The sequence below is a fragment of the Rattus norvegicus genome, chromosome 6 (genome assembly GCF_036323735.1).
Source record: "Rattus norvegicus strain BN/NHsdMcwi chromosome 6, GRCr8, whole genome shotgun sequence".
Taxonomy (NCBI): Eukaryota; Metazoa; Chordata; class Mammalia; order Rodentia; family Muridae; genus Rattus; species Rattus norvegicus.
Window position 1 is genome coordinate 12,738,270 of NC_086024.1, and position 60,948 is coordinate 12,799,217.

At 48.8% G+C, this 60,948-nt stretch overlaps 3 long non-coding RNA genes across 6 annotated transcripts; 2 read left to right on the forward strand and 1 right to left on the reverse strand.

Annotated features, from left to right (window-relative positions):
* Positions 1-4,370: 4,370 nt before the first annotated feature.
* On the reverse strand, positions 4,371-35,764 carry LOC120103462 (uncharacterized). 2 transcript variants are annotated; one of them, XR_005505640.2, is made up of 4 exons: positions 35,650-35,764; positions 16,572-21,296; positions 9,946-10,133; positions 4,371-5,676 (listed from the first exon to the last, which is right to left on the reverse strand). It is a non-coding gene; the product is annotated as an uncharacterized LOC120103462 (long non-coding RNA). The 2 variants fall into 2 exon arrangements; XR_010052445.1 differs by having other exon boundaries at positions 4,371-10,133.
* On the forward strand, positions 23,364-31,232 carry LOC120103464 (uncharacterized). Of its 2 annotated transcripts, none has more exons than XR_010052447.1 (3): positions 23,364-23,620; positions 27,086-27,291; positions 30,985-31,232. It is a non-coding gene; the product is annotated as an uncharacterized LOC120103464 (long non-coding RNA). The 2 variants fall into 2 exon arrangements; XR_005505643.2 differs by lacking the exon at positions 30,985-31,232 and adding an exon at positions 29,792-30,667 and having other exon boundaries at positions 23,366-23,620.
* A 71-nt stretch (positions 35,765-35,835) lies between the features above and the next one.
* LOC120103463 (uncharacterized) lies at positions 35,836-51,775 on the forward strand. 2 transcript variants are annotated; one of them, XR_005505642.2, is made up of 6 exons: positions 35,836-36,166; positions 39,865-40,049; positions 40,782-43,284; positions 44,717-44,802; positions 47,916-48,044; positions 48,138-51,775. It is a non-coding gene; the product is annotated as an uncharacterized LOC120103463 (long non-coding RNA). The 2 variants fall into 2 exon arrangements; XR_010052446.1 differs by having other exon boundaries at positions 44,717-48,044.
* Positions 51,776-60,948: the final 9,173 nt, after the last annotated feature.

Genomic DNA, 60,948 nt, shown 5'->3' on the forward strand with positions numbered 1-60,948 from the left:
TTAGCTGTGCCAGCAGAGGGTGAGTTATCTTTGGCTACCATACTTTCTCTCTAACCATTAGTTAAATAGGCGAATGTCTTTACTACTGAAAGAATGCCATGTCCAAGGCAATTTGTGAAAGAAAGCATTTAACTGGGGGTTCACGGTTCCAGACAGCTAGAGTCATGACTATTGTGGCAAGAAGCACGGCAGGCAGGCAGGCTGGCCATTCTCTGAGAGCTCGAATCCTCATCTGCCAGTGGGAGGCAGATACCCGAGACACACACCACCTCCAACAAGCCCACACTTCCCAATCCTTCCCAAACAGTCCCACCAACTGAGGACCAGGTATTCAAATATATGAGCCTATATAGCCTTTCTCTTCCGAACCATAAAGAAATATTAGCCTCAAGACATGTGAGTCTCAAGACAATTTAAGACCTTCAGCTGCTCCAGAACTCTGTCCTCTGGGTATGACATGGTCATTGCCATCTTGAATTTAGAATAGAAACAATCACGGGAAACCCTCACAAGGTCATGATTATTAATGCTCCCTCTAGGCTAGCAAGATAGCTCCAGGAGTAAAGGTGATTGCTGCCAATCCTGAGAAGTCGAGTTTGATTTTTTAGGTTCTTTATGAATAAGCACAGAACCTACTCCACAAGTTGTCCTATGACCTCCACATGCACATTGTGGCATGACATGGGTGAGCATGCAAACACACATACATACACGCACACACCTCTACACACACACACACACACACACACACACAACAAAAATGTTAGGAATCAGCTTTTGTAGAAGGGAGGCGTCGTCTGCTCCTGACCCTGTACTGCAGCCGCTCACACTCCCCTGCTGCCCGCTCATTGCCTGTAATCCTGTTCCAGCTTTGTGTGGTCTTAGAAGATGGTGGAGTACGTAGGGGGCGAAGAGTTGGCTGGGGATGAGGACTCCAATGAAGCAGCTTTGGTTGGTCACTCATGAGTTAATCACTCACGCTGGGGTGGGTTAGTCACCCCTCACAATGCTCCTGTAAGGAACCCAAAACCCTCCATGGATCACCTACCTACACTGAGTGGATTAGTTTATCATTGCCCTCTCCCTGAGGCTAACAGAACTTGAGTCCCTGGGAAGAGCCAGCCAGCACCAGATTTGTTCAATAAATGGAGACACTGCTCATTTCTACTCCCTTCCAACCTCATAAACATTTATGGGAAGTTTGCTTTAATGACAAGGGACAGGTGATTAAACTACGTAAAGACTTGGGAGGGAAAAACTCAGCTATCCTCCCCAAAGACCTCCTCTTTCTTGGGATATGTTGATATTTTAATCAGATTCCAGCAGGTCCTGCTGAACCTTGTGATGACTTTACCTATCTGTCCCCTGACCCATCAGTCTCAGGATATCTGAGTCACAGTGGAAAGCTATTTGAGTTCCTTTAGTTCTGAATGTTCAATCAGGCTTTCCCTGTAACATCCAACTACAGACAACATAAACTGTTAGCAACTTCTGAGATGCTGATGGTGACTCAGGTCTGTAACCCCAATACTCTGAGGCAGGAGGATTACCACAAGTTTGAAGTCAGCTGCATGTCGAGTTCTAGGCTAACCTAGGGTACAGTGTAAGATCCTGTCTCAACAAACTGAAACTTTCCAGGTCCAGAGGTGATTGGAAATGATCCAGAAAAGCCACCTTGGCTCTCTCTCATCTAGAGGAACTGAAGTCCCTGAAATTCTTTATCTACCTGAAGCTGAGAGTTCAGGAGTCATAAATCTCCTTTCTGATTGCCAAGATGGGGCTGTGCCCTGCCCTAAGTTACTCTGCTCTGCACAAAACTGGTTTTTCAGGCTGTGCCCTGTCCTGAGAGACTCCATTTTCCAGGCAGAACTGGACTCTGTCTTGAGTGCAGGATGATTTGGTTGTGGTTACTATCGTTGTGATGAAATGCTATGACCAAAAGCAAGTTGAAGAGGAAAGAAAGTGTTTACTTGGCTCCTACTTTCACATCTTAGTCCATCACTGAAGCAAGGCAGGACAGGAACTCAAACGGCAGGAATCTGGAGGCAGGATCAGATGCAGAGGTAGGTCATGGAAGGGTGCTGCTACTAACTTGCTCCTCATGGCTTGCTCAGCCTGCTTTCTTATTAGAACCCAGGACAACCAGCCCAGGGATGGCACCACCTGCAATGGACCTCCCCCCTCACTAATCACCAATTAAGAAAATGCCCTGTAGTCTTGCCTACAGCCTAATCTTATGGAGGTGTTTTCCTAATTCTGGTTCCCTCCTCTCAAATGACTTAGTTTGTGCTAACACCAAACTATGTAGCACACAGTGGACACAAAAACAGCACAGTCTGTCAGGCACCACCGGGAGGCACAGACGGATGACAGCTCCTTCCTAAATGTGGCAAGAATATTTACTGCTCTGCAGATTGATCGGAGTGATTGGGTCCATGGAGCATAGGGATGAACTAAAATCAAACCAGGAGAAGCAGGCCTGAGAACTCCCAGACCACAGCAGAAGGAAGTGTAGAGCTTGTTACCTACAGCCCAGCAAAAGGAGGCATCTGCACACTGTTGCAGTGATGTCACCACCGTGTCTCTTGACTACATGGTCAACAAGCAGAGACCTTTGGCTGTCCCAGGAACTTCAGCGTGGCTTGGTCCCCACCCCTTATGTGACCTGCTTGAATTACTGTCTGTCTAGCTACTCCTCTGTCCAAGCCTTCTGTTCCTTTCTTCGGTCTGGACCCAACTTACCCTTTACTTCTACAGCCTTCATGGTTCCATACCTGGCTTTGCAGCTGGACTGCACCTTAATGTCAGCTCAAACCTATGACCCAGTGGCTCAACTCACCACAGTGTCTCCAAGTTAGAGGACTAACTCCCAGATCTCTATCCCAGAGGCAGTCTTTACATGGAATTAGCTTCTCAGTGCATGCCCCCCACGGCTTCCTCAGAACTCCTTAAACCTTGTCTGCTGGGGTCTCTTTAATGCTACACACACACACACACACACACACAGATATGTTTACCCATTGATGTGTGATCTCTGAGTTGATATTAGTAATTAAGATTGGAACAAAAGAACCCGTGTTTTCCAACAGCTAGCTGTCAGGGGAATTGGCACAACTCAGCAAATTGTAGACAACAAAATTGATTTACTGTCAGACAACACATTCCGACACTGTGGAGAGAGACACATGTGTTCGCCTATGTTTCTGGCATAGCATACTCCCAACGGTTTGTTTGTTTGTGTTTTCCTTTTGTTTGCGGTTTGTTTGTTTGTTTGTTTGTTTGTTTTCCGGAGCTGGGGACCGAACCCAGGGCCTTGTGCTTGCTAGGCAAGCGCTCTACCACTGAGCTAAATCCCCAACCCCTGTTCGTGTTTTCCTAAAGGCACAGTGTTGGTGTCTGCTGTTGTATTTGACCAGGGCTGACGTCGTAGCTCCAACCTTTATGATTCGTTCATACAGTTATACATCAGAGCGAGAGTTTATCTGTCCATTTATAAAGATATTTTGTAACTGAGCTTTCTACGCCTGTGGTTGGGCACATAATTTGTTAAAAGTGCAAGGAAAGAAAAACCTTCTCTCTTGGCCTCCCAGGCTCTGTCTGGGGCCATGGATTCCATGACCAAAGACGGATTAACAGAAATTTAACAGAAGTGAGCAGGTATACAGTCTAACCGACGTTTTAAGTTTTATGAGCAAGAACTACACAGAAAATAGGTGAAATTCTAAAGAGGTAGTTAGGGTCTGGCTTTCATACCATTTTAGCAAAGGACTAGACAAGGGGCCCTGAGAGATGGCTCGGCAATAAAGGTACCCGTTACTGAGCCTGACACCTCAGACTTGATCCCAGGGACCCACACCGTGGAAGGAAAGAACTGAATCTTGCAAGACGCCTTTTTACTTCCACAGGCACACCATGGTGTATTTGAAAACACCTGCCACACCCACAAACACAATAAATATATATTTGTAATTGTAAGGAAAAATAAGGGGGTGGGCTAGGGCGATGGCTTGGTAGCTAAGAACAGGCACTGCTCATGCCAAGGGCATGAATTAGATCCCCAGCACCCACATTCAACAGCTCATGAGTGCTCGTAACTAAACGGGGCTCAATTATTATCCTCTAACTAGTGCTTTTCTGTGCACATGCCACCCACACACAGGCACACACACAGATAAATATGTTTTTTAAAGGAAAAGAGTTCGGGCTATGAAAGGCACTAATTCAGGGAATGTATATATGGGGCATATATAAAGGCATGTACGGCTGTTTTATAAGGTTTGTATTGGAGACTCAAGTCCCCACTGGGGAAAACAGTCTCAGGTCCCCAAGGGGAAAGGGAGAACTAGGAAAGAGATGAATGGGAATGAATGTTTCTTTTTTTTTGTTTGTTTTTTTTTGTTTTAAAGATTTATTTTATTTATTTTATGTACAGCATTCTGCCTGCATATGTGACTGTAGGCCAGAAGAGGGCACCAGATCTCATTAGAGATGGTTGTGAGCCACCATGTGGTTGCTGGGATTTGAACTCAGGACCTCTGGAAGAGCAGTCAGTGCTCTTAACCGCTGAGCCATCTCTCCAGCCCATGAATGTTTCTTTTACAAAGTAAAACGCACTGACTTTACAATGTAGGCAAAGTCTATAGTGTGCCTGCAGTCTGTCTCATCTTAATCACATTCATCTCCAAATAAGTCGGCTGCCACAGTGGCGGTGTTCATGTTCAGCGTGGTGCATTCTGGCCTGTGGGATCCGCCCGTTTGTTCTCGAGGGGAGAAAAGGAAATGCGAACAGGAAATGACTTTGGTCGTTTGTAGTCTGTTCTTTAAAGTACTTAGAGCTTGCCTTAATCAGGATGGGAGACAAACAGCAGGAAGGGTTGTGGAGAAGGAAGGGTATGTTCACAGACCTCTAGCAACAGGAGGCAAGGGGTGTTACAGAGCCCCATGGGAAAGCATCAGGAGGCAGGCGGAGACTCCAGACCAGCCATTTGCTGGGGTCTTCACAGGCAGGGATGGGTATGCAGGTTGGAAACATTCAGTCAGTTTAGGATTAGATGGAAGAACCCAGGAGGGGCCTCTGGGGTTGAGGAATGGTACCTGGTTGTCCCATACCTGACCTTAGAGTGATTTATGGCAGAAGGGACAGTGGCAAGAACATGAGGGTTGATGAAGGGCACGTGTGTGTTACTGGAATCCAAGTATCTCAATGGATTAGGCTTAGCCAACTGTCCCATTATGCAACCAAAGGGACAATCACTGGTAAGCAAGAGAAAGAGGTTTTCATAACTGTGACCATATCAGGAAGACGGGACAGCAGTTCAGTCTTCAGGGGCTGACAGAATTTCAGCATTTCCTTCCAAAGATGACCAAAGGAGATAACTGGGATACACGTGTCCCACAGGGAGCACACATGTCCCACAGAGGGTCACGCATGTTCCACAGGGCAGCTGGCCTCGCTCAGGCCAGTGAGTCTCATGCATCATTTCCTCAATCTGGGCCTGAGAGGCGCTTCTGGAGAAGTGGGTACCGCTGTCATCACTTGAAGGGAGCAGCCTGGTTCTCCTGAGGTGATGGCGGCTGCTCTGGAGTACAACCTCCGCTCCATCCTCGATGACTAGCTAGCTCTTGTTTTTCGTAGTCTCACTGCATGACCTGGTCACGTTGGGGTAGTTCCAGTTCCTTGTCATAAAGATGTGCATACATCAGTCCTAAAAGCCAAGCTGACTATTGGAGAAATATAAGGAAACCGTTCGAGGCAAAGTTGAGCCAAATGACGGGGTTCTCTGTTCCTTGGGGGTTTGGGATCTGAGTGGATTAGTTTGCATATCCCAGGCTCAGTTATGGGGAGTTGTTGCTCTCTAGAAACTACTGAGGCCTAGAAGGAGAAATCTTTCCTATATCAAAGCCCCAGATGCCAGAGAACTGAGTGTATAGAACATGAGGAGCTGGGCGTGTAGCTCAGAGCTGGTCTAGCTTTGGAGTCAAGCCCTGGCAGGATAGGGGGAAAGGGAACCTTACAAATGAAAATGAAGTGTGAGAGGCTGGAGGGGTGGCTCAGTGGTTAGGAGTGCCCTCTTCACTTGTCTGAAAAAACAAAAACAAAAACAAAAACAAAAAAAGAGGAGGAGGAAGAGGAGGGAGAGAAAGAAGAAGAGGAGGAAGAACAGGAAAAGGAAGAAGAGTAAAAGGAAGAAGAGGGGGAAGAGAAGGAAGAGGAGAAGGGGGAGAGGAAGAGGAGGAGGGAGGAGGAAGAGGGGAGGAGGAGGAGGTAGAGGAGGATGAGGAGGGGGAGGGGGAGGAAGAGGAGGAGAAGGAGGAGGAGGAGGAGGAGGAGGAGGAGGAGGAGGAGGAGGAGGAGGAGGAGGAAGAGACAGCCCTCAGCACACCAGGAAGTGTTCTTACCAAAGACCAAATGTGTAGGCACTCTGGTTGTTTTCTTCCCAGCCACTTAAACTATCAACACCTAGGTCGTAGCATTCTTTGTTAGAGCAATACAAAATGAGTAAGCAATTAGAAACATCAATAATGATTAGACTCAGTATAAATAAACCCAATGTCTATCAACTAATGAAAGGAAAAAACAAAATGTGGCTATTTGTATAATGGAGCCCTCTTCACCAATAAAAAAAAAAAAAACTGGAGTAACACTTTACACCACGTGTGAATGAGCCTGGAAAACATGTTATATGAAAGACTGCAAAATACATGGTTGTTTCTGCATGACGTGTTCAGAACAGGCAAATCTCTAGAGATGGAAAGTGGATTTGGGGTTGTCAGGGACTGAGGAAGGGAGGACTGAGAAGACATGGCTAATGGTGTGGTGGGGTTTGGGGTGGCGGTGGAAGTGTGAAAGAATGTTCCAGAATTAGCAATGGTGGCCACACAGCTCTACTGATGTCACCACAGGGCACATTTTATTTGTTCATTTGTACTTTTTGTTTTTGTGGGTCAGAGTCTTATTATATGTCCTAGAACTTGCTGTGTAGACCAGGCTGGCCTTGAACTTGTGTTATCCTCCTGCTTCTGCCCCAGAGCCCTCAGATTACAGGCAATTACCACCATGTCTAGCTCCTACCTGATGATAGACTTTAATTTTGTTGTTGTTGTTGTTGTTGTTGTTGTTGTTAAGTTTGCCAAGGACCAGCCTCGACTTGGAGAGGGGTTCTGAGGAAGGGGTGTCTGGAGCGGCAAAAACAAACAACTTGAAGTCAAATCATGGGTCCAAGCTGGCGGCCTGTGCTCTGCTGGAGACAGCTTTCCAGCCTGTTTTGCTTTCTCTGGAGATCTCTAGATAGCGCTCTCTCTCTCTCTCTCTCTCTCTCTCTCTCTCTCTCTCTCTCTCTCTCTCTCTCTGTGTGTGTGTGTATGTGTGTGTTGTGTGTTGTGTGTTGTGTGTGTGTGTGTGTGTGTGTGTGTGTGTTCTACTTAAGACAGTTCTCTAAGCAGTTCTCTCTTGCTATTCTAAAACACTCTATGGATAGCTCATTTTTTGCAGATTTATTTTATTTTACATATCCATCCAGTCTTTTACTTCAGGTTTCCTTTCAATTATCCTAAGAATCAGCATCCGCTGATCCCAGCCCCTTAACTGTTAGGAGACAGCAAGCACACATTTTCTCATAACATTGCAAAAGAGTTCAGAGCTCTCGCTGCCACTGTTAATCACAGACGAGCTGGGAGAGGCCCTGTCCTGACATTACCACACCCGGGTTTGGAGCAGTGTCCCACACCGACCTTGAACTCAGGAATCTGCCTGCCTTTGTATCTTTCTGACAAGATGACTCACAGTGTAGCCACCACTGTTCCTTTAGGTCCAGGAAGCCCCTCATAATTCATATTGCGTCCTTATATTTTGCTTAGTTGGGAAATTATATGTATTTTGAGCTCATTTTTAAGAGTTCCTTTCCACAGCCTTAATGGAAGGACTGAAGGTCCCAGCGTTTACGATTTTGCTGAGATCTTAGCCTCACCTTCAGCTCCTGGACTCAGGCTGTCTCCTTATCATGGAGTTATTAACCTTAACTGGAAGGACACTCCTTAAAGAAGGAGCATAAAATATGTGCATTATTGTACACATACACTTATGCCCAGGGCAGCCATCAGGAGTCTTGGAGACCCAGCCTGCTGACCCTATCCTGGGGGCAACAACTGTGTTACTTTGACCCACCAAGGCCAAGCTGAATTGGCAACATTTATTTATTCTCTCTCTGTCTGTTCTCTCTCTCTCTCTCTCTCTCTCTCTCTCTCTCTCTCTCTCTCTCTCTGTGCCCCCTTCTCTCTGTCTTTATCTCTTTCTGTCTCTGTGTCTCTGTCTGTGTCTCTGTCTGTCTGTGTCTCTGTCTGTCTGTCTCTGTCTCTGTCTCTGTCTCTGTCTCTCTCTAATGGCATGCATGTGGAGATCATAGGATAACTTTTAGGAGTAGGAGTTGGTTCAGTCCTTCCATATCCAATCATTTGAGTCTATGGGAACACTTAACCATCTCAGTCAGCTGCAATGTAATTGCGTGGCAACTCCCTTCTGAAACCCCAACACAAACCCCAAAGGCTGGCTGCAACACTGCAAAGGAACTTAGCGCACCTCTCTGCAGAAGGTCCGGAGGAATGGCAGCAATTACACAATACACTGAGAACAGACAGTCCGAGTAGGATTCAGACCCAACCCTCAGGGCAAAAAGGGGACAGGCCATGATGGCAGTTTGTCAATCAGGAATGCACGGAGCTCAATTTCCTGAGGTACCAGAGAATAGCTCGGATGGGGTGAGTCTTCTCTGAAAGCCAGATTCCTATCGTCCCGGTGTGAATCTGACCCCTGAGGGAAGGACTGGCATCTTCCATGATGAACTCACAGTCCAGCCATCACGTTTCCATGTGCTCCTTGACGGTCCACCTAGGTGCGGCACCTGTCCTAGAGGTGCCACATGTACAGTTTCTCTCCTGACACCTTGTCCTTGTCCTGCTGGGGTCCCTGGAGGCCTCATTAGGACAAAGCTGCTGGAGGAATCTGGATGACTCCGCCCTGCAGCTGTACCCTCCAAGCTTGTTTCTTCAGTTAGGTTTGGTTCTGAGCTCTCCTGGGGGTGCGGAGCTCACAAAGTAGGGGGTGCGGGAGTGGGGGTATCATGGCAGTGAGGGTGGGAGGGGCACGGCGGAGGGGGGCTGGCTAACCAGGCAACAGCAGCATAAAGATCTAGCTCAGCTTTGGGGTGGGGGCTGAATCTCCCTCTTTCGTATGACTGTAACTTAAAGAGCCTAGTGTCACAAGGGGACATGCGACACTCTGGGCTTGTGGGCTTATCTATATGGTCCTCGACTCCACTCTTCTTGCACCACAGATGTGGCAGAAAAATTTTACCAACTGTGGTTGAGTGCTGTGTTCATGTTTGGGATAAATACACTGATTTGGAGATGTGACTTCAGAACAGAAGAGAATGGGGGTGGGCGGGGGTAGGGGTGAGCCCTCATTTTCCCCAGAGCTTTCGGACTTTTTCCATCCTGTGATTCCAGGTGCTGGCCTGCACCTTATGTCTGCATTGGGCTTGCTTGATCCTTGAGGTGCTGGGGTCTCAGCGCCTCTGGAAAGGTCAGAAGAAAGTCCTGGGCTTGGCAGCACATGCTTAGAAACCCAGCATTTGGGAGGCAGAGGCGGGAGGAGTACAAGTTCCAGGGCCCGCCTGGGCTATATATCAATGTCTTATTCAAAAAGTGGAAGGAAGGACAGAAAGAAGGAAGGGAAGAGTGGAGGAGAGGAAGGAAGGAAAAGATGGAGGCAGGAAGGACAGTTCTAAGTTCCAGTCCTGCTTCCTCTGCAAACCTGAGCAGACTTCTCTCTCAGCAGGAGGTAGGGTAGACTCACTGGGTCGGGTGTGGATGTATCGCTCTCTCTCTCTCTCTCTCTCTCTCTCTCTCTCTCTCTCTCTCTCTCTCTTTCTCTCTCTCTCTCTCTCTTACCAGGTAAGGATGAGTCAAGCCGCCAAGGCTGCAGCTGTGTATCTCGGAGTCATATCCCTCTCGATGGGAAGAACTGTCTGTGTCTGCCACCTGCCAGAGCAATGGCTGTAAGTCACAGGCAGCTAGCATGGCTGCATCCAGGATCTGTGAAGCATGGGCTATGGAGCGTACACATCTGGGGATGTCTTCTGTAAGGAAAAGGTTGTGACTGTGTGGCTTGTGTGTCTCCAAGAAGGACTCTTAGAGTTCTTTAGCTTCTTGGTGATTCTGTCTTTGGCATCTGGACTTAATTCCAGCCTGGGCCCAGAGAATCTCTGAGGGCAGACGAGCATCCAGGCAACGTTCCTTCCCCTGCAGTTTTCACAGGAGTTAATAGGTCCCACAGAGAGGCACGCTGAGCTGCCCTTGCCTGAGGGCTCCTTGTCTCACTGTAGGCTTCATCTTCTCTAGCAGTGAGGACACAAGCACTCTAGCCTAGAGGCCTCAAGCAAAAGCTCTCATTTCATATAGAGGAAATGGGCCCAGAAAGAGGAAGTGACTTACCTGAGGTCACACAGCCTGTGAAAGGCAGAGTTCCCAGAGGAATGTGGAACTCTTGAGTTCCACCCCTAGTCTCTCCTCTTGTAAGTAAAGTCTTCTTGAAGCCACCCTGCCTCACCCCATGTTGTCCACCACAGGTCTCTATGGCTGATCACCATACTCTATGGTATGATCACCATACAATGATCCCTTACTCACCCCACTGTCGGCTATAGGGTTCTATCGTTGTGATAAAAACACTGACCAAAACAACTTAGGGAGGATAGGGTTGATTTCAGTTTACATGGAAGTCAGGTCAGGAGCTCCAGGCAGGGACCTGGAGGCAGGAGCTGATGCAGAGCCCACGGAGGGGTGCTGCTGATTGGCTTGCTCCCCATAGCTTGCTCAGACTACTCTTTTGTACCACCCAGGACCACCCAGTGCGCCGGGCCCTCCCACAACAATCACTAATGACGAGGATTTCCTACAGTTGGCCATGGTGGCCTATACCCTTGATCCAGAGGCAGAGGAAAGCAAGCCTGAGTTTGGGGCCATCCTGGTCTACAGGGTGAGTTCAAGAACTACAAGAGAAACCTTGTCTGAAAACAAACAGAAAGAAAGAAAGACAAACAGACAGACAAACAGATGTACAGGCAGTCTGATGGAGGTGTTTTAACCAACAAACCAGGATGTTGTCCATCAGGAAGCCACTGTTTAGACAGCGATTCTCAGCCTTCCTAACGCTATGACCCTTTAATACAGTTTCTCCCTCATGTTGTGGTGACCCACCCCCAGCCATCAAATTTTTCCTTGCTACTTTGTGATCATAATTTTACTACTGTTATGAATCATAATATAAACATCTGTGTTTTCCAATGGTCTTAGGCAACCCCCATGAATTGATCACATACAGCAGTTTTTGCTTCTAACCAGAGAATGGTGGAATTTTCGTTGGCTTAGGAGGTCGGTCTTGTGTTTGACCAGATATGAACTCTTCTGGGTCAAGAGGACTGTAGTTGCTTGCTAGCTCCTCCAGGTCACCTCAGACTCAGCCAGGGGCTATGGTCCTTTCACTCCCGGGGCAGCTCCAGCTGCTGATACCACAGCTGCTGATACCACAGCTGCTGACACCGGTTCTGCGATGCCAACCCTCCCCACTCTTCCTGTTGCTGCTCCCCAGTGCTCTCGACCTCGAGTCAGGGCTTCAATACCTGGCCCCACATATCTCCAGTAAGTTCTGTCTCCCAGGTGACCCCATGCCTGCCTCTGAGCCCCAGCTAGATTCAGCCAAGACAGAAACTCTATAGCTCTCACAGGACTGTCCATTGAGGAACAGGGACATGGGTGAATGTGCACCTTAGTGGCTAGAACACCCATTGTCTGTCCCCTGCACAGGCTCAACTCTGCCCAGGCTATCTTAATGGCCCTAGGCTGTAGGAAAGTCAGGGTCCTCAAACACATTAGTGTTCAGGCATACTCAAACACCGCTGAATGACTTCAGTTATACAAAGGGTTATACAGACTTCTTTTGGTGACCCAGGGGGATTAGTTCCAGGATTCTTAGACACCAAAATCCAGGGGTGCTTACATAAAAAGGGATAGTATTTGTATGTGACATACAACCCTTCCATATATATTAAAGCTTCTCTATGTTATTTAGAATACCCAGGGCAGTGTAGAGGCTATGCAGACAGTGATACTGTGTTACTTAGGCAGACACAGGCAAGAAGAGAGCTATAGCTCTATAGGGAATTGAATCAGGGACCTCTGGGAGAGCAGCCAGTGCTCTTAACTGCCGAGCCATCCCTCCAGCTCCTCGATTTCTTCCTCTTGATGGACTGTGATTAAAACACATCCACAAAAGCAACTAAGAGAGAGTGAGTTTATTTTGGCTCATGGTTCAAGGGTCACGGTCCATGATGATGGGAAGGAAGTTCGAGAGGCAGGAGCTCGAGGTAACTGGTCACAGTGATCCACAGTGGCAGAGAACAACGGGCCCAGAGAACACAAACGGGCCCAGTCCAGTTAGCTTCTGTTTTCTTTCTTTCTGTTTAGAAACAGGGTCTCCCTATATATCCCTGCCTGTCCTGGAACTCACAATGTAGACCAGGTTGGCCTGGAACTCACAGCGATCCACCTGCCTGTCTCTGGAATGAGCTACCACGCCCTGCCTTCCTTTCCATGTGGCCTAAGACTGGAGGGCAGGGAAAGTACAGTCTACTGTTTTTGTTTTGTTTTGTTTTTCTTTTTTTTTTTTTTCCGGAGCTGGGGACCGAACCCATGGCCTTGCGCTTGCTAGGCAAGCGCTCTACCACTGAGCTAAATCCCCAACCCTACTGTTTTATTTTTCAAGCAGGGTTTTTCTGTGTGCCCCCAGGCTGTCCTGAACTTACTCTATAGACCAGACTGGCCTTGAACTCAGAGATTCTCCTGCCCCTTCCTCTCAAGTGCTAGGACTAAAGGTATGCACCACCTCCTGGCTTAATGTAGTTTACTTTTTTTTTTTTGGTTCTTTTTTTCGAAGCTGGGGACCGAACCCAGGGCCTTGTGCTTCCTAGGTAAGCGCTCTACCACTGAGCTAAATCCCCAGCCCCAATGTAGTTTACTTTTAAGGTAGGTCTTCCTACCTCAATTAGTGGAATCCAGACCATCTCTCTGGTAAGGGCCAGAGACTAACAGAATCAAGACAGTCCATTCAGCTGAAGAGATGGCTCAGTGGTTAAGACTGACTGCTCTTCCAGAGGTCCTGAGTTCAAATCCCAGCAACCACATGGTGGCTCACAACCATCTGTGATGAGATCTGATGCCCTCTTCTGGTGTGTCTGAAGACAGCTACAGTGTACTTATATATAATAAATAAATCTTAAAAAGAAAAAAAAAAGCAGTCCTTCATAGGTGCACCCAGAGGCTACCCTAGTGAAGAAAATTCCTCACAGATATGCCCAGAGATTTGTCTCCTAGGTGATTCAAGACCCTGTTAACATTGGCAATATTAACTCTCAGACTAAGACCTTGATATCCAATATTGGTTGAGTCCATGGGTGATGAACCTACATTTGGCTGGACTGAAATATGTCCTGTCAGTGGGTGCATGGCTGTCACCTACATCCTGGACACTATCTGTTGGTAGTTTTAAACCTTCGACCGACCATGAGGATTTTTCCTTTCTATTGTCTTCAAAGGGCTTCATGGTTTTCTTTACATTTGCATATGAGTCCATTATATAAAGTACTAAGAGGATTCAGTCAGAGTGACGGTCACCAGTGAGTGTGTGAGTGTGTGTGTGTGAGGGGGGGGGATGGAGAGTTATCATATTGATGAGTATGCAGCTTCAGTCCGGTATAATGAAAAGCTCTAGATCTGTCCTTCAGGAGCGCCCATACAACACGGTAAATGTGCTTACTGCCAATGGACTAACATGTCTCGAGTGGCAAATTGTATCACTTCAGAATGTCTGTTTAGGGATTCTCCTGTGAACTGTTTGCAACATGTTTCTAGATCACTCATTAATTGATGGGTTAAAGGCAGTCACTGACAGGTGCTCATTTGATATCTGCATAAGATTTATGATTTTTCCCTTTTAATAAGTGGTTAGGAGCTAAAGTATCTGCTGCTTAAGCTGAAAGAACAGATCAAAGGAAGGAGGGAAAGAAGCGAGCAGGGGCGGGGGTGGGGTAGAAGAAGCGGAGATAGGACAGGAAAGCCAAGAGGGTGGGATGGGAAGCGGGTGGACGAGCAGAAAGTGCAGAGAAAAGCTGGAGGGAGGGGCCGGGAGGAAGTGGGAGGGCTTCCCTTCTGACCCATACATGTGTCAATCCTCTCCCTTGGCTTGAAGGAGTCTCTATTTTGACTCTGCTTCGAATAACCCTCTCTGTCCCTCAGTCCGAGAATGAAGAAATTATTTTCTGCCTCTGCCGTTTCCCAGGTCACCAGTTATATTAAGCCGAAGTCCCTTGGTGGCTGCTGTCTATAATTTTCCACTCCACACCCTTTTGAGTCAGATTGCAAAATAAGGCCATTTTGAAACTTGGTTTCCTCCTGGTCAGGGCAGGGAAGATGTGACACAGGACTTTTGTGACCCTCTGCAGCTCAGGCAGGAACTTAGATTAGCAACTGGAAGAAGGGTAGGAGGAGGCAGCAGGTTGCTGGGACCCCAGTCAGACCACCCAGAGGTGCTCTATACAATTTCTAGCCTTTGGGGGTGGGAGGAGGGCATGGACCTGACGGGGGCATGGGCGGGGACTGGCGAGATGAGACGACACACCAGAAACGAAGGAGGCTCTTGGCGTCGTGGAGAACGGAGGAAATCAGCCACCATTCTTACAAATCTCTCAGAATCCAAAGTGCTCCCCGCGGTCCCCATCTCCCATTTGGGCTGCGGTGGAGCCGGCCTCCTGGCCACTCCCTGTTCTCCGGGTTGGAGCGCCTTCCCCTCTCCCCACCCATCACTTTGACTCACACTTTCTTTTTATTTCCTAATGGTTTACATCCTCCCTTGAGCACTCACGTGTACTTTATCTCTGAGCTGGCCACTCTGGCTCGTACTTCCCAGTGTGCTGCAGGGCCGGAGCCCAGGCTGATTTCTGTCTTAGTTAAGGAACAGCAGGGTAGACAAAGTGACCAGAGAGATGTGGGTGGTGGCCGCAGCAGGAGGCTCATAGGTGTTGTGGGTAGCCTTCAGTTCTGGCTTTTCTTGTGAGGGAAATGGGGAGCCATTGCAGGGGATGAGGAGAGGAGAGACTAGAGAGGTTTAAAGTCCCCATGATCTTAAGTGACATCCGGATATTTTCAGAGAGCAAACCGTTCGGGGCTCAGATTTCGGGGTACTCACAAAGATCTTCGGGAACATGGGACCAAATTCGCAGGGAACTTGAGGATGGTGGGAGTTTCTCCTTGACTGGTCAGGAAATGGGATGCTCTTTGTGTCTGTGTCTTCTCCTCCCTAGATATCAGCCGCGCACTGATAGGGCTTTCTGCCCCTGGACACAGAATAGGCTTAGAGTCTTTCAGGAAAAAAACTCATCAAAAATAGGCAGAGAACCCTGACCTACCAAACTGAGACACTGACACTGGCTGTAACAGAGGCTCAGGAAGAATAAGGCGGACTTCCAGGAGGAGGGAGGCTCCACTACCTAGAGATAAAAGACAGGCAGGAGAAAACCTTTCCTTGCAGCCCTCCCCCGGGCACAACTGTTGGCTCTGAGTCCCCTTCAGGCTTGCCCAGGCACACGAGCGCTAATTTAAAAGCCTCGCTAAGAGAAGTGAATGACTTCTTCAGTCGATGACATTTTCCAGGCTCTTTCCCCCAGCTCGCCCAGAAAACGCACAGCATTAATAACCAATAAAAGTTAAGAACGTCACCTCCCCACCCCTCGGTAATTCTTAAGGGTGAAATTTCTGGTCTGGGGACGTCCCGGGTTGTCCCCTCAGGTAGGGAACTTCCGGAAACGCCTCCACTCCCTAAACAACCGAAGGTTCCCCCCCCCCCACCTCCCACCTCCTCTCCTGGGAGGCGAGCGGCCGCAGGTGCGGAGGGCGGGGCGGCGGCGCGTGGAGTGCGGCCCATGGCCGGCAGGGGGCGCAGGGGAGCCGATGAATCCGGGGAGGGCTCCAGGCCCTCCGCCGTCGCCTGCCCAGCCCCCCACTGCAGCTATAGGTGTATTTACCGGAAGGTCACCCTAGTCCCTTCTCTCCGGCCCACCCTTTCCTCTCAGGTGTGGCCGCGGGAGAGGGATTCCTCCTGAGATCCTGCGGACGATTGTCAGGACCGTGAGGATCAGCGGCTTTGTGGCAGGAGAGATGCCAGAGCCTCCTTCGCCCCCCCTGCCCTACCATTAATAGCCTCAAAGTCCTGGGACTAAGCAAGAGGCTAAGGACCCCCGAAGTAGGACTCGGGCCCTATTTACTCCTGCAGAGCCTGGAGCGTGATAGGAACCTGTCCTGTTTGGGTTAAACGAAAGGACTTTTTTTGCCTAGGGGCTTCTTCTGCCATCCTCCTGTTCATCCAGCTGCTTACCTGTGTCACATAGTCCCGTTCCCCCTCCCTCCACCTCCACTCCCCCACATTCACCCACCCCTGCCCCAGGCCAGGTCTTCCCAGGCCTTACCTCGGGCTCTTTCACTGCTCCAAGGGCTCACTAGGTGGTCGGCCTAAGTCCCTTACATAGCCTTGAAGCTGTGCCCATCCTATTGAAGGGTAGCGAAACACACCACCCAGACACGGGCCACTTTAGCATAAGGATTATTTTGAGCAAAGGCAGCTGAAAAGGAACAGAAGCAAGAGGAACCCTCCCTCCCCCGTTTGCCTAAAAGCTGGATGGAAATGTACACGGATGTCCCTGTTCTCCGCTTTACCCGGAAGGTGGTATCATGGAAGACACTTGAGACCTTCGTCCGCCAGAAGTGGCACGCAGCAAGCAGAGATTGAAGAGTCTTTGTCTCCTGTTTTTTTTCCTCTCTCTGATTTGCCTTTCACAGTCGATACCTCTGGGGAGTGTAGTTCTTGTTTCTTCCGCCTTCCCCTTTCCTAAAATTGTACTGCTCTTTGTGGAAGTGTCATTCCTTCCTTTATCTCCCATGCGCCACACTTTTAATAAACTATTTTCCTCTTGTTAATCTTTGTTTAGAGATTCGGGCCAAGAACTCCCCACCACCACCCTATTTTAAGGCACTTGGCACATTGTTTTGATACATCTACTTGAGAGAACATAGTTTGATCTGTCCTTCCTGGGAGCTGCCTCTCCCACCTTTTCCCTCTCAGGCTTGAGACCAGATGGGCGGCAGCTTCGAATCCTTCAGGAAGCGTCCTTTGTTGGCCATCCTTGAGTTTTCTCAGCTCTGACCTGAAGCACATGCTCCTTGGATCTGTTTCTTGCATTTGTACCCTCGTGATTCTGGGGAAAATCAGTGTTCCCTTTTAGGATTCTTGGTCTCATTAACAAAAGAATTAAAGAATGGATTCAAATTGCAGGTTGAAGTTAATTTTTCTTAGAATTTAAAAGGAAAACATCCCAAGGCACACAAGCTGTAAACGCCAGGAGCTGCATAGAGAAGGAGGTAAGATGGAGACAGTCAGGCCACTCGAGCTGGCTTGGAGGTCAGCCACATGGGGGAGGGGAGCGGGGCATTATAGAAAGAGCAGGGATGACCACCCACAGTATCAGAAAAAGCTCTCTTGGTTCTGGCCAGTGTCAAAAGAGGGGTTTGTGGAGAGGAAGAAAATGGGAAGTTGTACTTTCTGGCTTACACCTCAGAAGGGTAGGCAGACCCAGAAAAGACTTATGGGTCAGCATTAGGGGAAAGAATTCTGGGAAGGAAAAGTACGGTGTCTCGTTAAAGGGAAAAACGTTCTGCCTATTTATCTAACATGGTTTAAGGTAAAGCTGTCTTCTCACCGGTGGTCTCTTGGCCCGGTGATTGAAACAGAGACTGGAATATCTGGAAAGTTAGGTCTTTACCCGTCACTAGTTCTCTTCACTTCCTCCCTCTGCATCCTGGTTTTGTTTGTTTGTTTGGTTGGTTTGTTTTGTTTGTTTGTTTGTTTTGTTTTGTTTTTCTTTTTTCTTTTTTTTGGAGCTGGGGACCGAACCCAGTACCACTGAGCTAAATCCCCAACCCCTGCATCCTGGTTTTTTGAGACAGGGTCTCTCTGTGTATCCCTGGCTGTCCTGGAACTCACTCTGTAGACCAGGCTGGTCTCACACTCAGAGATCCACCTGCCTCTGCCTTCTAAGTTCTGGGATTAACGGCGTGTGCCACCACACCAGGCTACTGATTCTATTCTCTTGACCTCAAAGAGTTGTTCCTTAGTGGATTCCATTGCAGTGTGATTTGACACATGTACATGGCTGTTATCATCATCTACTCGTTGTGAACATGGGCCAGTAGCATGGCTTACCTGCCACCAAGCCTGACCACCTGAGTTTGACCCCTCGGCCTCCCCATGTAATGGAAGGAAAGAGCAAACTCCCTCTACTGTGTGCACGTGTGCCATGACATACACGGGTTCCACTTCTACACGCATGTGTCCATGTACACACTTACAAATAAATAAATAGAATGAAAATTAAACTGTAAGCATGGGGGGTTCTACACACTGTTTTCTTTCTGTCTCTCTTTTTTTTTCTATTTTTTCTATTTTTTTTTTTTCCGGAGCTGGGGACCGAACCCAGGGCCTTGCGCTTGCTAGGCAAGCGCTCTACCACTGAGCTAAATCCCCAACCTCCCCTTTCTGTCTCTCTTGTTCACCACACTGCCTGCTATATTCCAGGTAGAAAGTTTAGCATGTGGGGTTTGCAAAGTCCCACAGTTAAGGGAAGGGAGGAGAGGTGGGAGGTGAGGGGGCTTGAGGAAAGGTGCATGTGGTCTCCTCATGGAATACTCTCCAGGGAGAGGCTCTCAGAGCCAGGTGACATCCTGGAATCACCGGGTGTCCAGGACTAGGAAGTGTTCTCATGCTCTGAGGCTGGGCTGCCCGTGCATTCACCAGCCGCTTCACTCTCTCCTTCATCTGATAAAGAGCTTACAGATATATGATTTATATTTCATTGTCATTGGTGTTTTGTCTGTACATGTGTCTGTATAAGGGTGTCCGATCTCCTGGAACTGGAGTTACAGACAGGTATGATCCGCCATGTGGGTGTTGGGAATTGAACTCAGGTCCTCTGGAAGAGCAGCCAGTGCTCTTAACCACTGAGCCAACTGCCCAACCCCATCTGATAAATATTTGATGATTCCTACTTTATCTAGGTGACTTATGAGATGGCTCATGCTATACCAGGGCTGACCAGCGTGCGTGCGTGTGTGTGTGTGTGTGTGTGTGTGTGTGTGTGTGCATGCATGCATGTGCATGTATGTGTTGGGGTACCAGGATCCTGGAAAGCTGGTGGTGAGTTGCTTCTTTGTCACTTCCTGTTCAGACGAGTAGCTTTTTCTGGAAATGGTCTAAAGGGAAATGGTGTGTTACCAGAGAGGCAGGTATTCTTGGAGGGCAGGAAGACGCCGGCTTCACCTGAGGTCAGAGAATGATCTCTGTGTGTCACTTCAGAGTATCATCCTCGGGTAAACATCATATTCACTTTGAAGTTATTCTTTCTGTGATCATTTGGGGTTTTCCAAATAGTCTTGGGAGGTCTTCGATGTATGTTTTAGATGGAGATTTGTGATTTCTTGGGCATCCTTATGAGAAGGGCTGGCCTAGACCTGGTATCCCCAGCCTCATCTAACAGACAACGCTTAGATACCTTTGGGACCCTGAATGCCATAATTGGCACATGAGATATGAGTCCACATATCCAGACCACCAGGCCTGCTGAAGAACCTGACACAGATGGACGTGATCTTTGGCTCCCCGTGCTGAGAGGGGTCCCTAGAATACAATGTTTTGTGTTTCAGATCTAACTTCTGTTGGCCTCCACTCCTCTGGCCCCTAGAAACTCCCATTCAGAAGTTTAGCTAACTAACTTCCAAATCTTAACTCCTAGTGTTTCCATGTGCTATTTTAAAAATATTTTTATTTTTGGGGACAGGCTCTCCTGCAGCCCAGGCAAGTCTTGAACTTGAAATCTTGACTCAATGTCTTAAGTGTTGTTATTAAAGGAAGCACCATCATGCTTGGCTCTAAACTCTAATATCGTTGCCCCAATTTTAACTTCATTTAAAGAATCCATTCCTTACTTCTAACTGGAGTATATCGCTCCTAAGGACAAATTGCCTCTCCCAAATTCTTATGGGGGAGGGACCTACACCTCTCTCTCTTATGCTTTGTACAACCAATGCGGTTTCAAGCATCACTAAGGAAGGGGGAAGGACTGAAGTGGGGGTACAGACAGCAATCCTTTCCCCTCTCCAGGCCCTTCTGGAAGGAAGGGGCAGGGGGAGACATTGTGTGACTTTTCTGGGTATTTTCTTGAGAGGCCTCCACAGACAAGTTTTTCCAGACAGAGGAAGTCCTCATGGAGACCTGTTCGGGACACAAGCATCCATTTATACAAGGAATATTACGTGAGCAAGCTGGGGGAATCAAATATGTACTTCCTACTGTCCATGTAGGGCAGCTGGCTTGTTCTGTTTTGTTTGTTTGTTGGGCATCTGCAGTGGCTAGGTTCTCAGGTAAAGTGCTTTTCCAGGTTATATTATATTGAATTGCTCTTACTCTAGGGTAGTGGATCTCAACCTGTGGATTGTGACTCCGGGGGTTGAAGTTGGAAAACACAGATACTTACAATTCATAACACTAGCAAAATTGCAGTTATGAAGTAGTAATGAAAAAAACTATGCCTGGGGTCACTCTGGCGTTAGGATCTGTTTTAAAGGGTCGCAGTGTTAAGAAGTTCGTGAACCACTCACTGCTCTAGAGAAAATGGGTCCGTTTTGTAGATAAAGTATCTTAAGTTCTGAGATTGGGAATGACAAAATTAACAAGTAACCACTCAGGTTCCTCTGCCCCACAGCATCTGGGTGGGCAGGGGAGTTTTCCTTACCCCTGAAGTCTGCTTTTGAACAAAGTTGCCAAGGCACATCTCAGTCCAGGAACAAGTTGAAGGGCTAGAGGATTGGTTTTATTTTCTCCAAGGCCCGCCCAGTAGGGCAAGCCTCCCTCTCAGGTTCTAAGACTGGGGTGGAGCTGTTAGCAGCCCCACCTGGCATGACAGGGCAGAGCAGTGGCTCCTGGAGGCTCCTGGTTAGTTTCTGTTCTTTTCTCAGGTGTCTTGGTGTCTTTCATGTGGACCACTGGAGTTCTGAGTCACAGTCAGGTCCTGGTGTTACCATGGTTTGTTCACAAAGCACAAAGCCGCCAATAAGCAATCCTGCTTCCTCTTCATGGTCCTTGACTTGTAAGTCAGGTAAGGAAGGAAACATTAAGATACACGGTGGTCATAAAAGAGGACCTAATAAATATAACACATGGCATCTGTAACAATAACAGCAGTCTGCGCGTTGACTTTTTAAAAGACAAAGTATGTCATTTAATTAAAAGCCATAACCTACTTTTATTTTAAGTACATCGGTATTACTTAAAATATTAATTATTATAATGTTAAGATATTAGCACGCCTGTGTGATATGGACACAGTATGTCTGTGTGCAACTGTCAGATCCCACAGAGCTGGGGTTAGAGACACAACTATCTACATGGTAAGTAGCCACACCCTTGTAGGTGCTGGGAATTGAACCCGGGGCCTACAAGGAAGAACAGCCTGTGTTCTTAACCGCTGGGCCATTTCCGAGTCATCTCTCCAGCTGCCCAGAAGACCTCATTTAATGCAGAACAGTATCTAGGCAATTTTCCTCTTGCAATAAGGGTTGGGAGGAGCTAGGGAGAAGGCTCGTTGACTTTTTTTTTTTAAGATTTATTTATTTATTATATATAAGTACACTGTAGCTGTCTTCAAACACACCAGAAGAGGGCACCAGATCCCATTACAGATGGTTGTGAGCCACCATGTGGTTGCTGGGATTTGAACTCAGGACCTCTGGAAGAGCAGTCAGTGCTCTTAACCACTGAGCCATCTCTCCAGCCTGATTAATTCATTTTAAAGAGGTGAATTTGTTTACTCTATCTTGGTACCGTCTTGGTCAAGCAGGGACCTGCTTGTGTTGTGGGTAGTGAAACAAAGGCCGCAAGATAAGCTAATGTGGTCAATGTGTGTGCAACGAAGTCTTATCCACATACTGGTCTTCTGTTGCCAACTTATTTATTCCCTCTCTCCCTCTCTGTCTGCCTCTCTCTCTCTCTGTCTGCCTCTCTCTCTCTCTGTCTGCCTCTCTCTCTCTCTCTCTCTCTCTTTCTCTCTCTCTCTCTCTCTCTCTCTCTCTCTCTCTCTCTCTCTCTCTCTCAGGGGCTCTGAGACTCCCAGAACAAGTTCCTATAGAGAACTCATGGAGGCTCCAGCCACTCCCATCCTTGGTGCCATCAACACAGGGGACGCTGAATGCTGAGAACGGGGACAACGCCCTCTGCAAGTGTAGACTCAGAGGGTGGGTCCTTGTTCCAGGGAAGTCGAGGCGCTGAGAAGTAAGTAGGGATGAGCTCGCCCTCTCAATGTTCCCATCACACACCTCAGCACCGAGAATCCACCCACTTGGGATTCTTTCCCTCCTACACTTTTCATATCCCTCCTTCCAAACTTACCCTGACTGAGAGCCTGCTGGGTTCTGTGCAGGGTGGGAAGAGCGGTAGGGATTGATGTACATGATCAGCAGGGGCTATAGCTGGTCTGTAATAAAGCCAGCCTGCAGTTCCATTAGCAGGCAAGTGAACTGGTCCCCAGCAAGTCAACCAACAGGCAAAGATGGTGTGCACGCGTAGTCACCACTCAAGAGTTAGCTCAGTACTCATGAGCAACTGTTAGGTCCCCAGTTCAATCCCAACCAGACCCACATGCATCACTTCACCCCACACATATCAAAGATGAAATGTCAAGCAATGGAGGGGTCATAGAATGAAATTTTTACTCTCTCTGCTCTGCAAATATATTAGGTGCCCATTAATAACTTTACTATAAGTAAAATAACCCAGGGAAACACCTCGCTTTGTTATCAGTGAAGAAAAGTTGGCCAGAATATAAGAGAAGGCCTCAAGAAGAGGAGGCTAGACCAGCTCTCTGCTCCACCCCCACACCATGGCCTCTTTGTCAGGGTCACCTCTCAACACCCGCCAGGGTTTCCTACTATTCCAGACTCTATCTTTTTCTCCCTGGTGTCCCCTCTTGGCACAGAGTTCTTGAGTGCAGTACTTAAGTCCGACAGGAGAAGGGTGTCTTAGAAGTCGTGGGCTTCCCTCTGAGACTTAGCCAGTGCTTTTGCAAAAGCTGCTCTGGTTAAACAAACCACTTCGTCCCTGTCTACCCCACCCCCAGCCCCCACCCCAGCTCCCACTCTCTCGGCTCAGTCATCAGTGCCTGTAGGAAGGCTTCCTGACTTCCAGGCTAGCCTCCCGCTGGCCCGCCTTCCCAGCGCCAACCACACACTTCCTTCTGCCGTTATTATTTTGCATTTATTTCCGTGATTGCCGGATGAGCGTCTTTCTCTATCCGTGCTGTCTCCCACCAGGATGGCAAGCCTGTCCTCTGTCGATGCTCCCTGTGCTATCTCTACCACCCGGCAGGCTCCTTGCCAGGGAACTCTTGACAAATACATGTTGATGTACAGATAGGTGAGTGGCAGATGAGCCTGCAGGGTGTAGCAGGCCCTGCAGGAGGGGGGTGATTACAACAGCCTTGCCTCTGAGGTAGAATAGGACTCTGAATCAGGGCAGGCTCTCTCTGTGTGGCTGCCTTGGTGTGATTTCAGGGTCACTAGAAAGGCTCTCCCCCACCTCCACTCCAGCCTGACAGAAGACAGGCCTTGTTGGCTAAAGCATCAGAGCTCTGGGCCTGAATCCCACGGTTTGGAGGGGCTGTGAGGCTTGGGTGCATTCACTTGTGCTAAGGCAGCCGGATAGAGGCTTTTCTCAGAGCAGATGATGGTGGGGGAAGGAGAAAGGAGGAGATGGAGTGGGGAGCTAGGATGGGGAAGAGACACAGAAAGGAAAGTCTCAGGGTCCAAGGCCAACCTTGAACTATAATGTTATTTTGTTTCTTGCACCCACCCCATTCCTAATGAATGTCAACAGCCGTTTGGGTAAATCTGATTCTGTAATGTTTTACATCTGGAAAACTTTCAACAAAGATGGCGTTCTGAAGCCTGGCTCGGAGGCCCCAGGATGACAACCTAATTACGTTCCTTTTAATAGCTCCTTCCCAAGTGCTCAGTCAGGGACATCTGCTGCGCTGCGACTGCACCTTCGGGGAGGAATATTTTTAACAGCACCATGCCACAAAGGGAAACTTCTGAAGGCCAGATGAAAATGGCCTCTGTGTTCCTGCCCAAGGCCCAGGTAGGGCCTGCTGTACCTTCGGCCCATCCCCCAACGGAGGCAGGCTCCTCTACATAGACAAGCAGGCACAGGGCTGTTAGAAAATGGTTGTTTTTCTCTTTTCAGTTTTCAGAAGTAAATTTAACATTCCGGGCAGCCTCACCCAGGTTTCTGCACAAGCAAGCCGGGTTTTTAAACTAACCTCCAAGGACAGAGGAAATCTTGAGCCCCCTCCTCCATCCCCTCATGTGTTCTCTGGAGCCCAGCCCCTCTAGGCCACATGATCTTACCTTGTAGCTGAGGGTGCCCACTCAGGCTCTTGTGTCAGAGCAGGAAAGAAATGTAAAATGTAGGAACTGAAGGACTTTAATAAATCTGCTTGCTAGGGAGGTCAAGGGCTGAAGGACTGAAGGAGGTGTGCCTTCATTTTGTCTGGATTTTATTTCTCAGACAGGAGGCCACTATGTAGCTGTGGCTGTCCTGTGTAGACGATCCTATGTAGACCAGGTTGTCATGGAACTCACAGAGCCCTGCCTGCCTCTGCCTCCCCAGGGCTAGGGTTAGAGGCATGTGTCACTGTGCAGTGCTCAGGACAAGGTCTTGCTATACATCACAAGCTGGTTTTGAACTAACAATCCTCCCTTCTGAGTGTTGGAGTTCCAGGGTGTTTGCCACCATGCCTAAGGGTAGAAGAATGTGTCTTGAGAAGCCTTGGGATCAGTAGTAACCGTGCAGGCAGCTGGAGAGACACGCCATTCCACATCTTCTCTTTCTTAGACCAGATGCTTGGGGGGGGGGGGCAGAGAGGGCGAGATGCCTGCTCAGAGACTTGGGTCTTAGCAGTGCTCACACTTGTTTCAGCCACATGGTTCACTAGTTATTCCAACGTACTGGCAGACCCTTGGCTGAACAGTGACCTGGTTCTGTAGGAAGCTAATTTTCTTGACATGAATACCTGAGGTGCACTGGGGAACACCTAAGTTGATGGTCCCTGGTCCCAGATGGCCACATGCCCTTCAGGAGGGAGCGCCTACAGGATGAGAGAGCCGAGTTGTATGGCCACTGAGACCTTCCACTCACCCACCCTCCCACCCACCCTCCCACTGATTACTTTAAAGATAGTTCTGCTGCTGCTGCTGCTCCTCTCTACCTCCTCCTCCCCCTCCCCCTCTCCCTCCTCCTTCTTCTCCCCCTCCTCCCCCTCCTCCCCCTCCCCTCCCCCTCCCCCTCCTTCTCCCCCTCCTCCCCCTCCCCTCCCCCTCCTCCTTCTTCTCCCCCTCCTCCCCCTCCCCTCCCCCTCCCCTCCCCCTCCTCCTTCTTCTCCCCCTCCTCCCCCTCCCCTCCCCCTCCCCTCTCCCTCCTCCTTCTTCTCCCGCTCCTCCCCCTCCCCTCCCCCTCCCCTCCCCCTCCCCCTCCTCCTTCTTCTCCCCCTCCTCCCCCTCCCCTCCCCCTCCCCTCCCCCTCCTCCTTCTTCTCCCCCTCCTCGCCCTCCTCTTCTTCCTCCCCCTCCCCCTCCTCTCCCTCCCCCCTCCTCCTCCCCCTTCCCCCCTCCTCCCCCTCCTCCTCCTCTCCTGAGGTTTTATTGTGTCCCACGGGCTGTAGAACTAAGAGTGAGATCTGCTTTATGAGTTGTTCTGCTTCCAGCCAAAAGACCTGCATCTGACTCAACACAGTTTGCTTCATTCGGTGCATGTTGCTACCTCCTGGGCGATACACGGTCACCGTAGTCATTACTAACACCCTCACCTTCAGCTCCCAAGGCTATACTGCACATTCGAATCCTGGAGCAGGTCTCTAACGGGCTCGCTTTGCCTCTGGCTTCCCATGCCCAGCTGTTGGGTCAGGTGGACCTTTGGGACCAAACTTGTTCATCTCGAAAGAGCCTATGGTGCCTCCCCAAGGGAGCCCTGAGCTCCCCCAGACAATTCTACCGCTGTACCTGGGTGGCATTTGGGAACTTCAGGTGCAGGCCGCAAGATGGCTACCCTGGTGACCGCTGCCACACTAGCTCTCCCTGGGTCCATACCGGACTCCAGTCTAAGCACCACCCAGCCATTATCTCACGTTATTTTTTTTTTAAGATTTTATTTTATTTTCTATTCACCTGTGTGTGTGTATGTGCATGTAAGTGCACACGCATGCAGAGTCACAGAGGATATCATAGCTCCTAGATCTGGCATTGTAGGACCTGTGGGTCACCCCATATGGGCGCTAGGAACTGAACTCCAGTCCTCTGTAAGAGCGGCGAGTGTCATTAACTGCTGAGCCATCTCTCCATGTTCCGTTGGCATTCTGCTGTTTGTTTATCAAACATGGGACACATATGTACCTAAGGACCTCTTTACCCTCCTGTCTCTACCTCCCAAGTGCCGGGATTATGGGCGCACACTTTATCAAGCAGTGGGGATTGAACCCACGACTTTATGCATGTTGGACAAGCACTTTACTGAACTTTACCTGTCTCCAGCCCAGGGCAGCTCCTAGTTCAGTTGGTTGGCTTTTGTACTTTTGACGCAACACTGGTCTCCTGAGGAACGCCTAAGCTGATGGTCCCTGGACCCATGCAACCCAGGCTGGCCCCAAAGTCATTATTTCGTTGAGGGTGACCTTGAACTGTGTTCCTCCTCCTTCCTTCCAGATGCTGGGACCTCGGACAACCTTGTGCCACCATGCAATCTCTGCTCGCTTCTATTTTACACATTTTAATTTTTTTAATCTTTAAAAATGTATACTTATTTGCTTTCTGCGTGCTTTCTGACACAGGGTTTTGCTGCATAGGCTGCCTTGTACTTCAGCCTTCCTGATTCTACCTCCTACGTGCTGAGACGGAGTATGACCCACAGTGCCCACTGACAGTGAAGTTCCTGAGCTCTCCTTAGCATACATATCCTTCGAAGACGATGCTGTAGTCACCATCTGCCCAGACTACAGCTCTGGGAGAACACACTGGAGACCATGCTGTCAGGCTGGTAGGTTTCACTCACTCAGGGTCTATAAATCTAGAGGTTTTCAGGTGAGGTGGGTGGGAACCTCCGGTGTCCATCCATCTGTCTTTGATTTGCCTCAGCACTGTGCCACACACTAAACTCCCTCAGAGGACATAGTTAGTCATGGCCCCTGCCTGAGGGAAAAGTTTCAGCCATTCCCAGTCTATTTCATTTGTTCCTTACAGCAAGCAGCCCACAAATGGAGACAGAATTGATTCCTGTTTCCATTTTAGAAGTAGGAACATGGAGGCTTACAGAAGCGCTCATAAAGGGGTGAGTGTTCAAAGACAGCCCAAATCTTGTACCTGGGACTGACCCATGGCTGTCTGGCCTCACTCAGAACCTTTCCCTGCCCTGGTATCATTCCACCACCTGCCCTCACAGTGTGTCTTCCCTTGGACTTCCATTCTTTTTATTCAAATATTATCTCGATCAGTATTTAATATAGCCCAGTTGCTATTCAACGCCTCAATACACATGGCTTCCCCTATACGGACCAGCTGAACTGTCTTCCAGTCTGCCAGTCTCCACCCACTTGGGGTCCTGCCGCAGACCCCAGGAGACAGACTGGGAAGGAAGCAGCCCTCCATCCTGGCCACTGGGGGAGCCTGCACCCCAGCCCCGCTGACACCCTGATCTCAGCTCTATCCTGGTTTTCCATGGGCATCACAGGCTTGTCTTCTGGTGTCTGGAATTTAACACCAACCTCGCTCATTGGTTCCCCTGAATGCCAGTGACCTGCCTCTGCCCCTCAGGGCCCCACTCAAGTTTCCCATATCCCTGATCAGCACGGTTCACTCAGCTGCCCACATCAGTGGACTCGCTGGCATGGAGCCTGCCCTCCCGGATACATACTGTCCCTCCAGCAGCTTAGGGTCTGTGACAACAATTAGCAAGTCCAGGCTAGGTGGCTTTGGGACGTTAATGAGGCCTCCTGCAGTCTCCATCTGGGCTGGGGTGGGATAAGGTCAGTAACAGTGACTCTGCACTGACTGCTGGATGAGGGGAGGAGGGAGGGCGTCAAGCAGAGAGGGCCTTCAGGATCTCCCTGTCCCTCCAATCAGAGAACCCATTGTAGAGATGTTAATGAACTAGACGACCTTTTGTTTTTATTAACATATTTTAATTACATATAATAATATATTCTGATCCCAAGTACCCCATGATCCTTTGCTTCCTTCCTATGCTCATGGATCCCCTTCCTCGCCCTAACTAGGCCACCTTCTACTCACCGGCCTCTGTGTGGCGTGTGTGTGTGTGTGTGTGTGTGTGTGTGTGTGTGTGTTCCTGTGTGTGCATGTGTGTGTATGTATGCATGTGTGTTCCTGTGTGCACGTGTGTGTATGTGTATGTGTGCTCATGTGTGTGTACATGTGTGTATGCATGCATGTGTGTGCATGCATGTGTGTTCATGTGTGTACATGCATGTGTGTACATGTGTGTGTGCCTGTGTGTCCAATGAGTTGCTCATTGGTGATACTTAATTAGAATTTAATTAGAGTTGTTTGCAGGAACATGGGCATCATACCAGCAGTTACCCCAATGAAGAAAATGTCGGGGCTGGGGATTTAGCTCAGTGGTAGAGCGCTTACCTAGGAAGCGCAAGGCCCTGGGTTCGGTCCCCAGCTCCGAAAAAAAGAACCAAAAAAAAAAAAAAAAAAGAAAATGTCTTCCTCCTCTTGCAGCCATTAATGGCTTCAAGATCCTCAGGGTGGGTGGGGGTGGGAACCCTGTGAGCCTCTCCTCTTATTCATTGTGTGTGTGTGTGTGTGTGTGTGTGTGTGTGTGTGTGTGTGTGTGTGTTGAGCATGTATTAGAGCTGAAAGTGCATGTCTCAGCACATGCTTAGAGCTCAGAGGACAACTGTTAGGAGTTGGTTCTCTCCTTCTGCTGTGTGTTCTGGGAACTCACATGAGGCCTACATGACAATCGGTTTTTACCGTCTGAGCCCGCTCATCTGCCCCTTGTTTATTTGTTTATATTACATTTTAATTTTGAGACCAGAGTCTTGCTGTGTAGCACAGGATGACTTTACACACACACACACACACACACACACACACCACCCTTCACGCTAATAATAAATAAAATAAAAATACTCTTTTTTAAAAAGATACCATGGAATACAGAGGCCAGAGAGCTGGGCTAAATGAGGGGTGGGTAGAAAAGGGTGGCTCCCAGCCAGAAGCCATGGACAGCCCACAGCTCACAGCACGCAGCAAAGCTGGCTTGGCTTTGACCCCTGATATCTTATCTGCAGGGTCGGAGTGAGTAGCTGGGGAGACAGAACAGAGCTCACCCTACACTCATGACTCCTCTTTCCTCCTCTTGAACTGCTCACGTCTTCTTCAGCTGCCCAAAGAGTCTGAAGCTAGGAAGGGGGACCCCACAAACCAGCAAGCAGCTCGGCGGAGAAACATCCCCACCCTAGGGACTGGGGACCCAATATGAAGCTGCTCTCAAATGTTTCCTATGTCTCCAGGGAATCGGGAGAGAATTCCCAAGCCAGAGGCCATGTGTGGATCAAAGAGCACAGAGATCCAGTCTTGAAGGCGATGCGTTCAGGCAGGAGTGGGTCTCAGTGGGATCTCCAACCCCCAAGCCCTACCATTATGTACACAGCCGTGTATACGGAAGTTTGTCTGCGTCCTATGCCCAGCATTCCTGTTCAGCCCATTCTCCTCCTGACCAGCATCATTTCTGAGTCCCGTCTCCCAGTTACCATCATTTCTCTTCTCTCCTGTCTGACATCTGATCCTAAGTAAACAAGACACTAATATAACAATGATAGACTCAAATTATTTCAAGTAATGTGTGCACCGAGACGGTGTACACTGAAACTGTGTATACAGGGATACTGAAATTGTGCAAACCGAGTGTTGTGCTTTGTAAAAAGATAAGGAAGGAAGGAATGTGTTTGGTGGATGTGTAATTAGGTGTGGGGGAGGGGTGCCTCTGCAGGCCCATGCTGAAGCATCCTTCTCCCTGAGGGACCAGACACACGAAGATATAGTATAGAATAGAGTTTATTCTATTCTAGAGTTGAGAAGATAGTAGAGACAGAGAAAGGCAGAGAGAGAGAGACAGAGAGAGAGAGAGACAGAGAGAGAGAGAGAGAGAGAGAGAGAGGTAGAGGTAGAGGCCAGCCATGAGCACATTGGAGAGAGAGGGGAAGGGAATGGGGAGAGAGGTGGGGGAGTGGGAGAGAGGACAGAGTGAGAGCAGGAAGGTAAGAGAGAATAGTGTGGGCAAGGAGACTGTGTCCACTGAGTGTACAGGGATGTGGATACCATGCAATAGAGATCGATATACTTCATTTTTAAAGTCTTATGTTTCATATTTGTTTTTATGTGTATAAGTGAGTGTTTTTATGTATGTATGTGTGTATGTATGTGCACCACATGCATGGCTAGTGCCCTCAGAGGCCGGAAGTGTGTGTCAGATCTGGAGTCATAGGTAGGTAGGAACCACTGTGCAGGCACTTGGAAACAGACTCCGGTCCTCTGCAGGGCAGCGAGCATTTCTAACGGCTGAGCCAGAACGACCACAGCCCCTCTGTTCGTTTGTTTGTTTGTTTGCTTGTTTGTTTTGAAACAGGATTTCAGAATGCCCAGGCTGGTTTTGAAGTGACTCTGTAGCTGGGACCAGCTTACTCTTCCTGTCTCTCCTTTCCAGGTGCTGGGTGACCAGTGGCATGTGACCAGTGGCATGTGACATGTGACATGTGGCATGTGCCATGTGGCATGTGCCGCCACAATCAGCTTGCTATACTTAAGTCTTACAACAGCCATGGCTGGTCAACACCCATGCTTCGAAGTAACTCTGTCCTCCAAAGCAAAAGCACTGGAGGTGAAGCCCAGGGGAAATAAAGCACTTAACCTGGCTGGGTATTAATCAGTGAGGCCCTGGGTTCAGTCCACAAAGAGAAGGGGAGGGGAGGGGAAGGGAAGGGGGAAGGGAGGGGAGGGAGAGGGAGAAGGGGAGGGAAAGGAGAGGGGGAGGGGAGGAAGAAGGAGAGGGGGAGGGGAAGGGAGAAGGAGAAGGGGAAGGAAAGGACAGGGGGAGGGGGAGTGGAAGGGTATGGGGGAGGGAGAGAGAGAGAATGCTCTGGAAAAGAGGCTCACTTCAAAACATAGCCGGCTGGTGGCAGAGCTGGAATTTAAATCCAGGCCGTTTATCTGCTGCATACATTCCTTTTTGTTACTTGGTTTTATTTCCTTTAAATATTTTATTTGTATTTATGCGCATGTGTGTGCTGGAAGCTGGGCACAGGTTCTCTGGTGGTCATCTTTGCAGTCCTATGGTTTGCTTGAGTCAGGGTCCCATGTAGTTAGGGCTGGACTCTAGGTCTCACATCCTCAATGACGCTCAAGCTGAGTTTCTGCCGCCATCTGCCCCATTGGCTTCTGGGAAATGTGAGAATACACAGGGGTGTCCAGGACACGCTTGCAGATCAAAGGCCTTCCCAGCTACCTATCTGGAACTGTCTCCCCATGGTTTGGAAACCAGCCAGTACCACCTGGTCTTGAGACAGGCTGTGTTACTCCACCAGCTCCTGAAAGGCCTGGGGTCCCAGCTTACAGTGAACTAAACACTGTCTTAGCCCCTCTGGACAAGTGAATTCTCCAGAGGATCTGGTTGTGGGGAGGAAAATGAGAAACGATAGTTCTGACCTAGGGCAGGATGGAGTTTCATAGGCAGTTATAAATACAGAATTCCCATAAAGTAACTTTCAGGAGGTAGGGCCTATTCATCCTGCATTAAACTGTGTGTCTCTTGGCCTCAACTTGACATTTGAGCCCAGGCTTCGGGAGATTCAGACACTGCTGAGAGGACCAGAGGTCTAGCACAGGGCAAGAAGGAATGCCATCTCACAGGGCAAGGGTTTAACACCTGTCCCTTTCACATGACGCTGGGCCTTGCCACAGTCTTGGGGAGGGTCCTGTCAAAAGTTGGGCTTGGGGGGCTGGAGAGATGGCTCAGTGGTTAAGAGCACTGACTGCTCTTCCAGAGGTCCTGAGTTCAATTCCCAGCAACCACATGGTGGCTCACAACCATCTGTAATGGGATCCGATGCCCTCTTCTGCTGTGTATGAAGACAGCTACAGTGTACTTATATATAATAAATAAATAAATCTTTAAAAAAAAAGTTGGGCTTGGTAGCTATAATGGACCATAAACTGTTATAGAGCCTGCAAGAGCTTTGGATCAAAAACTTGACATGAAAAAATTGTTTTCTTGGAGTCTTGCACGAGACTTAGATCCTAGTATCCTAGTAGGATCAGATGGAGAACTTTCCAGAACCTTTACCCAGTCCAATTTAAATGAACAAAGACTGACTCAGCCTCTCCTGAGTGGTGGCACTGTTTCTGGAGACACCTCACTGTCCTCTGACCTTCTACCCATGCTGATAGCTGCCACGTTTCCTCAGAGGCTTGCAGGAAGACAGCCTTGACTCAGATTCCTCAGTGCTTCCGAATCTCATGAGAGTCACCATTCGCAAACCTCCATCTCTGAATCATAAGCTCTCAGCTTCCTAACGCTGGCTGTGAGAATTAAGTAAAACTGAATGTGAGTTTGAACCAGGGTCCATGGTCCAGGCCAGACTTTGCCCATGGTGACAATCAAACCAACAAGCCAACAAAACCTAAAGCCTCTTCTTTCCCCATCGAAATATTCTTTTCCTGGTACTTCCCAGAATCCCCTACCTCTCAAAGGTCAAAGCCTCGTCTTCTATAATTGGTATTCAAGGCCTTCCATGTAGAGGGCCTTGACAAGGCATGTAGAGGGCATGTGACAAGGGTTCAGTAGGCACCTATGGCTGCCATGTTGGGCAGCACAGAGCATTCTGTCTCCGGTGCAACAAGAAGCCTTCTGGCAGCCCACCACGGGAACAGCATGCCCAGAGCCTTTCTTATCAGACTTCACCGAGGGTGTGTGTAGGGAGGGGAAGGATGCCACGCCAAGCACAGGCAGTTCAGAATGCAGGAGTGGGCACTAAAGGCCAGGAAAGGAGTAAACAGAACTCAGAGGCCCAGCCTCAGCGCCCAAGGGTAGCCACCAACATCCTGCCCACAATACAGCACAACCTCTAAGTGACTCTTTCTCCCCTTCCCTAGTTTGTGCCCTCTCTCCCACCGGCTGGATGGAGTGCACTGTGCGAGCAGGCCTGGGACTTTGCGTGCCTCCCTAATTACTACACGAGGCCTTTCTGCCATCCCTAGTTTTCCTAACTTCTCCAAGTGTCGGGGTGAGTAAATAACACCATGTTCCTGCCCGGGCACATCAGGAGAGTCTAATAAAGAGACATTTCCCCCATTTTGGAATTAACCTTGTGCATGACAATGATCTGTGTCTGATAGAGAATAAAGAATTTTTATAAAAGAAAAACCCAATAAGATGTTAGTAGATTTTTCCTTTAGAAAGGGTGTTACATTGGGAGGACATTTTTCTGACCTTCCAGACAGCTTGGGAGAATGGGAGAAACGTTTAGCGTAAATTGATATATTGTTTTTTTTTTTTAAACTTATTAATTTTGAAACAGGGACTCAATGGCTCAGGCTGTCTTTGAAGTTGCTATGTAACTGTAAACTAGGGAGGATGGCCTTTAATTTGCCGTTTCCTTCCGAGTCACAGGGAGTGCCATCATACCCAGTGAACCCACAATTCGATACCAGAGAAGCCCTCTACCCACTGAGTTATATCGCCGGCCCAAAGTTAATTGTAAAAGTTCATTAGAGCCTTTTCATACATATATGTCATCACACACGAGTCTAATTTATTCCTTCTTAGTCCTCTGTGCATCATGAAGTAGTAAGTCTCGGAGCCCAGCTGAGGTAAAACGAGGATCCATGGTTCTCTCCTTACATGCCGATACACTTCACAACAACGACAACAAAAACTAAGGGGAAAAAAGCCCACTTTCCCACTGGGATACCCAAGTGGACCCCCGGGCCTCGAGCTTCTAGGGAGATCCCTTTCTGTAATATGAGGTGCGCTGCTCTTGATGAGGGGGGCAGTGAATGTGGGGAGTGTCTGGATGACCGACCGTTCAGCCTGATTCCATCCTGGAGTCTGCTTTACAGGGAATGTGAGCCTCTGGCGCCTCGGGTACTGCTGCCTATTTCTGATGAAGGGATCTGGGACTTGGGCCTTGGGGTTCAGGTGTCCTGGCCCCCTTTCCCAGTCACTTCTTGGTCTCCACTCCCTTTGGACTGGCCTGGGCCGAGAGCCACCCAGTCCCTCCTGGGTGCTCAGCTTCACAGCCTCTCAGCCTGCTTCTTCCTTTCTCTCTGCTAGGGCTTACCCCACTCACGACACCCACCGCCCTCCTCAGCCTGGCTGGCCCTCACTTTGCTGCCTTTGCAGGACACCTCCGTCTTCCGGGGCTTTTCTCGCTCCGCCCCCTGCCCCAGCCACAAAAGGTGCTCTAAGAGCTTGGATATCGCTGAAGAAACCCACTCTTTTCGGGTGCTTTGAGCTTAACGTTCTGCAGTAGTTCTCTCAGGTTCGGTTTGCTCTCTCTGGCTATCATGCCAATCCCAGGGCGCCTGACCTCAACCTCCTCATTTATGTTCACAGTATGATCATAAGGTTAGATAAACACTGACGGGAAAGGAATACACGGAACAGACGAATGAATAAGTGAATGGATGAATAAATGAATGGGTCTGAGGGGCAGTGAGCACCAGTTTTTCTTATTTGCATTCCTCTACCCTAACCAGGGATTCTGCGCTAACTTGGCTCAGAGGATGGATTCCCATTCAATTCAGGTAGGCTTGTGATCCAGACAGCAGGCAGCCAGTAACCCTGGCGTTCCTGCCTTCTGCCCGGGTGCCTGCCAGGTTGGGGGGCAGGGCAATAGTGGGAACCTGAACGACTGCAGGCTGTGGAAGGGCAGTGAGGATGTTCTCTCAGGCTGGGGGGTGGGGTGGGATAGCGAAAGAGGACCGGAAGAGAAACGGGGAGGGAGGCAGAGGGAGTGGGGAAGCCCAGGAAAGAGCGTGAGAGTGAAGGAGAAGAGGTCTCAAGAGATGCTTGCTTTGTACAGCTCCAAGCTTCTGACGTGGCTGGGCCGATATCCCCGACACTAATTGATTCAATTAATAATACTGCTCTATAAAATTTCAGCGGCCAAGAGCAAGCACAAGGAACGATGACATAACGCATTAATAATGCAGGCCGGGAGATGGGGTTGGGGAGCTCCATTAAGGAACGCTGCAGTGGCAGTGTGCATGGCTGAGAGGCCTGCAGCAGGGCAGCGTTTGCCCTTGGCTTGTGCAGACCACGGAACCGCGGAGCGTTGGGCCAATGGATAGAGAAGCTGGGGAAGGGGCTTACCTTCTCTAGAAAGCGCGGGTCCCATTTGGTAGGAACAACTGATGCGCTTTCCTCTGTAAACACTGCGCACCGCTCTGTGCCTTACCCCTCTCAGGGAGCCCCTATCGGATTAGCGGCCCCTCCCCCACCCTGCTGGTTCCTGACCGTTTTCGAATCCGTTTGAGCCGTTCTCTCCAGTGTTTCTGCCTTTTCGTGTGACTCTCTAGGTCCTTAAGCACTTTAGGGAGGAAAGCCTCTCTTTTGGGACAAAGATCATGGACCCACAACACGTGGAGCAGCGTCCTTCCAAGTCACCACCACCACCACCATCACCACCACCACCGTCATGCCTGCACAAGCATCTGTGTACACTCATTCTGTGCCCTGAACAACTCCTGACTCTGATGCAGAGCAAAAACAAAGGGGGAAGCAGCCAACGGTTCCATCCAGAAGCTGCAGGAAATCTATGCAAAACCACTCTGTTGTCATTTGCCTGCAGAAGCCTGCCAGTCAAGCTCCCTACAGTAGGCTTTCTCCAGTAGGTGATGCTTCTGAGTGCTGGGGTACGGGAATCCCCTCACAAACCACACAAACACCGATCTCAGTCAGACAGAGATAATTTACTGAGCGTACGCCCCAGGACTGATTGACCAGGGCTGTGGCCCAGATTCGGGAACTGAACCATGACACTGAATTAAGATTCTACGGGGTGTTTAAGCTCCAAATTCACAAATATCTGTGCCAAGTTATTTCACCAATCAGGATTTTGGAAATAAGGATTTCCTTAGGAACATGTCTCTGTTAAACATTTATCCTGCTCTCATTGGTGAAGATAGTCAACTGTAATATTCATGTTTTAACTTGTCTTCCAGGATGGGACTTGTCTAACATTCATGTCCTAACTTGCCAACCAGGATGTCACTTACCCATGTGCATGTCTTTTTTCACCAAGTAGGATGTCCGTTCCCAGGGAGGTCTTGGGAACTTAAAGTTTATTTGACCACCACTCAAAACGGAAGTCTTATTCCACATGGCTTCTTATTTTGGTGCAGGTTCTCTCTTCTGTTGGGGTCCATCCCAGGGGCAGGTGCAGGAAGTGCTGTTGGGTGGTTGGTTTGGGTCCAAGCTTAGTGTGGGTAACTACACAAAACAGTTCAGCTGACCTCTATTGTGATTGGTTTCCAAGGGCACGGAACAGAACAGAACATGTAGTCCATCGAAGTTTCCTAATAACAGTAGAAACATATGAGGGAATTTCCTTACAATGGCAGGATATCGGGGTAACAGTCACCTAGGCCTTAACATTTCTTTAGGCTTTAATATTTATCTAGGTCCTAACATGAGTAGCTTCTGGGGACTATATGTAGTCCTTTTATACTTCTGAGAAATTCTCCACTAAGGAGGTCCACAACATTCTCTAGTGTCCGTCTTTGCTCTCCTTGGGCATTTCTAGATGACAGGGCACGTAGATGGACCCTCTTTTGGAGTCCATGTGACCTTCCTATTTCACCCACAGTCAAAGTTTATGCTAACAGGAGTTAAAATCTTGAAACTGAGAAGGTAAGGGAAAACCCCATGTTCCTCCAAGACTCCAGTCACAATGAAAATGCATGCTCCAGTTTTGGTATCCATGCCCAGGCTTCTGAAGTTTGTGCAGACTCCCAAACAGGGTAGGGTGTTCTTGATCACATTCTAGGCACACAGCACCATAGAAGACCCAAAAGGACAGAATAGGGGTGTGAATCCAGGCCTTTTGCCATCAAAGTCCAAGTTCTAAGTCCTTCATTTCCTAGAGTTTGCTGGAGGCAAACAGTAGCTTTTGGAAGGCTTGTCTTCCTGCTACGTTCTTGATGTGTTCTCTGCTGGAGCAAGGAGAGCCAGGCTTGCTCCAGAGAAGGCTGCTCAGACATGGTTTAAGCCAATAGAAAGCCTTTATTATCTGGTTGGCAACAACACTGGGTGTTTAGGATCTCAGTGTGGCCTTTTGCCTTTCTCAGGGTGAACTTTCAAGCACGAAAACCACGTTCTGGCTTGACATACTTCAGTTAACAAGAACAGTTAGCCAGAAGGGGAACTACAGAAGCCTAACAGCAACACAGTATATTTAGAGACTTTCCCAGAAGTACATGGCCTTTGATGGAGTAGGTCTTTGTTTTAGTTTTGGCAGGTGGTGCTGTCTACATGCTGAGTCTTTACAGCCTGAATAGTCCTTCCATCATGGAGTTAGCTGGGCTAAGGTCTGGGACCTGTTGCAAAAGATGGCAGAAGGCATAGAAAGTGCTCCTTGAATTGCTGAACTGAACACTTCCCTCAACACTGCCCCTCCGCTATGACACAATCAGTTCCTTTGCTGTTGATGCTTATGTGGGTTCCAGAGTTTGCTACCTTCTGACAAAAACATCTCGGCTGATAAATTCTCTCCTTAACACGAATCATCTGCCCTGCCCTTGAGCTTACCATATGGGGCCTCTTATCTCTTTTTTACTGTCACATGATGTTATTTTATATCTTGCCTACAAGGGATACACCGGCTCTCCAAACTCACATCAATGCTCTCTAAATCTTCATAGAGCTTCCAAGTAGCAACTAAGGAATATTGACTGAGTCCTATTATGTGCAAAGACATCAGCTAGAGCCATGAGCAGGGAAGATGCAGTGCGAGGGGCCCTCACAACAGCCTGTGTGGGAATGAGGGACTCAGATGTAGATCAGATAACCTGAGAAAGGAATCTGGAATGACAATGGGGAGGAGTTAGGAACCGAAGCTCCCAGCTCTGTGCCAGGGCACAGGAGAAAGACCTGTTGCCATCTAGGATTAGGTCATGTGTCCCAGAGAAAATGGAATCTGAAGGTTGCACAGGGACAAGCTGTGTGAAAAGCAGAGACCACAAATGCCAGTTGGCAAGAACGGCTTCTCTTCTCTCTCCCAGAAGCCCCTGCTTAGCTCAGGCCCCTACGGCTTCTGCTGTGGGCAATCTCTGTTGCTTCCCACCTCTTCTTCTTTTTTTTTTTTTTTTTTGGAGCTGGGGACCGAACCCAGGGCCTTGCGCTTCCTAGGTAAGCGCTCTACCACTGAGCTAAATCCCCAGCCCCAGCCCCACCTCTTCTTCTTGTCCTGTTCTCCTCCATTCCTCTTCCTCCAAGTCCCGAGAGTTACCAAGAAGACCACTTTGGTGGCTTTGAACATCTGTCATAATGAGGGGCTCACTTTCCTTTTGGGGCTCTGTGTGATCCAGTCAGTCAGCCTTCTTTTCTACCCCTGAGAACTCCCTGCTATCCTTACCAATCACAGGAGACCTCTCCATGCTTCTGCCTCCCTCACATTGCAAGTTTCTTAGGACGATTGTGACTCAAATCCCAGTTCTGCCATTGCTGCGATCGGGCTCAGTGACTTTCCTAACAAGGATAATTCTCCAGCTAGAACCGGGTATTTCCAGTATAGGGACTGTGGGCAATTTATTTATTTTCATTAAAAAAGAAAAATCTTGTACCCTGTGAAGTAGTTTATCTCAGGAATCGTTTGTTACCCAGTTCTTCCACACTTCTTGTCAGACCGCATAATATGTGTGGTTCATTCTGTAATCCATGTTACTAAATTCTACTATTGACACCCCCCCGTGTGTGTGTGTGCGTGTGCGTGTGCGTGTGCGTGTGTGTGTGTGTGTGTGTGTGTGTGTGTGTGTGTGTGCTTGCGCATGCGTGCTGCCATCTACTAGAACATGGAGAATCTGGGCAGCCAGGGCATTCCCAGCAACCTATCTCCTCTTGAGCCCCATGTTTGCGCCCTCAGGCAGGGATCTTGCTTTCTTAGGGAAGAAAGGCAATTCTCTCTTCCTCAGCCCGGCTGGATCTACTTTGCTGGAGGCCAGACAAGTCCTATGGGTCTCAGCATGACATCATCACAGCTCTGTGCATAGCTGGTCCCTCAGTAAGTAGTGAATTAATGAAGGGATAAATGCATGAATGGATGGATGCTGTTAAATGAAGAGCTCAACAGGTGGCTTCTCCTTCTGAGGAGGAACTTCTGCCGCCTGATCCTTGCAGGCAGGCCTGAGCAAACCAGGTATCCTGGGCCTCCTAAGCCTATTCCATTCTCCAGAACAAAGGGGAGAATAACAGGGGACTAAGGAGGTCCTTAGTAGCCTAACTTTTCTGGCTGGAAGGACCAGCTAGATCCGCAAGGCTTGCCCTCTAAGTAACTCAGAGATTATACCCAGACTCCCTTTTCTTCGGCAGTGGCGGCTTCTTCAGACCTCAGACTTGATCTGGAAGGCTGTCCCTGTAGGTCTGCACACTCTGGAAGCCTTGAGAGAGACAGATGTCTAGAGAAAGTATACAAGCTGCTTTGCTCACTTCTGGGATCTAAACTTGGGAAGCACTGAGCAGGCCTGATTTGAGGGAGTCCAGACAGCAGGGAGTAGGTATGTGGAGGGTTTGCTAAGTGGGCTGTACTACACCCAGGCCCCGGGAGGGAGGCAGGCCAGGAGGAGGAGCTGAGGGAGGGAGCAAATGAGTGCTCCCCGAGGTGGTTTCCTTAAAAACAAATCATCCAGGCCTATTTGCAGGTGGAGATGAGGCTGGCCGGGTGCTGGATGTGGAGAGAAGGCACCACCTGTGGCTGCCAAAGAGCCTGCATCCAGCTTTGCTTGGGCTTGAAAACTGACCCCTTAGTCAACCTCAAATGTGACTTGGGCTGCTCCTTATTGGCTCTGAAGCTCAAAGTGCCACAAGGGGGTGGGACTACCTATATTATTTTGAGGTCTCCTGTTCAAATAATTAGGAATTCCAGTATGCCAACATAATAGCGTTAAACCGAGCGTAACACCCATCTAAACTGTAGGATCACACGGGCTGTGGTTCTAGCCCGAGTGTGGGGAGCTCTAGCCAGGAGAGTGTGGGGAAGGGCATGGTTTGCCTCGATTGCATCCATGTTCCTTACTCTTCCTCTGTAGGGGACAAAAAGCTTTTCATCCATCACAACGGTCACAGTTGATCCTTCTGAAACAAAAGATTGATAAAAGAAAAAAAAAGGGATTTAACCAAAACTGTGTGTGACACTGAAGCCTTCAAAAATGAAGGCTTGGGGCTGGGGAGATAGCTCAGCGGGAAAAACTGTTGCTCTGTAACCTGATTGCTTGAGTTTGATTCCCCAGAGTCATGAAGTACAACAGCTGGATTGGCCGCACATCTGTAATCCTGGCACTCCTAGGTGTGATGGGAGAGAGAGAGAGGAGGATCAGCCAGCCTCACACATGCACTACAGCAGCAGAAACAGCAAGAGAAACTGTGCCTCAGTACAGTGGAAAGAGAGAGCCAGCTCCTGAAAGCTGTCCTGTGAGCCCTGCATGTATACCATGGTGCTTGTATGCACACACAAACACACATGTGTGAGTGCACATATAGTTTCCCATGTAGGTGCATTCATACATAAATTTCATAAGCACATGTGTGCATATACATGGATATACACATACCCACATGCATGCACACACATGCACGCATTTGCATAAGCACATGTCCATGTACATACAGTTACCTATGTATGTGCATGTGAACACACACTCAGATGTGTAAATGTAATAACAGTAAGACCCTGTTTTGAAGAAACAAAAATAAAACGAGAAGAGCCAAAGACCCAGGGAAAATTATTTTTATGCTTAGGTAAAAGACTGAACAAAAGGACTCTGCTTTACTGACAAGGATCTGGGACATTTCTGAATCTGGACTCCTTTTCTCTGAGCATAGGACCAGCAGTCTGTCACAGGAGAATCTTTAGAGGGAGGAGGGAGAGACGGGAGGTCAGAGTGGCTTCCTGCTTATGCTGAAGGATCACGTACATCTCTTGCTATCACCGTGTACGCCCTGGTCCTTCCTTCCTTGCTCAGCTCTCACTCACTGCTGACTGGATAAAACCGAGAGTTCTGGGTTGGTCAGTCTCGAATAGAGATTGCCTTCCTGTGCATGGAGACGCTAGGACTTGGAGTGTAAGTTGAGATCACAGTAGCCGGTTGTGTTATTGCTTCTGAGTTAAGGTATCTAGGAAGCTTCCTCTCAAAATGTTGATAATCAACAAAGAGAAAGCTACCACCACAGCAGGTAAGGTACCTGTGTTTGAGGCAATTTCTTTTAAGTTTAGACTGACTTTGAACTTCCGACTCCCCTACCTCTGCTTTCGGAATACTAGGGTTTCAGGCTAGTGCCACCATGCTTCAAATACAGTAAACCTTATGTTTTGTTTGCTCTTTGTTTGGGGGTTTTTGTTTTATGTTTTTGGCAAATAAACCTCCAAGGGAAGAAGTTAAGAACCGATCTAGAGCCAGGTGTGGTAGCATTTTCCTTTAATCCCAGCACTCAGGAGGCAGAGGCAGGAGGATCTCTGTGAGTTGGAGGCTGGCCTGGTCTGTAAAGAGTGAATTTCAGGACATCAAAACATGTCCCCAAAACAAACAAACAAAAAAGAACTAAAGTGGACAAGGGCGGCCTCAGCTATATAAAAGACTGTCTATAGAAGACTCTGCCTAGCCTGAGCTACATAAGATGCTATCTGTAAAGACTCTGCCTAGCCTGAGCTACATAAGATGCTATCTGTAAAGACTCTGCCTAGCCTGAGCTACATAAGAGGCTGTCTCTAAAGACTCTGCCTAGCCTGAGCTACATAAGAGGCTGTCTCTAAAGACTCTGCCTAGCCTGAGCTACATAAGAGGCTGTCTCTAAAGACTCTGTCTAGCCTGAGCTACATAAGAGGTTGTCTCAGGGGGCTGGGGATTTAGCTCAGTGGTAGAGCGCTTACCTAGGAAGCGCAAGGCCCTGGGTTCGGTCCCCAGCTCCGAAAAAAAGAACCAAAAAAAAAAAGAGGTTGTCTCAGTGGAATTTATGAAGGCTCAATTTTGTAAAGATTGAAGGGTAGAAGTATATTCACCCTCAAATATTCCACGTTGATAGAAGAATGATTATGAATTAAAAGCAGAAAAAACATTGGACGTAAGAAGGATTCCGATGCTGCATTTCCTTCCTGAAGGGAAGAGCCAACACTCCCATCAGAGGACCCTCTCCTGTGCTGGTCAAGCATGCGCTCTAAGACACAATCAAGGCTGAAAGAAACCTGTATGAAACCCAGCCACAAAAAGTACCCCTCACCCAGAATTGGCTCCCCCAGCCCACTACCCCTTGCCCTGGCACAGTTCCACAATCTACATAGAATCTTTGCCCAACCTGTTCCCAGCTTTCCCAGTGCCCTCTGCCTTTTCCTTGCGGGGTGTGGGCTCCGATGTCATGCAAGCCATCCTAAATATCGTTGTATGCCCTGCTTCAGTTCAGGTAATTTAATTCTCAGGCTCGGCTGAAATCCCTATGGGAGTAGAAGTAACAATTTTGTGTCCTCTGCAGAAGGAAGAATTTCCTGTGGGCTAATCTATTAATTGAGTGCAGCCCTAGCCAACTAGCAACAGGATTATCTTTGTTTTGAGCCTGGCAGAAATGGTAACAAAGTGGATTTGGAGGACTGGGCACGGTGTCACAAATCTGCAACCTCAGTGTGGGAGGCGGACTCCAGCCTGGGCTGTGCTGTGAAGACCAAGCAAATACAACTGGCAGAGGATTGCCTCTGAAATATACACAGAGAGGAAGAGAAGAAAACTTACAAGTCAAACCAATAAGGTATTTTGTTTGGTTTTGATTCATATTTTTTGAGACAGGGTCTCTCTCCATTTAGCCTTGACTGTCCTGGGACTCATTACATAGGCCAAACTGACCTCGGACTCACAGAGATCCTCCAGCCTTTGCTTCTGGAGTGCTAGGATAAAAGGTGTGTACCCCCATGCTCAGCTCAATAAGAATTTAAGGGGTTGGGGTTAAGGGTGAAGGGCTAGGAAGACAGTTCAATTGGTAAAGTCCAAAATTCAATCCCCAGATCCATGTTTGCTAAAAAGCCGTGCATAACCGCATGTGTAATTCCCAAGCTGGGGAGTCAGAGACAGGCAGATCCCTGGGGCTCATTGGTCAGCCAGTCTAGTGACCTGTCTCGAAACACAGGATGAACAGCTCACAGGGAACAACGCCCGAGGTTGGCCTCTGACCTCCCTGTTCATCTGCGTACGTGTGCACACGTATAAAAATAATAAAATAAGGAGGTGGGTTCGTAAAGTTGAAAAGGCATTCTGAAATGTTTGAAAGAATGTTCGGAACTTTCTAGACAACAAGCAAGTGGTGTCAGTTCAATGTGGGGGAGGGGCTTCACTTCCACTTCTCTGGGTGAAGTTCGCAGGCTGAATTCTATCCATCTTTGGGCATTTTTCAACGTCACTAACAGGGCAGAGAATGGGAAGGCAGTCTCCATTGTCCACATCGGGCTATGTCAGACCAAAGCACAACATTTTCTCCTAGTAGTTATTATCCTTGGCCTTTGTCTGGCTTGAATCTTCTATCCCAAATCCGAACCATGGATGTAGAGGGCAGGGAACAATTAGGATCAAAATTTGCTTAAGGGGCTAGAACACTAGCTGGTTGATAGAGTAAGTGCTTGCCTAGCACACATGGAGCCCTGGGCTCGATCCCCAAGGCCTCACAAACACAGCATGATGGCACAGACTGCCGTCCTACTAGCACTTGAGAAGTTGAAGGCAGGAGGACCAGAAGTTCAAGGCCATCCTCCACGACATAGCCAGTGTGAGGCCATCCTGGGATACATAAGAACCTATTTCAAAAACAAAACAAAACAAAAACCCTCCTTTTAGAGAAAGGCTGAAATGGGGGTGGGGGGTGAGGGTGAGGGGATGGGCGTGGGGTGTTGGGGAGGGGATACTGGCTTCAATGTCTCATGGGGTGCTGGCGACAGGAATCTTAACCTCTCCCCAACTTTTATCATCCCCACGGATGGAGAGTGAGACCCTTTCCAGAAAGCTATGGGGACTCCAGCCATGTGGACATTTTATCTCTACCACAGCCTTTCCCTGCCCTGGGCTCCATTCCCACCGTGGGCAGCTGTTTCCTCTGTGCCTCTGTGAATTTGTGTTAGGGGAAAATGGAGAGTTTGAAGCTACAGCACACTACAGTGCTTTTTGTTTGTGTTGGTTTTTTTTCTCCCCCGCAGAAGCTTCTTGGTTTTACCAGACACTGAGTACGTGAAACAAATGACTTTTTGTCTCACCTGGGAGCGGAGACCCTGTTGGACCTAAGGTGGGCTTCTAATCTTTTCCTGGCTCTGGGCTGACAACCCTGGTCATGGATTACAGGGGATTAGGAGAGAAAAACAACAAAACGTGTGTGCCCATCCAGTGGGGTCTGCTGTGTCAGCACCAGGGATGGAGACAGAGCAGTCTCTGCAGACCCGTCCTTATTTTAATTCTGCAGCAGGAAGTGAAACGCAGGCTCTCGCAGCTCCGAGGGGGCAGGGTTGGAGCTCAGAGCCTAGCTGGCTCTTAACGGGTTCTTAGGCTAGCCCAGGTTGACTTCCTAGGAGTGGGAGAGCTGGGGGCTTGCGGTGGGGGCTTGCAGTGGCCTTCCACCACCCCGCCCCCAGCAGCCCTCCTCCACCTTGCCCGCTGCTGTGCACCACTGATTTAGTGAAGACATCCACACCCCCTTCCCGGAGCTGCTGGCTGCTCTGCTCTGACAATTACTCTGGCTGCTGCAGAGAAGGGCCCATACCCGCCGACATACGGCTTTTTAAAGTGATAAATTGCATTAGCAAATTTCTTATTACTCTGCTGTCAGGAGGGAGCTCCTGCCACATTAGCTGACGCAGAGGCTGATGTAGAGCTTCCTGGCCATTAATTACCATGCCAAGGACTAAAGGGACACAGGGGCTCTTCGTGAATGGGTGGAGGTCCCTATTCCCTACCCTGTCCCCCTCCCCCCACTTAGTGAGAGAAAGATCTAGAAAGACCTGGCTTGGTGACCCTTGAGTTATCTTAGGTCTGGTTCTGCATTGGCTACGTATCTTGGGCTCCTGGTATCTGTGGGTGGGGCACAGGATGCCCAGAGACCTTCCAGGCTGCTTGGAGCTGGCTGTCCCTAGGGCCACTAAGATCTGGCAGCCCAGAATCTGCACTGCACCTCATTTGAAGCTTTGTTTTCAAAGCAGAGGCTGGACTGCAGCCCAGAAAGGTGTTCTGGCCTCTCCTTGAGGTTTGAGGCCAGCAGTTCTTCTCCTTTGTCCTCACTCCCTGCTCCAGACAGCTGAAAAGTCTCCTCCCTGAAGGTGACATCATGTCTTCTGCTTCAGTCCCCTCTTGGTGGCTATCCAGGGAACTGCATATTCTGGATGCTCAACCCGGATTTCCACCAACTCAGGCTTCCCACTCACACGAGAATTACATAAAGCTCAAACATACTGAGGAGCAACAGTAAGAGGAAACACAGCCCAGCTTCTCAGTGTGTTTACTCTCCCAGATTGATAAACAGTGCTAGGGGCTCTGACAGAAGAAGCTGCTTCAGGAGAGGTGCACAGAAGAAGCAGCTTCAGGAGAGATGCACGGCTGGTCCAAGGGGAGTGGGCCCCTCACGCCCCGGCCATACAAGGCAGCAGCTCTGCTCTGATCTAAGATTGTCTGGGTAGAGGACACCAGACATAATCGAATTGTTTCTCTGGTTACATGGAAAGGCAGAGAATAGGTCTGGAGCTGCAAGAACTTTGTGGGTCAGGTCTGTCAGCTTCTCATTCTGAGGAACTGTGCCCGGAGGCTCCTGCAGTCATATTTCTGTGTTCCCACATTCTCCGGCTCAAAGGGAGGTGGGGGAGGAGAAGGAGGCAGAGGCAGAGGGCTCTGCAGTGGGTAGAAGGAAGGTGTGTGTGGAGAAGAGGGTTCGAGGCAAGCTCTGAGTTCTTCACCATACAGCTGGAGGCTGCCTAGATGAAATCTCTGAAAGATCTGATTTGCACAAATGTAGCCTCAGATCCTGTATCATCTTGAACCTGAAATTGAAGTAATTTCTGCTCTGTGAAATCAGAGAAGTGTTCCTCTTTCTTGTCACTTCTCTGAAGTCTAACCTCCATGATATGCCCAAAGGATAGACCCATGAACAAGTCCCTCAAGGTTTCATGGCTGCCAATTTATTCTTCCGGTACCCAGGCTGTCCCCATGATTTCTATCCTGGGTTCTTTTGAGAATTAGGAGACACAGATCACCAATCTGTGTATGCTGGCATCAATCAGTCCCTCTTGGGGCTTGAGGGGTGTGTCTAGACTTTTGTCCAGGGTTCAAAGACAGGTTTTCAAGCATGCTTCTGGTCTGGTCCCACCTGACCCTCCCCCACCCTCTTGGTGGGTGCAAGCCTGGGGCTTGGCTCATCTTGGTTAGTGTCCCAGGATCCTTCTGGGGCAGGTACTACACATCCCATCTCCTTGTCTTCCCCTTTAAGGATGTTGGCCAGGGTCCAGCATCTCAGCCTCAGTCCTAATGCTTGGCTCACTTTAGGGTAAGCCGTTTCCTGGGGCTCGTATCCTAAACCTCCACAACTCTCTCTGCTTGTTTCCCTCCCTCTGCCCATCACTGAAGGACACACACATACACACACAAATACACAGACGCATACACAGACACGTATATACACATAGACACACATGAATACACACACACACATATATACACATACACATACACACACAGACACATATATACACATACACACACAGACACATACATAGACACACACATGCAGACACACATGCAGACACACACAGACACACACAGATACACACAGACACACACAGATACACACAGACATCACATACATAGATACACACAGACACACATACACAGACATACACAGAGAGACATACATACACACACAGACAACCACACAGATACACACACACACAGACACACAGAGAGATACATAGATAAACACACACAGACACACAGACACACACATATATAAACACACACAGACACACACACTCACAGAGACACACACAGATAGACACACACAGACACACACAGAGATACATAGATAAACACACACAGACACAGACACACACAGACACATAATACACAGACATACACCCAGAGACAGACAGACAGACGCACGCACACACACACAGAGACAGACACACACGCATACACATGCACACACACACACACACACAGAGAGAGAGAGAGAGAGAGAGAGAGAGAGAGTCTGAAAAGTATGGGGTTGCTTGCCTATCTCACTACTCTGGAGACTGAAGGAGAATTTGGGGCCAGTCTGGACTACATAATAAGTCCCTCTCTTTGACCATTTGTCCCTCCAAACTAAACTAAACTAAACTAAACTAAACTAAACTAAACTAAACTAAACTAAAACTAAAGCAACCTCAAAGAACCTTAACTCCAAGCTGGAGAGGAGCGGACAGGGGCTGGCTCGTGACCCTGAGGACCTATCAGTCTCTGGATGCAGGACCAGGATTCATTGTTCTCCCCATGATGGAGCACCAGGAGGTGAGTTCCGGGAAGCAGGATCTTTGGGGCTGACAAGAGGAGGAACATCTGCTCAGTGGCTTGTCAGCAAACCCTGTACTTTCTCCTTTCCAGTACCTGCCTCTGGGTCAGCTCCTGCTGTGGTCCCAGCCTGTCCCCTTCACTGACTGTCGGAACCAGCCTGGGCTCGGTCTGCAGTAAGGGCCTTTGTCCTGTAAGATGATACAACACTCAGGTCACAGATGGTGATGGCAGGAAACAAGGCAAGGACTTAACCTCCCTCCAGGAAAGGCTTGAAATGGGGAAGTTGAATGTACTCCAGCTCTCTGCATGGGGCCTTTGTGCCCCTACCAGCCACAGCTCCATAGAGAAGAACTCAGAGAAGTGATCATGAAAACCCATGCCCGTCCAAGATTTGGTTCCCAGGGCCTGTGCTGTCTGCTGCAGGGCTGCCTGTGCTGTACCCTGCAGGGCCTGTCTGCTGCAGGGCCTGCCTGCACTGTACCCTGCAGGACCTGTGCTGTCTGCTGCATTATCAGGGTTCTCCTGGCAGACCTGCCTCTTCTCCCACCATGGCCAAACTTCTTTTGACATGCTCAGAAACACATATCTGCTTGCTAAAGCTTGTGCGCGCGCACATGCGTGCGTGCGTGCGTGTGTGTGTGTGTGTGTGTGTGTGTGTGTGTGTGTGTGTGTGTTCTTTGATGACAAAGGAAGAACTTAACACAGAAAGACATAGGCACGTCTGCTTCTGTCCAGAAAGGACCTTGCCCTGCTGTCTCCAGGGTGGGCATGCGCTCTGTGAAAATGGCAGGCTGAAGAACCACCTCTCAGGATAACAAGGCCTCTGTTGGACACCAAGTTCACTCAGGGCTTCTTTCAGCCTAAGAACAGCACTGGTCTCTGTCATCAGGCTTTTCCCACTCTTCCACAGCCCATCTGGTCACTGGGACTCTCAGACCGCTGCCCTCCCAGGCCTCACATCCTCCAGTGAGAGGAAGGACAGACTTCTCTTCTGTCTCACGTCAAGTGCAAAGGCATCTTAGTGGTGTCATCCATTCCGTGACTTCCTGAAGCAGACTGAAGTTGTGCAGCCCTAATCCCAAGGCCAGTTCCAGGGCTGTCCTTCATTGTTCTGAACCCATGAAGGCCAAGAAGAGACTGGAAATAGGGGGAGTGGGGTCATTTCCTCGGGAGTTCATGGAGAAGCAGGCTCAGCAGGAGGCACAGAAAGAGCTGGGAATTGGCTGAGGGACATCTCAGTGGCAAGAAACTCCTTTGATGTGGAAGAAAGGCTTTGGGGCAGGGTTGGGGGATTGTGAGCTGCAGGCTAGAGAATGAGACTCACCCTGAGCCTGTAGGTATTGATACCTGAGCTATACACCTCCACCTCCACCTCTACCTCCTCCACCTCCTCCTCCACCACCATCACCTCCACCTCCTCCTCTACCATCACCTCCACCTCCTCCACCTCCTCCTCCACCACCTCCACCTTCTCCTCCACCTCCACCTCCTCCACCTCCTTCACCTCCTCCACCTCCACCACCTCCACCTCCTCCTCCACCTCCTCCATCTCCACCTTTTCCACCTCCACCTCCACCTCCTCCACCACCACCTCCACCACCACCTCCACCGACAGCAACGACAACAACCATCCTGTGCTGTATTACTGTCACAGCATCTGTTCTCATTGGCACTGATCTCTGTCACTTCTGTACTGGTTACTAGAGTCTTGCTCATCTCCTCCACTACCCTCTCCCCAGTGCTCCAGGCCAGTAACTTCTGTCCCATTCCTTGCTGTCTCCTCAAGGCGCATGATGGTGCCTGGCTCACAGTGGAGATGTGCCCTCGGTGGTTAAGCTGATGCACTGTGACTAGGTCACACAGAAGTCGGGACAGAGAGGCCAGTGAGGGAGAAAGACGGAGATCATTGGATGCCGCCCTTTTCACTGCTGTTTGGAGGCTTTCCCAGGCTAAGTGGCTAAGCATCCTTCACGACCTGAGTTCTGCACATAGAACGAATCCTTTTGCAGCCATTCCCACCTGGAATGCCTGTGTCTATGGAATTGGAAGCTGCCATCTTCTTGGAGTCCCATCTGTTGGGAGGTAGAATAAGCTCACAGATCCTGCCAGAAGCTGGCCCTCATTTGGTGTCTGGCAGCAGCTTGCTTTCCTCTTGGTCTGGGGCTTCCTCAGCGTGGGGTATCTCCTCCGCAAAGCTCAGGCCCAGGTGGCTGCCTTAACCAGTGCTCTCCACTGTGCTCTGAGGGTTCCACAGAAGGAGACTCATTAGTAAGTCTGTTTCCCCTAGCCATCTCCCGGGGCAGTGGCGCCCATGGTCCCTTTGTTCTTAACTTAGGGTTGCCACGCAATGGGTCTGAACATTGTGTCTGCACTTTGGTACCCTGCGGCGTTGGGAGCTGGCTGGGTGGGGCTGGGGGTAGGACTCACTCATCTTCTCAGACACAGAGCACAAACACAGGTGACCTCCCTGGGAAGAGAAGGCATCTCCTGTCCACAGCCAAGAAGCAAGGAGGGAGACAGACTCTCTCCTGTGGCCTGATCAGCTGTCTGGTATGCTGCCCGTGAAACCAGAATCCCCATCCCGAGTGAGCAAGCCCTCCACTCCACACCCCCAATCCAATTTTCCATTAATGAAATATTCAGAGGTTCTGCAGCCTCCTCAGCCCTGTCCTGAAGGGAGGGATCCCTTCCAATCACCCCAGCTGGAAGCATCCCTCAGTCTCCCGTCAGGTCCTTGTCCTCCCACCTGGGCGATTTTAATAGCACAACGTGTCCCTCATCCTCCACATCAAGAATATCACCCCCTTCCTCCCCACTAGATATCCCCGACCCCTGGGCCCCAGTGCTTACAGCCGCAGCAAGGAAGAATCATTTCTCAGCAGTGACCAGCCTGTCACAGGGGATGGAGACCTTCGACCTGAGGCAATGGCTAGTTTGCTGATGTTGGTTTCCCTCGTGACAGCTACAGTCCTGAGTGGGAAGTAGGAATGGAAATCTCCAATGACCAAGCCATGGGGTGGAGGTGGCTGGTGGCTCCGTAATCCCAGCATGCAGGAGGCTAAAGCTAGAGGCTCTCCAGTTCCAGGAAAAATACACAAAGCCAAAGATTCTACACGATTGATTGGTTATTGATTAAGCTTGGTTATTGAGTTGAAATGCTGCATATTTGAAGCCATGTTATTTTGGCTATCGTTAGTCTCCTTGGTAGTCATTTATCAGTCATCTGTGGCCGACATAGAAGATCCCCTCCACTGTCGGATAAAAGCCTCAGAATATATTGATGTAACGACCACCGGCTTCTACCCACACCAAGGCAAAGAGTCAGCTCATGTCTAGAACCTGCAGCAGAAGCCCCCTGCTTTGCCATAGCACGCCTACCTGAGGTTGTCACCAATCTTTAGGAAATGCGCTGATTTAAAACTTTCTTTTATTCGGTGACTTTAAAAGTACATGTAACTGCTTCCATATTCGTGCTATTCAGAATAATCTGGATCCCAGGATCCTGGGCCATGTGATGAACCAGCCAGCCTGCCCCCATCTTGGGCTTATAACCATCTTACGGCAAAGACAAACTATGCCTACCTATGATTACATTTATGCCTACCTATGATTACATTTGTTTCTCAAGGATTGGGCTCTGCCCCCACCTGTAACCTTACCTACAAATGGTTCTGCACGGTCTGTTCAAGAAGCAGTAAATATGCCTTTGTTTCAAAAGGTTGTAATGACCATCTTGCAAGCCTACCTTTGTTTCAAACGTTTACATGCCCACCGATGACGACCTCGCTCTGCCCGCCTTGCCACTGTGTCTTCATTTCAGGAGGTCACTAACTCCTTATGCTTAGATTATGAAAGCCTTGTCTTCTCACATCCAATACTGACCTCGCAATCTCCTTAGGGGAGGGCAACCCACGTACACAAATTTTAAAAGTTTGCTTTAATTAGTGGCCATTAATATTTGATTCAAAATAAGCTCTCTCTTACTTCCTTTGAGGGTAGCCTGAGCTACATGACAGACATGGCTGAACCCATCTCAAAATAAAAGATAGGAATGGGGCTGGAGGTATAGCTTGTAGCTGAGTGCCTGTCAAGCATCATGAGGCCTTGGGTTCTATCCCTAGAAAGAGAGAAAGGAAGGGAGACGAGAGGGAAGAGATGAGCCAACAAGGGTTTTCCAGAGACCCCTACATGTCCTGAACTCTAAAGTCATTCAGTTTTAACCAAGGACCATTCTGTCTCTGGTCTAGGGTATGGGCACGCACAGCAAGGGGGAGGCATGCTCGAGGTTATACAGCAGTATCTAGCTCGTGTGCCTGCTGGACGTGTGGTAACGGATGTCCCACGTGATGCTGATTCTCAAGCAACACAGCAACAGTGAGCCAAGGGGTCTGGGAGATAGGGTCTGGGTGAGGGACCCAAGGGCCAACCTTGTCCAACGAATGCAGTGGAGGTTAACTTCATACATCTTGAAATTACGGGTAAGTAAGATGAAGTCTAATTTCTGTACACACCGTTCAGATGATTTGGATAAAGGTGGTACTGACCTGATGGTGTGCAGACCATGGTCAGATGACTCAGAGTAGGGGGCCAGTAGATAGCGCTTTGGATCTGAGCTCTATTGGGAATGCAGACCGGTAACCACAGGCTACACCATGACCTTCCTAAACATTTGCACTGATATGTAAATGCTGACTATGCATGTGCACATATGTTCATGTATGTGCTTAGCTCCCCGCTAGCACTTTTCAGTTTTGAATGTTTTATATGATAATCACAATACCAAGCATGTCCTGTTTCTCTTTTCTTCTTTTCCCCCCCTCCCTAGCTTTCTTACTCGGTGCTGGGGACCAAACCCAGGGCTATTTAGTCATTTATGCCCCTAGGAACCAAGCATTTTCCCTTCAATGTTTCTATTTAGTGCTCAGAACATCTATGGGAGGAAAGCACTATCATTTCATCCTACAGGCGCGGAGACAGGCGAAGTTAAGTTGTTTGCTGTAAAGCACTTACTAACGGTGCGTTGGAGATCCAACTTCAGAGAGCCCGAGCTCAGTGCGAGTCTGCACTCATTCCAGCAGGGGAAAAAAAAAGTCTCCCTCGGGAGCTGAGTGAATAAACAAGGTAATCTGCAGAGAAAAGTCTTGAAAACTGTATTACAGTCTCTTCTAAAAGAGAAGACTTCGTTCTCTCCCTGAAAGACTCTTAAAGTTTATCAAGTTGTCAGTAAGTGTTACATGGTCCTTAGGTCGGGGACCAACTGTGGGGATATAGTGTTTTCCTCAGCTAACTGACCCAGCTCAGTATCACCGCTGGTGGCACAAAAATCTATAGTGTCTCTGGACACAGTACACACCATGGGATGGCAGGACATCACCTTTGTAGTGAACGGTAAGCCCCTCAAGGCGTGGGAATGGTAGGGACCGTCCCCTAGAATACTTTAAGGGCCAAGCCAAGCCCTTTGGGGCACAAAACAAGCTAAGTCTCAAGGCTGAGGGCCTCCAACTGCCCCTATCTACCCCAGAACACTCTAAGAGCCCTAATGACTGGACCCAACCCCTCTAATGCAGGAGGCCAACCACTACCCTACAGAGTAAAAACTCAAGACCAAGTCACAAAACCCAACCAATCCTAGGCTACCCTAGAAAGCTCCACCCACGAGAAGTCCTACACAAAGCCTGTCTCCTGCTGAGTTCCCCCCCATCCCTACCCTGCGCACACGGAGGCGGCCACCCTCCTCTATTCTCCCTGTTTCTCTTGTGTGAGGTTTCTTGCCTGTTATGACTTCGTGGTATTCCTTGGCTCCCAACTGCCAGGATACCTTTCCCCTTAGATCTGTAACACTTACAGGATATTCTTGGCCACGCATTTTTAATCAGAATAAAAAAACCCAAGCACTGATTATGAGATATTTTATGAAAAACTCACTTGGACTCTTCAAAAATGTCAATGTTATAGAAACCAGAACACTGTTCTAGAAAGATCTAAGGAGACTGCTAAAAACACCATGCAAAACCTGATTGTGGTCTGCGTTTCCAAAATGCCATAAAGGATATTTTTGGAGAATCAGGGAAATTTAAGTCTATCTTCTAGGTTAACTAATATTACTGTACCAACGTCAAATTTATTGTGTGGGACAATGACATCATAGTTATAACAGGAGTTATAGGATGCACGTTTCTGTTCTTAATATTTAAGTGTCCTCAGACCTGTGGCTTTCAAGGTGATTAAGCAAAACAAATAACCTCTCCCCACATACATCAACAAATACATAAATGTCATATATATAGGTACACGAGTATATCGAGAGCACGTATGCATACAAATAATAGTGTGAATAATAGATAACAGGTGGTGAATCCAAAAGAATAAAAAGAAAAGGAAAGGCCAGGTGGTAGTGGAGTACACTATGTGAGTTCAAGGCTACCCTGGTCTACAGAGCTAGTTTCAGGGCAGCCAGGAGTACCCAGAAAAAGCTTGTCTTAAAACAGGAAAGAAAAGGTGAGTGTGGATGAAGGATTCCTTTTCTTATTCAGTGATTTACCTCTTTTAACCTAACAGACATTGGTGTTTTGGTTGCATGTACATCTGTGTGAGAGCTTGGGGTCCTCTGAGACGGGAGTAACAGACAGCTGTGAGCTACCATGTGGGTGCTGGGAATCGGAACCTGGGTCTTTCGGAAGAGCAGCCAGTATTCTTAACCGCTAAGCCATCTCTCCATCCCCATAGATGAGGGATTTCTAAGTTTTCTGTACTGTCCTTTCAACTTTGTCCCATGTTTGAAATTTTCCCAGGAAAAAATCAAAATGTTGTACAACGAGATTTTTTTTTCTTTTTTCTTTTTTTTCGGAGCTGGGGACCGAACCCAAGGCCTTGCGCTTGCTAGGCAAGTGCTCTACCACTGAGCTAAATCCCCAACCACCCCCCCCCTTTTTTTTTTTTTTTTGGTTCTTTTTTTTCGGAGCTGGGGACCGAACCCAGGGCCTTGCGCTTCCTAGGTAAGCGCGCTACCACTGAGCTAAATCCCCAGCCCCGTGCAATGAGATTTAATTGAAAGAAAAAAACAAAAACAAAAAACAACCAGCAAGAAACGTACCATAGAGCAGATTTATTGAAGGTCAGGTCTGGGATTCAGTGAACATTCTAGTGCCAAGGGAAGAACCATTTAAGGGAACCTACAGATGAGCAATTTCAAAATCTAAACCAGAGTCCACCATCTTCTGTTCACTATGCCTTTAGCAAGCAGGAGAGAGGGCCTGAGGACCCAGGAGAGAGGCAGCTCAGCAGGGTTACCTTAGGACTACTTCCCTTTCAGCTATGGTACAGTCAAAATAGCTCCCTGCCCTAGGCTCCAGGTTCCTAGGAGACAAAGTCAGCATCTGGTGCTGGGATTTCCATGGTGTAAGTACAGTCCAAGCGCTGCCCACAGGCCACGCCCACATACCCACAGGCCACGCCCACCATGCCACAGGCCACGCCTGCTATGCCCACAGGCTCTAAGAGGGCAAGAAAAGGACCTTCAGCAAATGCAGCACGTGGGAGTCACACCAGTCCCCTTGCTTAAAGGCCCCTGTGTCATTACAGGGCTTGGGTACAGAGAACCTCCCTTGTTATTGTTTGAGACCGATCCTTACCATGCATCTCAAATCGGCTTGGAACACACTGTAGTGTAGCCCAGACTAGACTTAAATTCAAAACAATCCACTTGTTTCACTTTCCCAACGGCTGTGATTACAAGTGTGTATGTCCATACCTGGCTAGAACTTTCACATTTTGTTTTGTTTTGTTTTTTGAGACACGATTGACAACCAGGATTGAACCATGATTGTCCTGGAATTCACTCTCTAGACCAGGCCTTGAGCTCACAGAGATTTGCCTGCCCCTGCCTCCTGAGTGCTGGGAATAAAGTTGTCTTAGTTAGGGTTTCCTTGCTGTAAGGAGACACCATGATCAAGGCAACTCTTATAAAGGACAACATTTAATTGGTGCTGGCTTACAGTTTGAGAGGTTCAGTCCATTATCATCATGACAGGAAGCATGGCAGCATCCAGACAGACATGGTGCTGGAGAGAGAGATGAGAGTTCTACATCTTGATCTTCAGGCAGCAGAAGGGGAATCTTTCATACTGGGTGGAGATTGAGCACTAGAAGTCCTCGAAGCCTGCCTACATAGTAACACCTTCCTCCAACAAGGTCACACCTATTTCAACAAGGCCACACCTCCTAGTAGTGCCACTTCTCATAAGCCAAGGATATTCAAACCACCACAAGAGGCATGAGGCACCACTGCCCAGCTGGACTTTCTCTTTGATCATGTAACTGAGAAGACTGGTCTGATTCCATGACAGGCTTCATATTGGCGGTTAGGAGACTGTGCCTAAGAACTGGACAGGCCCAGGCAAGCTCAGGCAAGTCAGTTACTAGGAAAAAAACCCCAGGCTTCAGGCAACTAATCTGCCCTACCATCATAAACTGCCCTGTCACTTGGCCTGAGGCAAGGACAAAGGGTCAGCAGCAGTTTCCAGACTTCCCCAGCAGCAGTTTCCAGCCCCCAGACTCAACAGATTAACATAGAGGTCGCCTATCCTAGAATTCCCTAATGTGCTTTAAATCAGGCCTACGAGCTCACTTGGTTGTCCCTCGTCTTGGTAGTGGGGAGACCCCGGCTTGCCGGGCAGATGACCCAGGAGGGTACTGGGAAGATAGACTATCTAAGTCTCAAAGTGAGTCTTAACTACCGGGAGAACCCCCAAATGCAACTCGAGGTTGGAGTTCAATACAAACGCTAGAGGCTGATTTTCCCACACGTTGGGGTCGACCTTCAGTCTTCCCCTCGTGACAAGTGACTGGAAGGCTACCCCATCTCAAGGTAAGAATGATGGGGTTACAGGTGCACACCAAAACGTTCTCCCTTTTATGTGGCTTCTGCGGAGTTAATTAAGGCCATGAGGCCTTCCTGTATGTTTGCCCTCTGAACCATCTTATCTGCCCAACTGGTGACACTTTTGACAGCAAGGGTCACATTTCTCTTGCATCCTCTTTACTAAGGCAAAGGCTCAAGTCAGATCTTGGTTAAAGCAAAGAGTGTGCAGGGGGTGAAGGAAGGATTGGCTGTAGCTGTGTGTACAGGGCAAGGATATTCTAGGTACTCTAGGTACTTCAGAACTCTCTGTATTTGGGGGCTGTCTCCTCCCTGCTGTCCCTGCTCCCACAGAATCATTTGCATCCTAAATTTACATGAAGCCTAATCCTTGAGAGAAAAGCCACCTTCCTCCTCTCTGAATTCCTCCTTTGTCATTCAAAGTCCTGCATTGTGACAATGGGGGTGGTGTGGGAAGCTCAGTGAGCAGGATGGTGTGGGCAGTGCCCCTAGAGGTTGCAATTTAAGGAGGGGTCTGGATCTTCCCCGCCTTTGAGTAATGGGTCCTCTACTCAAGATAGTCCCAGTACCCTCCTGGGTCATCTGCCCGGCCGTGCTTGAAGCGGTCGAGAGTGGCAGTGTGGCTGTGTGGGCATGGGAGTACCTCGGATAGCTTCCTTGTAAGATCAGGAAGAGGTCCCACTTGCAGGCTCTTCTTGGGTTTTCTAACACAGTTGCCTCTGGTGGGCAAGGCTTCTTTATTTGGTGGGACATTACTTGACAACGTGCCCAGACAGGGTTGGATTCTGTTTCCTGTTTTGATAGTCCTGCTCTGTCTGCTCAAAGGCTCAATCTCTAGGGAAAATGGAGCCAAGAGAGACGAACATCATAGGCAAAATGAAGACCTGATGTTCCCTCTCTATCCACCTCACTGTGCCAATAAGGCTGGTGACTTCGAACCTCCGCCCTTGCCCCAGGTGGAACGGAACCAGACAGTTCCAGGGGGTGAGCCGGAGCGGCTGGAGAGCGTGCAGAGAGCCCTCCAGATGCTTCCTAGACAAATGATGCACCCCACCCTCTCAGCGAGGGACTGAGTGAGGCGGGACAGCAGTCCACAGAGGGAGGGGCAGGGGAAGGCCAGTGACCTGTGCCATGCATAAGCACAGCAGAAGGGAGAGCCAGGGACTCAGAGCAGTTACTAATGGAAGCAAACAGAAAGAGAAAAATCAATGGTGTGGCCACATCTCCTGTCTTAGAACAGCTGCAGGAGAGAGAGAGGGAGCTTGGAGCTTGGAATAGAGTAGCAGCTTGTTAGTGAGCCCTATCCCCATTACCGAGACTGGTGGAGTCCCTGTGCCCAGCGGCCCTTCAGTAGATGGTAGATAATTCTGTCTGGGTCTCTGGTTTGACTGGACTCTGTTTCAAGGCAAGCAATGGAGTATGTGAAGGTCCCCCTACCTGTCATTGTGTTACTACCACAGTAGTCAGGAGGCTGCCTCGTAAGCATCCGTGATCCATGCTTCCTTTAGCATTAGGGAAACCTAACAGACCTGTGTCCAGTGCTCAGGACTAGAAGCAACCCAGATGACCTTACTACTGACCTTGTTCCCGTCCCTTATTTAAAATGATAATAAAACCTTCAGCCTCCCCCAAACTCTTTTCCGAGTCTTCAAGAGCAGGTTATCTGATTTTTACTGAAAATGCCTGCATTTCGTTCTGGCTGAGAAGGGGTTGGGATACAGATGACACGCAGATCATTCGGATGAGGCTCTTAATCTGAAAAGAATGTGGGAATGAATGCTAGCGTCTTGTCGGAGCCCGAATCGTAGCAGATAGATTTTTTTTTTGCCCTCTTCTCCTTAATCAATTTCACCCTAATTAATTCCTTCTGTGGCTGAGTCTTGTTACATTATACAGTCTGCTGATTATTTCCACAATCAAGAGACTGGATATCCATGCATTTTTAATAAGGAGCCACTGCATCCGTTTTCATAAGTGATCTCCTTGCTGGCCGCTGAAGCTGCTAACAAAATCATAGAGCAGATTTCTTCCTTCTGCAGCGCTGTTTGCTGGCGTATTCCTCCTGTGTGACGACGATGCAGGAGAACTCTAGAGCCCATTGTAGTCGGGCGGGCGAGAGCTGGTTATTTAACTTGGCAATCTTCAATGTCAAGAGCTGCTTATTCGCAGGTCACTGACTTTTAAAAAATAAACACAGGGGTAATTGTTTTACTGGCTGATGAAGTCTAGTGGGCTAGCCTTGAAGGCCATTCTAATTGTATACTTGGTTTAAAACCTTGACTCGCAGGAGGAACTCCTTCTAAAGGTTGACCCACGTTCCCGCCTCCATCCGAGACTAGCCCAGGCTGGCTGTCCACAGCCGTGTGACCAGCTGCTCTCTCATATTTGACCTTGATACCTCTGGGAGCTTGCAAGCCAGAAGCAAAGCACAGAGTAATTCCAAATCTTCAACTGTTTCCGGTTTGGCACTGGGAGAGGACAACTCTCTAAGGGAGAGAAAATTATTTTGTTTTGGGAAAAGCACTATGTGGTGTGCTGCAGACAACTCCGAAATGGACGGTTTGAGACGAGCAGAATCGGTGGCCGTGCACGAACGCTGGTGTAAAATGTCGCAGGCCTGGGACACAGCTCCCCAGAGAAAGGTGCTCTTCACAGGCCTGACAGTCTGAGTTTGACCCCCAAGACCCATGCAAAAGTGGAAGGAGATTCTAGACTCCGCAAAATTGTCCTCTGGAATTCACACACAGTGCAGCATAGGTGTCTACACATGTTTTGTCCATGAGAGCAAAGCCATACTCACCCACTCGTGCTCAGAGGCAGAGATAATAGATTTTTTTGAAAAGGCCACCTACTCCCTGGCAGAAGGAAGTCATTCTTCTCCTTGCCTCAGGGCGTAGATTGTTGTAACCTGACCTCCAGGTAAGCATGCTAGGGTCAAGGGTCCTCCATCTGGAAGTCAAATTGGGTCTGCAGTTGGGAGACAGGCTCCAGGAGAGTCTGTGTGTGTGTGTGTGGGGGGGGGGGTATGTAGTGTGTGTGTGGTATGTGTGTGTGTGTGTGTGTGTATGGTGTGTGTGTGTGTACATGTATGGTGTGTGTGTGTACATGTATGGTGTGTGTGTATAGTGTGTGTGTATAGTATGTGTGTATGGTGTGTGTGTGTATGGTGTGTATGTATAGTGTGTGTGTGTGTGTGTGGTATGTGTGTGTGTATGATGTGTGTATGGTATGTGTGTGTATGGTGTGTGTGTGTGGTATGTGTGTGTGTATGTGTGTGTGTATGGTGTGTGTGTGTGGGGTGTGTGTATGGTGTGTGTGTATGATATGTGTGTGTGAGTATGTGTGAGTGTGAGTGTGTATGGTGTGTGTGTATGTGTGTATGGTGTGTGTGTATGTGTGTATGGTGTGTGTGTGTATGGTGTGTGTGTGTATGGTGTATGTGTGTATGGTATGTGTGTGAATGTGTATGGTATGTACATGTGTGTGTGAGTGTGTGTGTGTATATGGTGTGTGTGAGTATGTGTGTGAGTGTGTATGGTGTGTGTGTGTATGTGTGTATGGTGTGTGTGTGTATGGTGTGTGTGTATGTGTGTATGGTGTGTGTGTATGGTGTGTGTGTATGTGTATATGGTGTATGGTGTGTGTGTGTGTGTGTGTGTGTGTGAATGTGTACGGTATGTGCATGTGTGTGTGTGACAAGAGATTAGGAAGGGAAGACCTGACTCAAGCAATTGACTTTATATGGTAAACATGGCACACTGCGCCAAGGTCCCATGCCAGTCCCCAGCTGCTACTGGGTAGGAGAGCTAGGCCCAGAGAGTCTTGTTCACAGTCACTCAGTTCATCAGGAAAGGACTTGCATCTTAGAGTCTAGCCCTTACCACCCACTCCAACGATCAGAGCATCTCTTGGGTAAATTTCCTGTTGGCCGGGACACCTTGCCAGCTTGTCATGTGTGGTCAGAGCATTTCTTCTGCTTTCTTTGTTCCAGACCCCTCAGGACATCTCTATGGATCAATTTAT